We start from the raw sequence: 72,089 nt of genomic DNA, 5'->3' as shown, positions 1-72,089 counted from the left end.
ACTCAGTAATTTTATGTTTTATGAATTATAAGGAAAATACGTAAGGTTGCATGTACATACATATAATCATATAACATTGCATAAAATTCATTCGTATACTTTATCCAACATATCAACAGACCTTTGCAGATGTTTTTGTATCATGTTTTAGCGTAGCATTATTTCACACAGAAACGCGCAACTTTTACATAATGTTAACCCTTTGAGTACTAGTATTTCACAAAAATCCAAGAATCGCTTTTTCTCATCTTGAATAACTTCTCGGGTATATAAAAGTATAGATCATGTAAAATAAATAACAACGACTTTTTATCAATGAAATATACATGTTAAAACCAAATTTAATCTATAGATTGATTTTCTTTCTTTTAATTATAAGTGGCAGATATCAATTTATTTCTAAAAGCTTTACACTTACTCTTCTTTCGCTTAGTTCCCTTTTGAGTACATGTAGTATTTTAGAATCGAAAATAAAACTCGGATTTCGGGATAATTTCGCATTCAAACCAGAGAATGAATTAAGAATACTTTATATATATACATTCATGTGTAAAATCATAACTGCCATTACAGCTTTACACTACGCTGGCAACTTTAAACTATACATATACTGAATGCGGTAACTAACGTAATCTTACATGTAATTTGAACAGATTTTATTGTAATATAATAACAATGGGATTGAGCACAAGTTCTGAAAACTTATAACGCCCTCTCCCTATACATGTAAATTACACATCTCATTCTTTGCAGTATTCAGTGAATCAACCCCCCACAATAAGACATGTGTATTTAGTATATGGATTTTGTCAAATTGTAAATATTTATGTAAAAATTCATTTCTGGCGTTCAAATACTTGGGACGTACGAAAAAAATAATGATATGTGTCCTAAACTTTACCGCACGTGCACAAGGGACTGATGCCGTAATCAAAGTAAGAAGGTGGATCAGATCTAGATTTTTTAATCTTACATGTAGAAGTGGATATGGAAACTCAAAGTCTAAATATTTTTTTATGTGGAATGTGTAGGTCTAGACGTCTGCAACGTCATGAATACTACCTCCGCCTTTTTCTCGAAAGTTCTTTTCCCACTAACATGTCAGAGTTATCTATCTTTACTTATTGTCACCACGTAAATAGAGAAAATCAATTTATTGACGGTACCTTAAATCTCCAAAATGAAGAATCCGATTGAATGAATAATATATTTAGTATTTTTGTAGAATAATTTGTATATACATCGCTGTATTGTATACTGCGAACAATATTATTTTCTTCAAAGTGCTTAGCTGACACAGAACGGATATTTTTTTTTAAACATATAAATTTGTAAATAAATAACTTTCAATATACAGACTAACACTACACAGTCAAATTTAAACTTTACATATACCGAATAAAGTAGCATGCAAAAGATGAAATATTGAATGTGTAAATATGTTGATCTGGAGAGTGTATATGTCTCTGAAGTCATCAATACTATTTCCGCCTTTATCTCGAAAGTTCTATTCTCATTCACAAGTCAGAGTTATCTTTCTTTTCCCACCTCATACAGACTTCGTAAATAGAGAAAATTAATGTACCGAAAATATACAAAATGCGGAATCGCATTTAAAAACAAATTATATATTTAGTATTTGTAGAATAATCTCTGTTTTACGTAATAATATCTTTAAAAAATATCTAAAAACAAAAAAATCAAAAATTGACCAAAAACAAATTCACTTCCGGTTCGGACAGGAAGTACTGAAAACACACGAAAACAACTTCAAAACAAATAGAATATCATGATCTAATACTCCTGTAAATTTCACATCTTTACCTCAAACCGTTTCTGAGAAAAATGCCGGACAAAAGTCCATTTTAAAATTCGAAAATCGGCCATAACTTCGGACCGGAAGTGAATTTTTCAAAAAACGGAATTTTATATAAACTTCATATATCAACCTACTAACATGAGAAAAATTGTGAAAATCTATCCAGCCATCTCTGAGTAATCGCGCTCACAAAATTTGGGAGGAATAATAATAATAATAATAATAATAATAAAAAGAAACAATACAATCACTATAAGTCTTCCGTTGTGAACGGAAGACTTAACTAGTGCTAATTGTAACGGGAACCGTTACAGATGTTCCCCAAACGCTCCCCAACTCCCTTCTCGTGCCATATTCCCTGTAAGTTTCATTAAAGAAGGCAAAATCTATGCATTTAAGACGGCAACAACGTTTTCCCAAAAGTATACCAAGTATTTCAAATTTAAGCAATGCAGGCGTGCGCATGTGATTGCATGAGCGTAATGTCGATATCATCTTGTATACACTATTTTACTCATATGCACGTGCATGATGACCATACCTTCTTGTAGGAGTCCATTATGTCTGTCTATGTTCTTAATCCCATCCTGTTTGGTTGAAAAACAAGGGAGTTATAGCCATTTAAAGTTTAAGCCAATCAGATTGCAGCGCACGTGCATGCACATGTTTCCATGACAATTATTTTATCATATTGTAGGACATCTTAAAGTATGCCTATGTTTTAAATTTCAAAGCATTTTGTAAAAAAACAGAAAAGATATTGAGATTTTTGTTTCAGCCAATCAGAGCAAAGCGCACGTGCACGCACGTGCATGCATGTGAATGGTGACCATACCATCTTGTAGGAGTCCTTTATGTATATCTATGTTCCAAATCCCATGCTGTTTGGTTGAAAACCAAGGGAGTTATAGTCATTTAAAGTTTCAACCAATCAGATTGCAGCGCACGTGCATGCGCGTGATTTCATGAAAAATTTTATATATCATATTGTAGTACATCCTAATACATGTCTATGATATAAGTTTCAAAGCATTTCATCATAAAACAAAAAAGATATTAAGATTTCTGTTTCAGCCAATGAGAGCAAAGCGCACGTGCATGCGCGTGAGTTGATGCAAATTTGACCATGTCATCTTATGTACACAACTTATATATCTTTATATAATGACTTTCAAAACATTTTATCAAAAAATATAAAAGTTACAACCATATTAAATATATCAGTCAGTTTACTCATTGCACGCGCCCGCACGTGCATGCGAATGCGCGCAAAATGACCTTCGTTCGGCACATCTACACAACATGCCTACTAACCCTAAAAAGGTTTTAACTTAGTTTGGTGAACAGTTTCTGAGAACACTTCCGGACAAAAAAGTACCGGAGAAGAAATAAGAAGAAAAAAGAATAATAATAATAATAACTAGGGCTAATTGTAACGGGAACCGTTACAGATGTTCCCCAAACGCTCCCCAACTCCCTTTTGGTGCCATACTCCCTTTTAAGCTTCATTAAAAAAGACAAAATCTATGCATTTTACACTTTAACAACATTTCCCTGAAGTATACCGAGTGTATTCAAAATTTAGCATTTGCACGCGTGCACATGTAAATGCATGTGCGTAATGACCATATTATCTTGTCTACACTATCTGTATACATTAATATAATAAAATAATAAAGCATTTAATCCAAAAGATTTCAAAAATACTCTTCATCAAGTGTATTTTTAATTTTATCAATCTTACGTGCATGCACGTGCATGCATGTGCATGATGACCTTACCTTTTTGTAGGAGTCTACTATGTCTATCTATGTTCTAAATCCCATCCTGTTTGGTTGAAAATCAAAGGAGTTATACCCATTTAAAGTTTAAGCCAATCAGATTGCAGCGCACGTGCATGCGCATGTTTTCATGATACCTGCTATATATTATATTGTAGTATATCCTAATGCATGACTATGTTTAAAATTTCAAAGCATTTTGTCAAAAAACAAAAGAGATATTGAGATATTTGTTTCAGCCAATCAGAGCGAAGCGCACGTGCATGCACGTGAGTTCTTGCTAATTTAACCATGTCATATTATCTAGACTATTAATATATCCTTATAGAATGAGTTTCAATGCATTTCAATAAAAAATGTAAAAGTTATGGCTTTAATAAGTATATCAGTCATTTCACTCATTTCACGCGCACGCACGTGCATGCGTATGCACGCAAAATGACCTTCGTTGTGCACACCTACACTTGACACCTATTAACCCTAAAATGGTTTTAACTTAGTTGGATGAACAGTTTCTGAGAACACTCGCGGACAAAAAAAGTACCGGAGAACAAAGAAGAAAAAAAAAGAATAATAATAATAATAATAATAAGAAACCGAGTAAAAACAATATGTTCCCAAACTCCGTTTGGGGAACATAATAAAAATCACTCATTCAAGAGAATTTTTAAATATACTCGTTTCAAATGCACGCACGTGCATGATGATCATACCTTCTTGTAGGAGTCCCTTACATCTATCTATGTTCTAAATCCCATCCTGTTTGGTTGAAAAACAAGGGAGTTATAGCCATTTAAAGTTTCAGCTAATCAGATTGCAGCACACGTGTATGCACGTAATTTAATGATTTTTTTATATCATTTTGTAGGATATCCTAATGCATGACTATATTTTAAATTTCAAAAAAATTCGTCAAAAAACAAAGGAGAAATAGCAATTTAAAGTTTCAGCCAATCAGATTGCAGCACACGTGCATGCACGTGATTTCATGATTTTTTTTCTATATCATTTCGTAGGATATCCTAATGCATGACTATATTTAAAATTTCAAAGAATTTCGTCAAAAAACAAAGGAGAAATAGCCATTTAAAGTTTCAGCCAATCAGATTGCAGCACACGTGCATGCGCATGATTTCATGATTTTTTGTTCTATATCATTTTGTAGGATATCCTAATGCATGACTATATTTAAAATTTCAAAGAATTTCGTCAAAAAACAAAGGAGAAATAGCCATTTAAAGTTTCAGCCAATCAGATTGCAGCACACGTGCATGCGCATGATTTCATGATTTTTTTGTTCTATATCATTTTGTAGGATATCCTAATGCATGACTATATTTTAAATTTCAAAGAATTTCGTCAAAAAACAAAGGAGATATTGCCATTTAAAGTTTCAGCCAATCAGCTTGCAGCACGAGCACATGCGCATGCTTTCATGAAAATTCTTATATATCATGTGGTAGATCTTCATAATGTAGGACTATGTTAAAAATTTCAAAGGATTATGACAAGAAACAAGAAAGTTATTGAGACTTTAGTTTCAGCCAATCAGAGCGAAGCGCACGTGCATGCGCGTGAGATCTTGCTATTTTGACCATGCTATCTTGTTTATACTACTAATGTATCCTTACATTATGAGTTTCAAAAAATTTCATCAAAAAATAGAAAAGTTACGGCAATATCCATTATATTGGTAATTTCATCTATTGCACGTGCGCGCTCTTGCAAGCACGAGCGCGCAAAATGACCTTTGTTTGGCAACTCTACATAACATGCCTACTAACCCTAAAAAGGTTTCACCTAAGTCGGATGTGTAGTTTACAAGATCACTCGTGGACAAAATTTTCCCAGGAAGAAGAAAAATAATAATAATAATAATAATAATAATAAGAAACAGAGTAAAAACAATATCTTCCCCAACTTTGTTTGGGGAACATAATAATAATAATAACTAGAGCAAAGCTCGTTGCAAAGCAACGAGTGGGTCTTCCTTCCTAGCGATAAGCAAAAGATTAAATGTTTCTGTCTAGATTGTCAACTTTGCTAACATTCTCTTTTTCGATTTGTCTCTGAAACCCTTACTTGAATTCTTTAATTTGGTGTGAGCATGAGGTCTAAAGGGTACTCTCTCTAACAGCATTCTTGAAATCGTATCCACAACAGTTTAACTTCCAATATTATGACTTTTGATATCGGATACATGTACAAGTACAAAGCTAAAAGTCTTGTACATAAACATAAATAAGAATATCTACGCTAACTTATTCAAAAGTCAATTTCCACCAAATATTGTACAAGCTAAATATAATACATTTACAGCATTAAAGAAACAAATCTCTTTGAAGGTATTGCCCTGCATAAGAACAATTTGAATCCCCTACACTAAGGATGCTCTGTGCCAAGTTTCACTTTGGTTCTGGAAAATGATATTGTGAAATTTTAGACAAAGATGATAATGGATAAAATTATGTTTTTTAAAAAATTTACTGGTTCCTTTAGCTCAGATGGGCTAATAAGTATGCAACAGGCACAGTTTTGCAGTTGACATTGAAATGCGACTGGACATCTCTTCAATCTTGTTTTAGAAAACTACATGTACATGCCCTATGTACTGACATGCCCTATGTACTGAATTCCTTGGAATCATACACATGTTTATGCCTTTAATTAGTTGTATGTGCCAAAATAACAATTTTTTTTACATTATACTGTAAAAAATACACATACATGTATTACAAGATCTTCTATTCCTGCTGAAGACAGAGGATCTATCTTAATCATTAGAATAAGTAAGTCTAAACTTTGAAAGGGAAGACCTTAATAAAGAGGTCAACATGCTACACAAACAAAATATTATTATATTTAAAAATAACATTTATTCGAATGTAAATACTGGTACATGTATTTCTGTTACAAAAACTATTTCACTTGAAAAACTGAGAGCAATTGATATGTTCATATTTGTGGATTTATGTTGTCAAATCAAAATTTAAAAATGATACACCGTGTGTTTAAAAATTGTCTTCACAAACCAAAACTTGACTTATTTTCACTATGCTGTTTATTCCATGTCACATCCAAACAGATGATCTTCTGGCAAATCATGGTCATGCTTGGTATCAAAATTCAGTCTTCAGATGAGTCACACCTATCCAAAAGAAATTGAAATTTTTTAATCTATAATTCTTTTACTAATAAAAAGTGCAATTCATGAGATTATAAATTAGATTATCAAATTGAGAGATAAGATATTGTCACATTTTCTGTTTATAATTTGTAAATCTTAATGTACTCTTTCATCAATTAAAAGAAGTTTACACCAATTAAGGCAGTCATTTATGCTATTCCCTAATAAGACAACATACAAGTGCAAAGTAATCATGCACTAGTGGGTTTAGGATAATGTGCTAGAGTATTTATGACAACATACTAGCACGAGGTGACAATGTGCTAGCATGTACGTCAGTGATAATATGCCAGCACACTGAATCCAACATGCAGTGAAGCTAACACTCAACAGATTGTTTAAAGTTGTGTTTGCATGATATTTTGTTTTGTTTTAACACAGCAGCGTGTTGTTAAAAGCTGCATTGGAGTGGCAGTCTGTTGAAATTAACATGCTAACACACTGCAACTTCACATCATTGGAACACCATAATTTTAAAACTGACAAACCAATATCTTATGATTACTAACTAGGTAATTGCAACTGTAAATGCTGATTTCATGGTGACAAAAATACCGGTAATTCACTGTATATATGAGAACTGATCAATTATAATAAGGCGTGTCCAGATAGGGCCACTTGCTAAAGCTCAATAGCACTTTCATAAAAGCGTTCCATCTTACCAACACAAAAGACGCCATTAGGCTATCACACAGCTCGCCATCACAACACTGAAAAACACTTTCGCACTAACACAAATTCGCACCACACGCTGTCACACTAACACACAACAAACTGTCACGCTAATACAATTTCACACAACAAAATATCAGGCTAACACGAGTTCACACAACACACTATCATGCTAACACGAATTCACAAACACGCTGTCTCGCTAACACAAGTTCACACAACACGCTGTCTCGCTAACACAAGTTTTACACAACACACAGTCTTGCTAATACGAGTTCATACAACATACTGTCTAGCTAACACAAGTACACGCAACACACTGTCACGCTTAGATGAATTCACACAACACATTGTCACGCTAACACGAGTTTACACAACACGCAGTTTCACTAACACGCGTTTACACAATACACTGTCAGGCTAACACGAGTTTACACAATACACTGTCACACTAACACAAAGTCACAAAACAGGCTGTCTCACTATTCACTAACACAAGTTCGCACCAAATGTTGTTGCGATAACACTGTCATCCTAATACCATTTCACACAACACACTGTCAGGCTAACACGAGTTCACACAACACACTGTCACGCTAACACAAATTCAAAAAACATGCAATATCGCTAACACGAGTTCACATAACACGCAGTCTGGCTAACACGAGTTCACACAATATGCAATCTTGCTAACATGAGTTCCCACAACACACTATCTCTCTAACACCAGTTCACACGACAAATTTTCAGGATAACAAGTTCACACAACACACTGTCACACTAACACGAATTCACACAACATGCTGTCTCGTTAATAAGAATACGCACAACACGCTGTCTCGCTAACATGAGTTTACACAACACGCAGTCTCGCTAACACAAGTTTACACAACACGACGTCTCGCTAATACGAGTTCAATCAACACTCTGTCTAGCTAACACGAGTTTACACAACACACTGTCACACTCACACTTTATACACGATTTTACACAACACGCTGTCCCGCTAACACGAGTTTACGCAATACATTGTCAAGCTAACAAGAATTCACACAACCCACTGTCAAGCTAACACAATTAAGTTCACAAAACACACTGCCTTGCTAACACAAATTCATACAACACACTGTCTCGCTAACACAAGTTCACACAACACACTCACATTGCTGAGTTTAAAGTAAAGGTCTACCCTAATTTGAAGAGGTTTAAAACTAACATATCTCTATATTAGTAAAAAGCTTCAAATTTAAGACAAAAACATTTATGCAGTAATGTTCCTTAACATGCATCTGGCATATAAAATGAATGAGACCTTACAAACTTCACAGTACATGTTTACTTAGCTAATTAAAGGTCTAAATTGATGCTATTCAACAATATATATCAACATCTCTAAGTATGTGAATGAGTGAAATTCTCAAATAAATATTATAAATCAAAGTATCAATAAGAAGCTGAACCTTACGTTGCAGGTTCCAATTCCATTGCTAAATGCTTTAGACAGGTTACTCCTATGAGACTGCATAAATCAAGATTCTGTGTCACGGTAGGTGTTAGCACAAAATGGATCTCATACTTCTTAAAGGCAATAAGTACAAGTCTATATTTGCAGCTAATACCATCCCAATTCCATTGCTAAATGCTAACATGAGTTTACACAACACGCAGTCTCACTAACACGCGTTTACACAATACACTGTCATGCTAACACGAGTTTACACAACACACTGTCACGCTAACACGAATTCTCAAAACAGGCTGTCTCACTATTCACTAACACAAGTTCGCACCAAATGTTGTTGCGATAACACACTGTCATCCTAATACCATTTCACACAACACACTGTCATTCTAATACCATTTCACACAACACACTGTCATTCTAATACCATTTCACACAACACACTGTCAGGCTAACACGAGTTCACTCAACACACTGTAACGCTAACACGAATTCACAAAACAGGCTGTCTCACTATTCACTAACACAAGTTCGCACCAAATGTTGTTGCGATAACACACTGTCATTCTAATACCATTTCACACAACACACTGTCAGGCTAACACGAGTTCACTCAACACACTGTAACGCTAACACGAATTCACAAAACAGGCTGTCTCACTATTCACTAACACAAGTTCGCACCAAATGTTGTTGCGATAACACACTGTCATTCTAATACCATTTCACACAACACACTGTCAGGCTAACACGAGTTCACTCAACACACTGTAACGCTAACACGAATTCACAAAACAGGCTGTCTCACTATTCACTAACACAAGTTCGCACCAAATGTTGTTGCGATAACACACTGTCATTCTAATACCATTTCACACAACACACTGTCAGGATTACACGAGTTCACACAACACACTGTCACGCTAACACAAATTCAAAAAACATGCAATATCGCTAACACGAGTTCACATAACACGCAGTCTGGCTTACACGAGTTCACACAATATGCAATCTTGCTAACACGAGTTCACACAACACACTATCTCTCTAACACCAGTTCACACGACAAATTTTCAGGATAACAAGTTCACACAACACACTGTCACACTAACACGAATTCACACAACATGCTGTCTCGTTAATAAGAATACGCACAACACGCTGTCTCGCTAACATGAGTTTACACAACACGCAGTCTCGCTAACACAAGTTTACACAACACGCAGTCTCACTAACACCAGTTTACACAACACGACGTCTCGCTAATACGAGTTCAATCAACACTCTGTCTAGCTAACACGAGTTTACACAACACACTGTCACACTCACACTTTATACACGATTTTACACAACACGCTGTCCCGCTAACACGAGTTTACGCAATACATTGTCAAGCTAACAAGAATTCACACAACCCACTGTCAAGCTAACACAATTAAGTTCACAAAACACACTGCCTTGCTAACACAAATTCATACAACACACTGTCTCGCTAACACAAGTTCACACAACACACTCACATTGCTGAGTTTAAAGTAAAGGTCTACCCTAATTTGAAGAGGTTTAAAACTAACATATCTCTATATTAGTAAAAAGCTTCAAATTTAAGACAAAAACATTTATGCAGTAATGTTCCTTAACATGCATCTGGCATATAAAATGAATGAAACCTTAAAAACTTCACAGTACATGTTTACTTAGCTAATTAAAGGTCTAAATTGATGCTATTCAACAATATATATCAACATCTCTAAGTATGTGAATGAGTGAAATTCTCAAATAAATATTATAAATCAAAGTATCAATAAGAAGCTGAACCTTACGTCGCAGGTTCCAATTCCATTGCTAAATGCTTTAGACAGGTTACTCCTATGAGACTGCATAAATCAAGATTCTGTGTCACGGTAGGTGTTAGCACAAAATGGATCTCATACTTCTTAAAGGCAATAAGTACAAGTCTATATTTGCAGCTAATACCATCCAAAGTGGTGGCACCATGACTGAAAAGTGTATGATTAAGGCAAATAAACAAACATAAACCATTACAGCAGTCTTATAAAACAAAAAAAAGCAAACTTTCTATTATCACAATTTTTTAAAACAAATTTGTTTTGCAATTTAACTGAGCAATATTTGTCCTTTTTTGTCAGTAAAGTATGATATTAAATAATTAATACTTTTTGAGAACATCTATTTATAGCGAGTCCTGACAGCAGCACAAATCCCTGCCCATAATGCGAGCTCTTATGATAATTCCTTGGCAAAAGAAGATTGTGACTTGCAAATTGCTCCACACAATTTTTCCGCAGTATACTTTGGACACACAGTGCTTAGCTTCTTTAACATGTGTAAGCTACATTCAAAATTCATTTCTATTTAATTTGAATTAGCTATCCTTACTCATGTTCACATGGAGCTAATGGGAAGTAATTTAACGAGCAGGGAATTCATTCGAATTAAACATTTGAATAAACTCTCAGTGTGAACATTGAGCATGGATGCACTAAATGTCAAATGCGGCTTGACAAGCACAATATAAACTAGAACTGTCCAATAGGGACAAATACCCCCCGCTGGGTTTTTCAGAGAAGGTGCCAATTCAAAAATACTTTATGGATCTAGAGATGTTCACAATTTACTTAAAAAAATTTGCAGTGAAATAAAATTGCTCATCATGTTTCTTTATGAATGAAACGGAGGTGCAACCAAATGAAACATCAATACTAATACATTGTAATTCCATTGTAACATTTTTTTTTTATTTTTATCATTTAATTTTTCTTCATTACTGCATTAAAAAAATATATTGCAATTATGTGTTATGTCATTCTGCAAACTGATTGTTGAAAAAAGAAACCATTATACAAAATCAAATTAATCTTGATATATCAATTTGAAATGCATTTTGAAAATAAAGAACTGGTCATCCAGTAATGAAGTGTTTTGACAGACAATAAATTACAATTAAGAGAATAAGAGAAGAGAGATCTTTAATTCTTGTGCCTTATTCCCTGAAGATTGATAACACACACACTTGATAAGAGATATGCCTAAACAACTTCCAACACCAAACTCTTCTGTGCAATGTAAAAACTGTTTTTTAACACTTGATGTTTCTTTTTTTAAAGTTTTTATGAGTAGTTTTAAGCTGCAGTTCATGTTTTTGTACAGATATTCTAGATTCTATGTCTCAAACCTTATACATGAGCCCAAAATGAACAAGTCAATTAAAATTTTAAAAAACCTGTAAAATGCAGAAAAATGAACAAAAAGAGTTGAAAATTCCAGGTGCACAACTTCATATGGTGAATAATAATTGTACAAATTTTCAGATTGATCCTTGCAATAGTTTCTGAGAAACAGTCCAAACAAAACACCAAAATAAAAATGAAAAAACACTTGTAAAATTCAAAATAATAATCCAATCAAGATGAAAAATATCAGGTGCACAACTTCATATGGTGAATAATATGTGTACAAATTTTCAGACAAATCCTTCCAATAGTTTCTGAGTAATGGTCCGGACAAAGTCTCGTCTACAGACAGACGGACAGACGGACAGACAGACAGACGGACAGACGGACATGGTGATTCCAATATACCCCCCTAAACTTCGTTTGCGGGGGGTATAATTAAAACTAAATAAGTATCTGCCCTCACCCTTACAGTCACACTGTCAATATATAATTAAATGGAACACTTCTAGTATACCGGTCCCCATAAATATGGCGCTAAAATAGGTGCCGCCGAAGGCGGTATACAATATATAGACGATCGCGTGAGCGATCGACAAAATCGAAAAAGAAGCCACAAATTGCAAATTTGACCCAAAATTCGTGTTCCTTGTGAAAAATTGGGTTTAAAAAACTGGTTTTTAAACACAGTTTTTAAAATGAGAATTAAAAGATTTTGTAAAATAACGTACATGTTTAGGAAGTAAATCTCCATCTTGCGTTGTTTAGGAATGTAGTCACATTATCAATTTTTGACGTAATCTCATAAATATTCATGAGATGCGTCACTTGTGTTTTGACGTAATGAAGAAATGCCTGATAGGACTCAAAGTGCAATGCTATTAAAATTGCGTGATTTTTGTGAGAAATACAGGGATTTAACAAATGTTAGCTAATTACTAGTCATCGATGGATTGAATTGTGCATCATTATCGATTTGAAAAGATAAAATTTATGAATAAGAGGCCTATTTGGACATGATTAGGAGGTCAGGATACCGAGCTGCAGTTAACGGTAAGTCGCTTTTACAATAACTTGCCTAAACTCAGCGCTACAAATCGTCATGTTTCAAAAATTGAGTTGATTTACCCGAACTTTCATTTCTTACTCTTTCCTTTGTAAAGCAAAAATTTCATGAACTAAGCCAAAGTGTAAGATATCGGCACAATTTGACAGGCTGATACATGCAAGTTTTTTTATCACAAAAGGCACATGCGCACACATAGTGGCTTTTGTAAGCAAAAATTACATAAATAAGCCCTAAGTCAGAATTAAAGAATACAGAGTGGATTTATTAAAAAAGACAATTTTAAAAAATAATAAACCTAACCCTAATCACTCGATCGGATGCGTTTTGTTGAAGCGAGTGGGAAATTGCGGTTTGTTTACATTCTGCATAGCAACAGCAAGGGAAATAACTGCTCATGCGCAATCGCGTGATTCTGGGGACCGGCATACTAGAAACTTCCCAATTAGTTGAATATATTCTGTAACATTAAGTGCAGTTTGAAATATAGAGTATGATCACTATCATAGATAGTAGGACTGTTGAAATTACATCCTCAAATTTAAAAAAAAATAAAATATAAAGCTGTGGGGATTTACAAGGCAAACAGAGCGCGTCTGAACTGTAAAACAGATAATATATCGGTGTGTCTGTGTATTTCTAATAACATCAATGTACGTCACTGTCATGTAATCAGTAGTGTAAATTTTAAGTAATAGCGAGTGCAGCGAGGCGGCGCGAAGCGCCGCTCGCGTAGCGAGCTCAATAGACTAACGTTTACGAACGGAGGAAATTCGGGTTGAAATCTGCACATTGTTCCAAGAAATTTTTATGAGTCCACGTGAAAACATTCTTAATTCCCAATAATCCTTTGCGGTGCTTAGCAACATGGTGGCTAAAACATAGCAACAACTTACTTGAAAAAAATTTCAAACAACGATTTAATGTAATCTCCATGCCACAAAACTATCGTTTGCGTTCTAAGTCAACAGGACTTTTTATTCGTCAATTAAACGGTTCGGCTATTTCCGATTTTGTTGGAAACTTCCGAAAAGTTCGGAATCTCGGAATCTCGATCCCGATGCCTGGGAAAAAAATAATTAAGATAATTTTATTATGTTTGACAAAATAAATATATTATTTCATTTATATGCTAAGATAATGTACACAAATATCATGCCAAATGATTTTATTTTTAAATAAAACAACATCTTTATGCCTATTCGAAAATTATGTCACATTTTCTGCAATTGAAATCCCCTAAATGCAATACAACAATGATCAATATTTTTTTATTCCTCAACTCATATCCATAAAACTATTTATACTATATCCTTACACAAGTATCAAATCATATCAATATCAATCTATCTGCTTACACTTTATTTATTGGAAAATAAAGGAAAAAAGAAATACATTTTAAAAATTCACCAGTATTGAAGAATGAGTTATATACTGGATACATTTTTAGGACGATCATGATTTTTAAAAAATCTTTTTTTGTGTTTTTATGGAGAAATAACTTTATTTGATTCATAAGCTGAAATTCTTAGGTTTGACTTTCAAGTCTATAATGAATATTTTTACGTAAAATTTGGCATAAAAAATGCATCTACTTTTTAATCAACAATTTGAATATATCTGTAGAAAGGAAAACAAATACTTTATAAATTTTATCAAGAGGAATATTCTTAAATTGAAAGATCAAATTAAATAAATAAGCATTTACCTCTACTAAGTAAATGTACGTTCATTACTTCTTGAACATTGTTGAAAATAAATTTGAAGAAATTAATTATCATAATTATTCAATTGCTGTTCATTTCCTTGAATTTATAGTTTAAAGGATTCAGTAATGGAAGAATCTGCAATGTTTAATTCAAAATTTTACTGAAAGATTCATTGTGTAAATGACAGATTTACTGTCAATAAAAGGTCAGTTGTCGTCGTCTCCAAGTAATAACAGCAACAGATAAACTTATCTTTTCACGTTTTACCGCGTACATTCTTAAGCGGCTCGTTGGTCTAGGGGTATGATTCTCGCTTTGGGTGCGAGAGGTCCCGGGTTCAAATCCCGGACGAGCCCTCTTATTTTTAACCATATTTCTCACAATAAATTGCTTTGTCAAACTTGAAATAAAAAAAAAACAAAAAAAAAAAAAAAAAAAAACAAAAAAAACAAAAAAAACAAAAAAAACATTTTCGACAATATATTTTTTTCAGTTTTGGAAATTGTATCCAATGAAATTATACAGTGACCTAACAACGACCAAATGCTAAAAATGTTAAAAACGGAGTTTAAATATATCTGTAGAAAAGAAAACAAATACTTTATAAATTTTATCAAGAGGAATATTCTTAAATTGAAAGATCAAATTAAATAAATAAGCATTTACCTCTACTAAGTAAATGTACGTTCATTACTTCTTGAACATTGTTGAAAATAAATTTGAAGAAATTAATTATCATAATTATTCAATTGCTGTTCATTTCCTTGAATTTATAGTTTAAAGGATTCAGTAATGGAAGAATCTGCAATGTTTAATTCAAAATTTTACTGAAAGATTCATTGTGTAAATGACAGATTTACTGTCAATAAAAGGTCAGTTGTCGTCGTCTCCAAGTAATAACAGCGACAGATAAACTTATCTTTTCACGTTTTACCGCGTACATTCTTAAGCGGCTCGTTGGTCTAGGGGTATGATTCTCGCTTTGGGTGCGAGAGGTCCCGGGTTCAAATCCCGGACGAGCCCTCTTATTTTTAACCATATTTCTCACAATAAATTGCTTTGTCAAACTTGAAATAAAAAAAAACGCAAAAACATTTTCGACAATATATTTTTTTCAGTTTTGGAAATTGTATCCAATGAAATTATACAGTGACCTAACAACGACTAAATGTTAAAAATGTTAAAAACGAAGTACATGTATTAGATAACTAAAATCACAGATGTTTACTTGTATTAGGAAAATACATCCAACAAAAATGGCTTTTTTCATTAGTGTGTAACATTTATATAAGAATTAGAAACAATAGATATATGATTGTCTGACACTCAATTAATTTTTCGGAATTTCCGTGTATACTATATTACTACACAGGACAGTTCACCCTATCTACATAAAAACTACGATTGAAACAGAACTATTTAGTGAGCAATATTTAAAACTTCCGTAACGGCATACTTAAAATATTATCAAGGAAACAGAATTCATGCGAGGGCTCAGAATCCCTAACTATACTGTTCGGAAATTATTGAGACATTTACTTTAACTCCATCAAGGGCAGAGATAAATTCATGAAAAATTGTCAACATTTTATAAAGATTGATTGATTGATTGATTGTATGTTGTTTAAGGTCCCTCTCGAGAATTTTTCACTCATATGGAAACGTTATCGTATGCCGGTGTAGGGCTTCAAATTTAGACCTATACTCGGCACTCAGGGTCATTGAGCAGTGAGGGTTCTTTAACGTGCCAACGCCTACCGCGACACGGGACCTACGTTTTTAAGGTCATATCCAAAAGACCTGTGACTTCACTTCTAGTGCCGAGCGTTTAGCGAAGGAACAATGACTACCTATGTTAACGTCTTAGGTTTGACGCGGCGCCGCGAACGAGAATCGAACCCGGGCCTCCCGATCATAAAGCGAACGCTCCACCACTAGGCTACCGTGACAAAAAAAGAATAAAAGAAGTAGATGTATGCAAAATTTTTTAAGACACATGATAATTAGATACCGTAAGTTCCGGTGAAATTATAAACATGTACCGGTATATGTCTATCGACCTGGAGCATTATCGCTACGTCATTTTAACGTCACGTCAGCCAGAGATGTTGTCGCAAATGAAATGCAGAAAATCGTTTGGCTAGGTTAAAAAAAAGTTGGATTTGAACCCTGGACCTCTCGCACCCTAAACGAGAATCATACATGTACCCCTAAGAGATTAGCATGATATGAAATTACGCGTAGAAGTGAAGTGATTTGTGAAGTCTTCAAATGATAATGCAAGCTTTTTACACTATATTATATATTTATTGACTAAGTTCGAGGGCAACATGCGTTCAGTTTGGTTCGAGGGTCGACAAAACGCATTTTGCCCGAGAACATAGTCAATGAAAGTTTTGTTATACTGTTCATTTTAATTTTTTTTTGACACACATGTATTTTGTACTGTCTTCCGTGCTGTTACCTCATGTCCGTCACTTTTGAACACCAACGAATGAAAATGAGATTAAGCTCCGCCCATTCTGTGACGTAAGCCGTCCAATATCTCATCGACCGATCCAACATCTCACTCAGCGGTTCAACATCGATTTTTTATGCCCGCTCAGGAAAACATTAGAAATGTTAGACTTTTTTCGTATAAATTTGCATAGGAACAAATTTTAAAAGGTATAACAAAAGAAGTTATTATTGAAAAATACAAATATATCTCCAAATACCTGCACACGTCTATAATTTTATTCTAAAATATATTTTTGATTAATTTACAATTAGAAAAATCATATCTGGTGCTTCAATTTGTATTTCCTGGAAATATATTTGAGATTTGAGATTTTTCACAATATGATATCATTAACTATAATAAAGAATTATTTTTACAAGACATGCCATGATGAAATGATTTTTTTTATTAATTCAGAAGTATTTTGAGAGCATTTCTAATAACTTAAAGCAATATGAACTGCATGTTTGACATGGGAAAATTTTGTTGCAAATTTGGTAAAAACTATTTCAATTAGAGAAAAAGATAACATTTCTAAATTTCTGTTGTTGATATTTGCAATGGAAGAACTTTTTATAAGCTTTGATTGAAGCTAAATTACATAATTATCGTCCTGTACAATATTGCTTCCTTGTATAATACTATAGATTTGTTTGTACAAAATTACTTCTTCTGAAACATTTTTAAACTTTATTTTGGTCATATTGATTATAAGGGTCTAAATCACATACAAATTAATCATAATAACATATTTTGCCATCAAAATAAGTTTCTCAAAAATACAGTTCATATTTCTTTAACTGCTAATTTTCAGAATCTGAGGATCAAACTGTCTTTGTGAAAATTGTATTATTGCAAAAATGAGACAATCAGACTTATAATGACACATTTAGAGGAAAAGTTTATTTTGATATATACCATTTACTATAGCTACTTACTACACTGGATAATGTACAAGCTAGTAAATCAAAAATGTTAATTTTTTTAAAAGTGAAACCTCTTGATTTTATGTGAACAAAAAGTAATTTAAAAAAATGGAAATGTATGCTACCATACTCAAAGTATAAATGATTACTAACATCGCGCAAGTATAGTAAAACAAGAGATTTTACTAAAAACAACTAACACCTTAATATTCTCAGAATAATAAAAAAATTGTCTGAAGGCTTGACAGATGAACCGAGAAGCATAAAAGCTCCTCCTTCATTCTACATCTTGTGTTTTCATGAATCTGTCTTTTTGCTCTTTTCATGATTATTATTTTTTAATATCGTTTATAGGGATAAACTTTGTTCGTAAATGTTAATTCATCATACGAGATATAAAATAACCCTCATAAATCTACACACCGATATATCATATTTTGAAGCAAGTTTCAGAAGGCAAAATCTGTTTGGAGATACAGAGAATCGTTAAGCAAGGGAAAAAAATATTGGGCTCGTCCGGGATTTGAACCCGGGACCTCTCGCACCCTAAGCGAGAATCATACCCCTAGACCAACGAGCCGTATGCATTTCTTTGAATTGATATACATGTACTGGTATTTTTTATGGAGAAGGTCATTATTAAAATTCTTTGTTGCGATTTTTATATATAATTATAAACCACTTAGAATCATACAATTTAGATAAAAGACTCGACGTTCAAATACATAATGAATTTATGCATAAATTTTGGCATAAAAATACATGATTAATATTTCAAAAATATATATTTAAAAAGAGAAAAGAATATGCATGAATTTAGAAATTGTATTTAGGAATATCATTAAAAGGAAGAATCAAATACTAATAAATAAACATGTGACATGAGTAAGTATTATCTACGTTCCTATACTTGTTGGTCATTGTTGAAAATTCACTAAAAGATTAAAAACCTTAATCAAATAATGGGTTGTCCGTCTGTTTGTTTGTTTGCTTGGAAACATATTGAACAGACTTTATTAATCGGGGGTGGTAGCAGTGTTAGTTTCATACATGTATGGGAGAATTTCTACTGTGTACGTGTATAGGTAAAATGTCGATCTATTAAAAGGCCAGCTGTCATCGTCTCCCAAACAAACGCGTTGACAGATAAACTTACCTTTCATTATCATTCTTCTTAATATATTATTTTATTAAGCGGCTCGTTGGTCTAGGGGTATGATTCTCGCTTTGGGTGCGAGAGGTCCCGGGTTCAAATCCCGGACGAGCCCTCATTTTTTTTTTTAAAATCATATTTCTCAAAAGTGACGTACTTTGTCTAATTCTATAAATATATAATAAACCGCATTTACACCAATATGTAAATGAAAAATGTTGGAAATAAAGTTTACATATTGAGTTAAAACGAATATTTTCAATACTTGTACAGTATATAGTAGCTTCAGACCCCTGGGTCTTTTCGACTCCTTTTTTGTCATAGATTATACACGTACGTAACATATTGTAAATGTAGGAAATAATAATTTACAAAATCAATAAAGGTTCACATATGAACATTTTAAGAATTAACGTATAAATTTTTGTTACTAAAAAGATATTAATAAATTTGTCAAAAATAAGATGATTTCTTGATTAATGTCAAAAGTACTTTCAAAGAATCAGAGAGTCACTATCGGTATTATCGATGCGGAGGGGAAAACATAGAGAAAACTTAAAGCAACAGCTAAATGTAAAGTATAAAAATTAAAATTAAGAGAAAGTGTAGAAATGTTTTTAAAAAAAGATGTTTAAGAAGCAAATCAGATACTTTGGAAGTTGAAATTTGCTTATGATTAATGCAATAATAAAAATACAAATATAAGACATGTACAAAAGGAGTCAGAAAAATACTTATTTTAAAAAAATAAATATGTACGAAAATAGACAGTGTATGTTTTATCAATACTTTTTCAATACAGAGAGCTTAAGAAGGCTTGACAAATTGACAGAAGTTTACAGTTCCTACCTCGTCCTACCTCTGGTGTTCTCATAAATCCGTCTTTTTTTGCTACTTTCCTTTTTTGAAATGATTTGTGGAATTGAATAGTTTTCATTATATTTTATATATCATATCAATGGCAGAACTAAAACGGGAGAAAAAGAAACTTATGTTCACATTTTTTGTTACATTTCAGAGTATATATTGCAATGCAGAGAATCGTTCAGCAAGATTAAAAAAAGATTGGATTTGAACCCTGGACCTCTGGCACCCTAAGCGAGAATCATACCCCTAGACCAATGAGCCATAAAAATCCTACTGGAAATATTTTTAGAACGATCGTGATAATTATCCTTTTTTTCATTTAAATCAAGATTTTCTTTTTTGAAATTTTTGCTGTACTGAAATTGGTATACTAGTATATCAAAATAAAGTCTTCATCGAAATGTGTTAATATGAATCTGCATTTTTTTTTTTTGCAACTGTATAAATTTTTGGTGTTTTTATGAAGAAATAACTTTGATTCACGAGATTTGAACAGTAGGTTTGACGTTCAAATTTACAATGAATATTTTTACGTAAATTTTGGCTCGAAATATATGTACTTTTCAATTTACAGTTTAAAATATATCTTGAGAAAGGAAAACAAATATGAATATACCTGGCTATAGACATTTTATCGAGAGGAAAACTTAATAAATTGAAGGATCAAATACTAGTAAATATACTAATGATAAGCATAATTATGACGTCAAAGTAAGTTCATTTACGTTCATTTTCTTCTCGAACATTGTTGAAAATAAATTTGAAGGAGACGAAGTCTAAAACTTTTAATTAATAATTTGACTGTATGTTTGTTTATTTGCTTGTATTTATAGTTAAAAGTATTTATCAATGGAGGTATCTGTAATGTTTAAATCACATGGGAAAGATAGATTAAACGACATTATTTTTGAGAAAACACATATTAGCTATGTTTTCTAGAGATTTTTTTTACAGCGGCAAAATGATAGGGGACGAACATGCCCTCCCTCCCCCGGTTCCTACGGCCATGTAGATAGCCTGATTAATCAGATAACTGAAAGACTTTTTATCCTTAGGAAATTCGGCATTATTAGAAATTATTGTAATGTGTATCATCATTAATTCGTTAAATTGATTTATATTTGGTATATTAGAAATTTTCTTTAAAATTCCCGTTAATGTACATTTATGTATCTTAAAAGTACCTTCAAAAACTTTATATTACAGCTACATCAGTGTTAAAACGGCACATTGAACAGCTGTTAAAGAGTTGTGCAAAAAGAAAAATCCCCATGCAATATGGTCATAAAGATTTTCTTGTAGAATAGCTCTTTTAATACTGCAAAATCTATCAATGCAATCATCATTACCATAAAACATTTCTGCAACATCGAAATATTTCAAATGTCGAGATATTCTACCCAAAAATCCAAGGAAATGTTATAAAGCCGGGTTTAAACCACCCCTACACCAGGTTCAGAATTTACCGTAATTCTGAGCCGTGCTCAGTCAATCCTTACATGCGTGCAACGCGAAAACTTGGATTTAAACCCGGAATCATTGATCGTAGGTTTAAATCTGAGGTACGCAACCGGCCATAAGAGTGACAGTCTGACAGATAATCTTACCTTTCCATGTTTTACCTCGTACGGTATTCAGCGGCTCGTTGGTCTAGGGGTATGATTCTCGCTTAGGGTGCGAGAGGTCCCGGGTTCAAATCCCGAACGAGCCCTATTATTTTTTGAAAATTATTTTTCTTACAACAAAGTGCTTTGTCGAACTCGAAAAAAACTTTCTACAATATTTCTATTCTATTTTGGAAATTGTATCCAATGAAGTTGTACACTGACTTTTTCCATTTCCTAGTTTCAAAGTTTCAATATATTGCATCTCCGATATATTTCTTCGGGGAAAATGCTAAAAACGAAGTGTTATATTAGATATCTAAAATCACAGTTGTAAAAATTAGTACAGTGTATTAACAGTCTTTGCATAGAGAAAATGAAAAAAAATTAAGAGGCAATTCAGAAACTTTGGAGCTTAAAATTTACTATTTATTGGTGCATAATTACAATGTCTACTTATACAAGACAAACAGAGTAAGATAAATATTAATTATTTAAGAATAAAAATATGTATAAAAATAGAAAGTGTATGCTTTGTCAATATTTTTCAATACAGAAATCTTACAGAGTACTTGACAGATAGATAAGGAAAGTTTATTAGCTCATCCTTCGTTCTACATCTTTCTGATGTTTTCAAGAATCCATTTTTTTTTGCTCTTTTCATGAATCGTAATTTTATACGAGGTACAATTGTATATAGAGATAACAAACAGTATTCAAACTCAAAAGCTCTTTAAACATTACAAAATAGTAGCAGAGCAAACATGAACCTCCAAAACATCAGAGGTGGGATCAGGTGCCATGGAGGGTTAGCATCCCCTGCCGACTGGTCAAACCTTCATATGCTCCTTGTCATGATCGTGAAATAACGGCAAAATCCGCCGACAATTTTAAAAATGTGTAAATAATGGCCTAAAAATTATTATGAAAAGCGCCAGTCAGCATTTGACTTATAAATTATATTTGCTGACAAGGTCATTATATGGACCATGGAACTTACGAAATGTTGACTGTTGATATTCTTGTTTCATCAACTTGGCTGTCAGTAATTTGTGTTTTATAAATTGCTGATACAGATGTACATAGAGCATGCTCTTACGTATCGAATCAACTGAGAGAAATAAACCTCGTATACAGTTGATGAAGGTATATTGCTGTATAAGTAAGGGACGTTGACGATTGATAACTTAAAGTCATCAGGTTATCCTGAAGCTTAACTATTTATATTTTTTTTCCTCAATAAAATATCCAGAAACATATGTGCCAGACTCTGTGTTATCTTTTATTTCAAGCTCACTGGAATCATATGATATCGACATAAGAATGTTTATAATCATTGTTATTTGACAACACGTCGTTTATATATCTATATGTTGAGTTTAAGGCCGCAGAAAGTGTTTATATAAGATTTGAAATAGGAAAGGGAATGAACATTTATTTTGTTATCATAAATTTATCATATGAAAAAAAATTAACGAGGCTGGGGGGTGGCAGCCATTTTCAGACTATTTCTATCTCCTTTAAAAGGAGAGCTCCATATAAAGATATAGAAAATGATCAAAATTTAAAACTAAAATTTATGATTTTTTTCTTTGTCAAATGAATGTTGACAGCTAAAGATACCATATCTAAAAAAATAAGTTAAATCTGGTGGTTACTTTGTGGTTAAATTGTTGACCCCCCAGCCTCCTTAACACACTGATTTGTAACATTTTGAAGCATGTTATAAATCAAAAAAAAAAAAAAAAAAAAAAATGTGTTGCAATAAAGAGAATTGTTCAGTAAAGTTAAAAAATTTGGGCTCGTCCGGGATTTGAACTCGGGACCTCTCGCACCCTAAGCGAGAATCATACCCCTAGACCAACGAGCCAATTATACTTAATATCTGTATGGAACATAATTACCGTCTTCCTTGGAATACGGTATTGTATAGTTGAAGTTTTTTTTACAGTCTTCGGACTATGCACTTCCTCTCTTTTTGTGATTGGTAGAAATTGCATTATGAGAAAATTTTCAATTATTTCATTGGTTGAAATGTTGTTCAAGGCAAGGGTGATAACTTTCTGATGATCTAATGTTCGTAAGACTTAACAATTTTGCAAGATTTTTAATCTTTAAAAAAATGACAAAACGAACAACAAAATCAGCAGTAATTAATTCTTAATAACATGGTATTTTTTAAAGCAATAAATAAAAAGGGCTCTTTAATTTCATAAATAAAATTTGATTTTTATTGCTTGCAGGCTTTACAATTTGTTATTATTCTTTTCCCCTTTCTGGAATTGGAATTGGAATTGAAAGTTGGCCTTGAAAAAGTTTGCCACTACCCCTCCCCCCCCCCAACACACACACACACGAAATAGGATTTTTGGGTTTAGGGAATTTCCTTTTTTTGGCTTGTCAACTTTTACAGGCAAGTAAAAAATATTTTCTGTGGCTCCCCCCCCCCCCACTTTCAAAAACGATGCTATGTGCCTGTTAGAAACATACATGCATGAAATATATAGAGATATAAACGAACATTTAAGCTCAGGAGTCCATTCATGAATACAAATCAGGGGCAGAGCAAATACGAACCTCTAAAACATCAGAGATGGGATCAGGCGCCATGGAGGAGTGGGCAACACCTGCCGACCGGTCACACCCAATGTGTGCTCCTTGTCATGATCGGAAACCAACAGAAAATAGTGGAAAATTCAGCGTGTAAATAATGGCCTAAAAATTAGTATGAAAAGAGTCAGTCAGTATTTGACCCGTACTGTCGCATTTAATCATCGACGACATTTTTCCATTACAGTAACTTCCATTAATAAAAAATATCCTGTCCTGGACTGTTAAAAAAAAGTTTTTGAGTGGGATTATTTTTAGTCAGTCAGTCGGATGAAGGCAACCATATAATTTTTAAAAATGGTCTGACATCCTTTGAGCTTAAATTTTGTGACAAAAGAAAAGATTACTGCCACCAAAGTATCATGATTCGATATGCAGGATCATCAACAGACAATTTTATGAGTAAGTGGAATTTACAAGATCGGTAAACAGGGAATGCTATCTCGTCCAATGTACCTGATCCTTCCACTGGAATTTTTACGTTTGACGTGTTTTCTGTCCTCCTCACATATTTGCATTGTATCTATTATATATTTTTTTGAAGATATTTTTTACTTCATACTCCGAGTCTTATGATATTAGACCAATTTTACAATGTTTAATTGACCTCTCCCGACTCAAGGAGAAAAATGTAGGTCGGTTGGTAGCTGGAATTTTTTTTCACAGCAAGATTTCTAATCAACGCTGAATTTTCAGAGAACATAAAAATAAATGTTTACTGGAGGTTTAAAAAGTTTTGAATCGGGCCACATTGAGCCAGTCGGTCGGCAGAGCGCAACCAAATGATTTTTTAAAGAATTATAATTATCTTGTATACAAAACTATTTTCCCCAGTAGCCCCCCTTTTAAATTGGGATACGTAATTATAGTTGACCACCAGTTGATTCGGTATGAATTCTGAGTCCTATGAAATATGTTTTCAAATACATATAAACAAGGGAAGTTTACTAGCTCTTATACTAGTATCTGATAATTTACTTAGAGGTAAACGGTAGGACAAACTTATCGTTCGCAGAGCTTCTGCGTGGCCATGCATGGTTCAAAAAGGTTAAAAAAAATTTGGGCTCGTCCGGGATTTGAACCCGGGACCTCTCGCACCCTAAGCGAGAATCATACCCCTAGACCAACGAGCCATATTTTAAAAGTACAAAGATAAGACTTAATCTAAAGGACTACTGATAGTGTACAACAACTTCATGTGGCTATGCACAGTGAGTGTTTTAGATTATACTTTAATTAAATAATCACCATAAAAAGATTTCTTTTATTCAAAAGTAGCCTTAATTGAGTGTTTAAGATAATGCAAATATATTTTATGTACATTTCAGCAATATAGATACATGTGTAGATATACTGATTTAATTTAAAAAAGATTTCTTCAAGTTTCATTACACACAATGTTTTACACTGTAGTTTTTTTTTTAAATTACATGTAGGTATAGATCCATTAACAAATGATCACGAGGAGTTGGACTGTACATTTCCTTTCAGACATTTTTGATTTTTGAAAAAAATATTCGAGATAGGCATAATCTGATTTATGTGTCCGGCTTAATTTCATTTTTGTCAGTTTCTCTTGATGGACTTATTATAGAAAGTTGTGTACTAGCATGTCTGCAAAAACGTACATTTGTATATTACAATTTCTATCGAAAGAAACACCGCCAATCAATTACAATTAATATAAAAGAAAATGCCCGAATAAAGCTACCTGAGTACGAGTTATTGCCCTTGTCAACATTTTTAAAGACTGAATAATTGATGAAATAAAGGAAATTATGCATTTTTTTTTTAAATTCTTTTACGTAACAATATTTATCATTACACCTATGGAAAATCATTCTTCCAAAATATATTGTTCTATTGGGTATTGTAATTAATTTCTTTTACATTAGTGATCTTGTACAGTAACAAGTTTGGGAACACTTACAAAAATGACTTTTATTTAGGTCAGGTACGATACAATGCGTACATTAATTTTACAATGTAACTTTCTCACTGATAATTTTCCGAAATATTCTTTATTTGATATCATGACACCAAACAAAAAAAAATCAGCAAATAATACCAGAAGTTTTGGAAATTAAGATAACAAATGATAAAAATACGTGAATTTTAAAGAAAAATTAGCTAAATAAATAAATCTAGATAGTTATATAAAATTACAACTGGCATCGAAAATAATCATGTCAGTAAGTAAGTAAATATTTTATTATTAATAGTGACTTGTGTTTACAGCGATTTTGTTTTACATTCATTATGCAATCATACACATATACATGTATGTATAACGCCGCCCATTGGACCTACATACATGTATGAGTCGCTTTTAGCAATTGAAATAATATACATGTACATTACATGCGTGTGAATTTTATTATGCGCTCGGATCGATAGATCCGGGGCGTATATTGTTTTTGTCCTGTCTGTCTGTTTGTCTGTTAATCTCTGTTTGTTTGTCCGTTTGTCTGTCAACTTTAACCTTCGCCAGTACTGAAGCGTGAGAGATAGAGACTTCATATTTGGTATGAATACACCACTACATGTAATTAAACTCTTTCAAATGACATCAAGATTAATGGCCTTGTGACCTTGACTGTGGCCTATATGCCAAAGATAGCTTTTTCGAACTTTCGCCATAACTTTTGAACCGTGGGAGAAAGAGACTTCATATTTGATATGTATACTGATACTTCACTAATTAAGATCTTTCAAATGACACCAAGGTCAATGATCTTGTGACCTTGAGTATGACCTGTATGCTAAAAAAAACTTTTTCGAACTTTGTTACCGCCGGGCGCATAGTGTTTCATAATCACATCTTGCTCTTTTCGAAGCATTGTCCAAAAAAAATATTGACAGCTTTTCAAATTAAAATTAGTGTAAAAAAAATATAACAGAAACATATAATAGAAAATCTTTAGATTTAAAACGTGCATGGATGAAATTTCGATAAGTCATTTTCCATATGATAGACTTAGCACATTTTTGGTGCATAAAAGTAACATCCTATGTTGAATTACACAAATATATGCTTGATCTATTATATCATTGTTGGGTCTAACTTCTTTATTCTTTAAATACATGTAAACCGAATAAATATGCAAAAGAATTTCTCGAGATATATTTGGATCACAAGAATGTAGAATAAAGGCAAAATAAAAGACCTTCTGTTAATGTTCCCATATTGAAAGATTCATATCTTATAAATATATAACCTACTGATTGAAATCGATATTTTATAATGATTTGCGTAAGCGGCTCGTAGGTCTAAGGGGTATGATTCTCGCTTTGGGACAGTTTGGGTGCGAGAGGTCCCGGGTTCAAATCCCGGACAAGCCCGGTATTTTCATATTTTTTTCCCTTCAGTTCACAATGGATTCACTAAATAGTAAATGATTGTGTTGATCATAACTATGTAAGGAAAAAGTGTTATAAACACATCTGAAATATATTTCCTGTATTTCATTTCAGGGAGAGGGTATGATTTTCTCAATATAATTTATTTATAGTTATAGTAATAATTAATACAAAATATAAGGCAATAATCTTTTTTTTTTAAAAAATTTCAATTTTATAAACGCACTTCATCTAATATATAAAAATTCTAAAACTAGCGGATCTAGAAATCGCTTAAAAGAGGGGCGATAAGGTATGAAATTTGTTATAACGTGCGTTTACATAATTATACATGTAGTTATACGACAACTTAATGCAAATACTATATGAATGAGTATTGTTTTTGAAAGGGAGAAAAGTCACGGGATAAAACTTAAATTGCTTTAAAATCTTTTGTAATAAAAAGGAAAGTAATTTCCAATACGATATATCAAAAACTCAAAAGTTTAAAATACAAGAATCGTTTTTGGCATTTTGAATATTGAACAATACGTTAAGGGTAAAAATCTAAAAATTGATCATTAAAAACGTTTTTAGAAATTTGAAAATAAAGATTTTTAAAAAAAATATTAAATTTCAATATACGCACTTTGAGTTTGTCAAATTTAGAATTTTGATCTAATGTATAAAAATTCTAAAACTGATATCTAGATCACTTTAGAAACTTTTAAAAATTGTTAAAGTCATATACACTGTATGGCGTAACTAAAATTAAGAAGATCTTTCTATTTGCTTTGTTACTTAATATAAAAATTGGACTTTAAATTACACAATTTGAAACAATCGCGTTTCAAAGATATCCGAGATTTAAAACAATAACCGATTTATTGCCGACTCGGATAAAAATATCCGACACAGTTTAAAGTCAATTTAACCTATAGAAACGTGGGAATATTTAAGTTCAAAAACGGTGAAAAATTGAATTCGAACGTAAATTGCAAATATCATCCTAATCAACAATTAATCTCGTATTTTTATTTTTTTAAGCTCAGATACGCCATATATACATGTACCTGTAAGTGTTACACGGAACGTATGTCCACGTCTTACAGTCCATTTTAAATGACAGCGATTTCAAAGGAAATTAGTCAAATTACACAAAATAAAAGATATATACGAATATCCAGCAAAAAAAAAAATTACATGAAAATAAAAAAAAACATAGGTGTGAAGTCGGAAAAATGATACATTTTGTATAAAAGGCATAATCTATAGTCAATATTCACACTAAACTCGATCAGGACGAGAGACCTAGTGCGTTGTTATCACAGTTAACAGCTAAAACGTAAATTATGGAAAAGAACTCATCATTCGCATCTTTTACCAATGTGACTTTTTTCACTCCACTTGGAGAGAGTGTGCGTATAGTTTCCGTCATCGCGGGGATCATATTTGGCATTTCGGCTGTACTTAATGTCGCAGCTTGTTGCATTTTGGCGAAAGACAAAACCCTTCGGAAACGAAGTCAGTATTTGGTTTTTCTTATCATTTCAGTCGGTGAGATTTGTTTTGATATTCTTTCTTTGTTTTCCTTGTTTTACGCAAATTGCGGTAAATATACATGCAGAGCGGTAACATATTTTTTTACCATCTGTAGACATAACGTATATATCCACCTTCTGTACGTTTGTGTTGAGCGCTATTGTGCTTTAAAAATGTCATTACGTCGTGTGTTTTTGATAATGACTAAAGAAAAAACAAGACTGGTTTTTCTTGGATGTTCGCTGTTTCTATCCACTTCAATATTTCTTCCCGTGATTCTTCTTCACGCAAGAACAGATTCTAAGATTTGTCTACCTAGACAACTATTTAGGGATCAAGTTTATTTGCTCTTTAGTGTCACGAGAACAACTTTTTCAATTGAAATTATACTAATGTCAATCCTCTATTTTTCTATTGCTAAGAAAATAAATTCACTAATAGCCCCTGAATTAACAAATACTGACCCCAATGCAGTGTCTGGAAAAGTTAATGGAAGAAAAAGACAGGGAAGTAAAAGTAAGGCACCAAAAAGCGGAAATCCAGGTCAATCAAGCGCTTGCACACATCAGTTAACAGGATCTTCAAACCAGAAAACTACTCGGACAAGTGTTGTTTTTATTGAAGTAAAACCGTTACATTCAACATCCGAGGAACAAATTACTAACCCTCCACGTCAAAAAGAGGAACAAATTCATAAGAGCCAATCAGTTAAGGATCAAAGTACGCCATATCCAAACCAGACAGTCTCAAGAAATCTACTGGATTCAAATCTCGCCGTTCCATTTAACCGACAAGACGGTATCGTTCAATCGGGAAGTACAGACGACACGTCAAAAGGGGCTGAATTGGTTCATTCTAAGAACGCCAAAGCTAAGGAGACGAAACCAGCAATTTCCATGGCCGGAAGGGCATGGAAGCTCAAGGCGTTCAACATTCTGCGGTCTTTCCTCATGGCTACAGTAATTCCTGCAATACCGATGTTAGTGGCGCAGGTCTTCTCGTTTTTCAAGCCCTGGATATATACTGATTTTAATATAAATATTGGATTGGCATTATGTAATGTTGTACATGCCTTTGTTCAGCCCTTTTTAATTATTCTTAATGCAAAGTCATCTTAAGCAAGTTAAGATTCAAAAGATTAATGTTGTGAACGTAGATTTGTCTGAATTTTCTATTTTGTTGAGGGGTTTTTTGTGTCTCAAAGATTTTATCAATAAGGTCAAAAATATTTTTAAATGTTAGTCATCTGTGAATATTTTTAGTATACATGTATGATTGTCTAACACCTTTAGTTAAAAAATATTCACAGATTATGTTTTATTTCCATGCATATTATTTGGAAAAAAGTAACAAGAAGCCCGGGAGCCACATCGCTCACCTGAGCACTTGACTGGGGTCTGTATTGTAAAGTTTTTTAAGCGCCCGAATCGATAGTATGTCTTTTGTCCTGTCTGTCTGTTGTCAACTTTAACCTTCGCCATAAATTTTGAACCGTGAGATATAGAGACTTCGTATTTAGTATATATACATCACTAATAATTAAGTTCTTTCAAATGACACCAAGGTCAATGACCTTGTTACCTTGACCTCTATGCTAAACATAACCTTTCGAACTTTCGCCATAACCTTTGAACCATAGGAGATAGAGACTTCATATTTGATATGCATACTCCATTAATTAAGTTCTTTTGAATGACACCAAGGTCAATGACCTTGTGACCTTTACTGTGACCTACATTGTATATGCTAAAAATAGCTTTTCGAACTTTGTTGCCGCCGGGCACATAGTGTTTCACAAACATATTTTGTTTTATATTAAAGTCCTTTTGGGGGGGGGGGGGGGGTAGGCTCTGAACAAACTTCGATCTGCACTAACTGAGGATGCTTTTAATATGACACATAATGCCTTTGCTGTTCTTTAAAAAAATATTAATAGATCTTTATTCCTTTGCATGCTTGCATACATTTTCTTCTAATGGGGATCGAAGTTGAATGTTCGCAGCATACCCTCGTTATAGCGGTTGATAGATAAATAACCAGAATTTTTCATTCAACCTTTGTCGTGAAGGCCATTAATGCTGAGACGTTTTCTCACCTGTACCAGCTATATTTCACACAGAATGGATTTTAGACCCAAAAAAGGGAAGAAAACTGAGAGAGTGTACATGTATCTGATCTAAAAATAAATTAACACATGATAATTATGCCCACCATAAACCCAAAAGGTTTTGTTCACTTTCAGGTTAATGAACGTTATCTTAACAAAAAGTTAAAATACATGTAATGTGCCAGATAGCTGGATTACTTAATAATTAATCCACGTCATAAACAATATTATAGGGTCCAAAAAAATCCTAGCTAGGTGAGGGAAAAAAATCGAAAAATGAAAGGGCAACCATAAGCATATATACAGCGTTTCATGTTGAATGAAATCATATATGGCGTATTTTTTATAAGTTCAGACTAAACAAAAAATCAAAAGATCTTTTTATTTGTTTTGTTACTTTATATAAAGATAGGACTTTCCTACGGAAGCCCAGTAGTGCAAACCAAAAATAAATAAAGAAAAACGAAATTATTAAATCAAGAAAAACGAAATTATTAAGTCAAGAAAAACGAAATTAATATTTAAAGAAAAACGAAACTATTAAATAAAGAAAAACGAAATTATTAAATAAATCATTTCGTTTTTCTTTATTTAACAATTTCGTATTTCTTTATTTAATAATCTCGTATTTCTTTATTTAATAATCTCGTTTTTCTTTATTTAATAATTTCGTTTTTCTTTACCTATTTTTGGTTTGCACTATTGGGCTTCCGTACTATACAGTATTACACAATTTAAATCAATCGCGTTTCATAGATATCCGAGATTTTAAACAATGACTGATTTATTCTCGACTCTAATAAAAATATCAGACACAGTTTAAAGTATAATTCAACTACAGAAACGTAAGGATATTTAAGTTCAAAATCAGTGAAAAATTGAATTCGAACGTAAATAGCAAATATCATGTAATTGTACACTTAATCTGGTATTTTTATTTTTTAGCTCAGATACGCCAATAGCTTTATCATGTCTATCACAGCTGTGTTTATTTTGACTTTCATAAAAATTATGTTAAGACTCTGAGGTCATACTCCACGTCAACACTCGTCAATTATCTCGACCTTTTAAAACGTTCAAATCCTGAAGAAAATTCAGGGTTTATTTCCAACATTTTTAAAATTCATTCCCGACATTATTTTTATGCGCCCGGATCGAAAGATCGGGCGTATATTGTTTTGTCCTGTCTGTGTCTTCTGTTTGTCTCTCTGTCTGTCTGTTGTCAACTTTAACCTTCGCCATAACTTTTGAATCGTGAGAGATAGAGACTTCATATTTGGTTTACATGCTTCACTAATTAAGCTCTTTCAAATGACACCAAGGTCAATGACCTTGTTACCTTGACTGTGTCCTCTATGCTAAAAATAGCTTTTTCGAACTTTCGCCATAACTTTTGAACCAAAGGAGAAAGAGACTTCATATTTGGTATGCATACTCCTCTAATTAAGTTCTCTTGAATGACACTAAAGTCAATGATCTTTTGACCTTGACTGTGACCTATATGCTATGTGACAACGCACATTGAAAAAAATTACGCACTTTGAAAATTTTTTTCAAAGTGCGTTAAAATTGGGACAAAATCAACGCACTTTGAAAAAAAAATTTCAAAATGCGTTAAATTTGGGACACACTCAACGCACTGAAAATTTTTTTCAAAGTGCGTTAAGAGTGTACATTAACATTTTTTTACCACGGGGACATTTAACGCACCTTGAAAAAAGAATCTGTATAAAACAAAAACCTTAGATTCTAATAATTGAGAGAATCATTTTGTGATAATTATATATTTCAAACAAGATGTGTTTGTGAAACACTATGTACCCGGCGGTAACAAAGTTAAAAAATCTATTTTTTGCAGATAAGTCACAGTCAAGGTCACAAGGTCATCGACCTTGGTGTCATTTGAAAGAACTTTATTAGTGAAATATGCATACCAAATATGAAGTATCTATCTCTCATGGTTCAAAAGTTATGGCGAACGTCTAAAAAGTTATTATAGCATATAGGTCACAGTCAAGGTCATAAGGTCATGACCTTAATGTCATTTGAAAGAGCTTTATTAGTGGAGTATGCATATCAATTACGAAGTCTCTACCTCTCATGGTTCAAAAGTTACGGCGAAAGTTCGAAAAAGTTATTTTTAGCCTATAGGTCACAGTCAAGGTCACAAGGTTATTGACCTTGGTGCCATTTAAAAGAGTTTTATTGGTCGAGAATGCATATCAAATATGAAGTCTCTATCTCTCATGGTTCAAAAGTTATGGCGAAGGTTAAAGTTGACAACAGACAGACAGACAAACATATAAACAAACAGATAAACAGACAAACAGACAGGACAAAAACAATATACGCCTCGGATCTATCGATTCGGGCGCATAAAAACTTTTTTAATTTACATGCACTCATTTAACGTCATTGAGAACAAGGAGAAGACGAGTAGAAGGTCTCTCAGCTTAACTTTTTTCATCATTCGTTGTGCATAGCCGTCGGTAGCAAATTGAAAGCGAACCCCCCAAAGTAAGCCCCAATTTCAATGCTTATATTATGTATATCTTTGCCTAAGCCCCCCCCCCCTCCCCCGGTACCGATGCCTATTCTACAACTAGTCTATGTATTTGCATAACGTATGACGTTGAAAACTTTCAATAAATTTTAGTTTACATAAAATGCATACAAACTGGGGAAAAAAATAAGTAAAACATTTTTAAAAAAGAGAAATAATTCTCAAAGCATGGAAAAATCAAAATAGCTCACTTTCACATCCTGAAGTGACCTCATAACCGAAGAGTTATCAAACAGGTTCAATTATTTATCATACTTAATAAGATTTGCAAGAATATCGACCAAGCCATACACATTTTTTCAAAGTGCGTTAATATGGTCGATAGTAACGCACTTTGAAAAGAAATCTTATTTATTCAAAGTGCGTTGATTTGGTCCCAAATTTGACGCACTTTGAAAAAAATTTTCAAAGTGCGTAAACTTTCAAAGTGCCTTTAACAATGCTAAAAATTAGCTTTTTCGAACTTTGTTGCCGCTGGGCGCAAAGTGTTTCAAAAACACATCTTGTTTAAAATAAAAAAAATATTGTTTCTCATTCAAACATCGATGGAATGCCAAGAACATTTTTAGTGAGGTACAATTTAAAAAAATTTATTTTTCATGAGATCAAAATGTTACGTTTGTAATATTAACAGATGTATGCATGTACGTTGTATTTCTGTTTATTTCTGAATAATGAATATTTTCGAGATATTAATACGTTTTTTTTTATTTAAACACATTTTATTGAAACATTATCAATGAGATTGAGCACAAGTTATGCCAACTTAGAATGTCCTCTCCAACAAAAACAAAATGACAAAAATATGTGCAAAATATATACAAAAATAATATGATGTACAAAAAAAAAATCTTCAATGCAAAAAAAGAAAAAAAGAAGTTGCAGCGAAATAAGAAAGAAAGGGACTAGGAGTGCAAGGAGAGAAGAAAGAAAGAGGGGTTGTAAAAGATACAGAATGGTTACGCTGGCTATTTATAAAAATCTATTCGATTTTTTTTTTATATACTCATGTACGGCTTTAACAATGTTGATATTATTTTGTTGACACAAGTTTGGACCCCCTAATAGGATTTTATCACGGTCTATTTCTGTGTAATTCTCCTTTGTTATTTTTTACAGTGTGAAATAATTCTGCTCTTATTCCAGTATAATGTTTACAATACAGGAAAAAATATATCCACAAGAACATTGGGTATTATCTGAAAGTCTAATCTTAAACAGATCTGAATTTAAAAGGGCTTTACATTGTATTTCACTCTGGTTAAAATTGAGTTCGTTTTTTTTCATCACCATAAGAATAATAAATTGGTGGGGGGGGGGGATTCACCTTTAAAAAGTCATTTTTTGAAAGAATTAACAATATCAGGGTTTCTAATCTCAGTAGGAATGGCAATTCCATGCTGATTTTGTAGATGGAAAAAATGATTTTCTAAATAAATTTGTTCTACATTGGGGAATAGCAATATCATTAATATGCTATTAAAAATTATTATGACAATATAAATTCTCATCTTAAGGATGCTAGTCTGAACAATCAAAAACTATACTGGAAGTTACTGGAAGATACTTTTCACATTAAACCAACAAATTAAATTCCACCTATTCAGTTTACAGCCAACAATGGCACTGAAAGTTTTGCATTTTCAGACAGATGAAATAGAGCTATTGAACAAATATTTCACATCAATCACAGAGTTAGATGACAGTAATCAGGAGCTCCCAAATATAGTGTTAAGATGTACGGATAATTTTCCACACATTGAAATACAAGAGCAAGAAATCATAAGACAGACACTGAATTAGTACAGCAGTGATGTAGAGCCAAGTGGTTCCAGGCTGGGACTTGATCACCCCAGTCGGCACACCTCTGGAGGCTGTAGTGGACAGCGCCGAAACAGCTGATGAAGGAGGATCCACCTGAGGATGGAACCACGCATCTTTCCATCAAGATGTATACAAGTAATATTATCTGGGAAACCAGTGACAGCCAGGAAAGTCTGGATGACAACTGAGAAAAGTTCAGTGACAACCTGGAGAGACAGGAGACAACCAGGAGAGACTGGGATCAGGGGTGTGGAGGCTTGGCAGGCCAAAGCACAACTTCCGTGAGGAAGGACCCCTTTCATCACGCTATGGACAGATACATACTTAGATACCCCCGAGGTCGCGCGAGAGCGGGGGAGGATGAGCGACCTGTTGGGACGGAAAATCAGGATACAACCAGGCAACGAAAAACGACGACGAATACGAACAGTGGAAATGTATGCAGCTGTGGGAAAGTATGCAAGAATGAAAAGGGGCTTAAAATCCACATGGGGAGGATGGGATGTAAGCCAGATCAGCAGCTAACACAACGCACAGGGCAACCTGGTGAGACGGAGGAGGAAGTGGTTCAGGATGAAAACCACAGCTACCGCAGCCTCCATGTGTTAGGTAATGACGAGGCTTCATACAGCGAAAGCCATGACAGTGAGGACAATAACCAATCACAGAGCATCAATCAACAGCAAGAGATGGGAGACAACAGGGGTGCTGACAGTAATATAAGAAAGAGGAAAGTGAAATGGTCAAACAGTAACAACAAAAGAGACTAGGAACGGTTTGACCAAGAAGTGGATGCAATTCTGAACATAACTCTTGCTGGAAGTATTGACAGGAAAATAGAAGCTATAACATCAATTATATACCAGCGTGGGTCTAGACAGGTTTGGTGCAGAACAAAGGAAAAAGTCACAAAAAGAAGGAAGGAAGAACAGGAGAGAGAGAGAAATAGCTAAGATGAGACAAGACCTGCGGCAGCTTCGTAAGCAGTATAGGAAGGCTACCGATGAGGAGAAACCGGCCCTATCACAGTTACGAGATAACATCAGGGAACATCTCAAGATAGCAAGAAGAGCAGAGAAGTAGGCGTAGAAGGAAAACAACCAAGACAGAGCAAGAGCAAGATTCACAGCAGACCCATTTCAGTTTACATCAAGATTACTGGGAAATAAAGGGTCCGGATTCATCGAAATCTTCAAAGGAAGACGTTGAGGAATATTTGGAGATGCACAGTGATCCACATAGGGAGGAAGAGTTAGGGGAATGGGAGAAGTTGATACAACCGGAAGAACCAAATCAACCCTTTGATGAATCACCACCAAAACTAAAAGAAGTAGCAGATGTTATCAAGAAAGCCAGAGGAGCATCAGCGCCAGGACCAAATGGTGTTCCTTATAAAGTTTATAAGAATTGTCAACGGTTGACAAAGCGCCTCTGGAAACTGATGAGAGTGATTTGGAGGAGGGACAGACTGGCAGATAGCTGGTACAGAGCAAAAGGCTGTTTTATTCCCAAAGAAGAGAAATCAGAGGCATTGAAACAATTTAGGACTATATCGCTCCTGAATGTAGAAGGGAAGATATATCTCGCAATTTTAGCGAGGAGAATGTCTAGTTACATGCTTGAGAATCAGTATATTGATATCACTGTGCAGAAGGGAGGAGTACCCGGAGTATCAGGATGTATTGAGCATACAAGTGTACTGACACAGATTATCCGGGAAACAAAGGAGTCTAAAGGGGAGTTGGCAGTCATCTGGCTAGATCTTGCCAATGCATATGGGACAGTTCCCCATAAACTAGTCGAGCTGACACTTGAAAGATACCATGGACCAGAGAAGACGAGGGTAGTTTTAAAAGACTATTTTGACCATCTTCAACTAAGATTCACAGTACAGGATTACACAACAGCATGGCAACGCTTAGAAGTTGGAATAGTCACAGGATGCACCATATCCGTAATCCTATTTTCAGCAGCAATGAACATGATAGTCAAGTCAGTGGAGAAGAAGAGCAGAGGGCCATGGATGAAGTCAGGAGTACGCCAACCACCTGGAGAGCATTCATGGATGATATGACAATAACAACCAAAACAGTTATTGAAGCCAAGTGGACAATACATGAACTAGAATCAGCTATCACTTGGGCAAGAATGAAAGTAAAACCAAGCTAGTCACGTAGCTTAGTGATAAAGAATGAAAAAGTAAAAGAAGAAAGATTCAAGATTGAAGTAGAGGCAATATCAAAAAGTCTCGGTTAAGCCAGTAAAGTGTTTAGGGAAATTCTTCAATGACATATTAACAGACTGGCAAAACGTGAAAGAAATCTGCAGACAGCTGGACAAATGGATGAAAACTGTGGATAAAAGTGGACTGCACGGTAAATATAAAGCCTGGATATACCAACATGGGATACTACCTCGCTTGCTGTGGCCGCTATTGGTGTATGAGGTACCAATGCACAGTAGAAGGGATGGAAACAACAGCGAGCAGATACCTGAGGAGATGGCTGGGGGTACCACGAAGTTTCAGCAGCATTGGATTATACAGCTCTGGGACTAAGCTACAGTTACCTATAAAGTCAATAACTGAGGAATTCAAGGTGACAAAGGTGCGTCAGCACCTAATGTTACAGAATAGCAAAGACGAGAAGGTTAGGACAGCAAAAGTAGATATCAGGACGGGGAGAAAATGGTCAGTAAAAGAAACTGTACAAGAAGCAGAATCCCGCTTGAGACACAGTGACATTGTTGGAAGACTGGCAATAGGAAGGCAGGGACTTGATGTCACACCAACAGCAAGATGGGGTACAGCTTCGGTAGAGGAGAAGCGTAGTTTGGTGCAGAGAGAGGTGCGTGCAATGGAGGAAGATTCGAGAATGGTCAAAGCAGTGGGAATGAAGAAACAAGGCAGCTGGGTGAACTGGGATAATGCACGTCAAGTGAAGTTGGGATGGAATGATATTTGGAAGATGGAACCATTCAGACTTCAGTTTAAGCTGAAATCAGTTTATGATGTTCTTCCCAGCCCAACTAACCTGGCAACATGGGGAATGACAGAAGATCCAAATTGTGTCCTCTGTGGTAGACCAGCAAACTTGGAGCACATATTATCAGCATGCTCAGAGGCTTTGAAAGATGGGAGATACACTTGGAGACATGATAGAGTCCTAGCCAGTATAGCTGACACCTTGGAGAAAGGTATTAAAAGGCCAAAGAAGAACGCAGAGAGCCTGAGATTCGTCAACTTTGTGAAAGAAGGTGAAAAGGGACATAAAGCTAGAGTTGAAGGAAGTGGTCTCTTGGGGACAGCAACAGATTGGCAGATGCGGGTAGACCTTAAGGAAAGATTAGTATTTCCGCCGGAAATAATAGCCACAAACAAGAGGCCGGATGTAGTCCTTTGGTCAATGGCTACAAGACAGACAATTATTTTGGAGTTAACAGTGCCATGGGAAGAAAGGATGGAGGATGCATATGAAAGGAAAAATCTTAAGTACCAAGACCTACTGAAAGATTGTCAGCAGAATGGATGGAAGGTCTGGTTTTTCCCAGTGGAAGTGGGTTGTAGAGGATTCGTGGGACAGTCTACGTGGAGGGCACTGAGAGCCATTGGCATAACGGGAGCAGAGAGACAGAGATTGGTAGGAAGTCTGTGCAGGGAGGCAGAATCAGCGTCTATGTGGTTGTGGAGAAGAAGAGCAGATAAGTGGAAAGACAATAAACATTAGTGAGATAGACAGTAAAGGTAGAACAGCAGTGATGTGAAAAACAACAGTAAGACAGACACTGAATTAGTACAGCAGTGATGTAGAGCCAAGTGGTTCCAGGCTGGGACTTGATCACCCCAGTCGGCACACCTCTGGAGGCTGTAGTGGACAGCGCCGAAACAGCTGATGAAGGAGGATCCACCTGAGGATGGAACCACGCATCTTTCCATCAAGATGTATACAAGTAAAAAAGTAATTGATATAATTTCTATTATTCCTGTCAATAAAGCCGTTGGTCCTGATCGCATCAGCCATAAAATGTTAAAATCTTGCAAAGAAACTATCTCAAAACCTTTGTGTATACTTTTCAACAAATCCCTATCACTAAAAACATTTCCAGACTGCTGGAAACTAGCACATGTTCTTCCACTTTTTAAGAAAGATGACCCTTCCATCACTTCAAACTATAGACCAGTTTCTTTGCTAAGTTGTATAAGCAAAATCTTTGAAAGAATAATTTTTAAACATGTTTACAATTTCTTGTATTCACATAATATACATGTATTTTATAAATACCAGGCAGGTTTTATACCATGTCATTCCACAGTATTTCAACTCTTTATAGAAACATGCCATTCTAGAGTAAAAAGTGTTGATGAAGGTAAATCCTGTTGTATGGTGTTTTGTGATTTATCAAAGGCATTTGACAGGGTCTGGCATAAAGGCTTAATTTACAAATTAAAAATGTATGGAATTAATGGTGATATGCTAGATTGGTTTGATAGTTATTTAAGCAAAAGAACCCAACAAGTCATGTATAGAAATCATTTTTCCTCTGTAGGACAAGTAAAAGCTGGAGTTCCTCAGGGCTCAGTACTTGGTCCCCTATTATTTTTATTGTATGTAAATGATGTGGCTGAAAATATGATATCTGTTTGTAGACTATTTGCTGATGATAATTCTTTACAACAATGTTCAGATAATATTAATTATATTGAACAAATTCTTAACCACGATCTTAGAATACTAGATGAATGGTCAAAGAAATGGTTATTAAAATTCAATCCACAGAAAACCAAAGCAGTATTTTTTAGTTTGAAAAATGTACAGCATTTTCCTAAATTATTTTTTGACAATTGCCAATTGGAATATGTTACGGAACACAAACATCTTGGTATACTTCTGTCGTCTAACTTAGGATGGTCGGATCATATTGATACCATTATAAAGAAAGCATACAAAAAATTGGGGCTTCTTAAAAAATTAAAATTCACTGTGTCAAGAGATATTCTGTCCCAGATGTATATATCTTTTGTTAGACCACAACTTGAATATGCTGTTGAAGTTTGGTCTGGATGCACAAAAACAGACATTGAGAATCTTGAAAAAGTACAATTATATGCTGCAAGAATAGTTACTGGGCTTACAATTATTGCTTCAAGAAATTCATTATATTTGGAAACAGGCTGGGAACCACTGGAATATAGAAGAAATAGGGCAAAACTAATAACAATGTATAAAATGCACAATAATTTAGTCCCTATTTACTTGCAAAACTTAGTACCTGATACAAGAGGCAATATTTCAGGATACACTACCCGGAATTTTTTGAATTATTCTTTGCCAAAATACAGATTAGAACTCTACAATAAATCATTTATTCCCGATACTGTTAGAAAGTGGAATTCCCTTAGTCTAAAAACAAGGGAGGCAACTTCTATTAAAATTTTCAAAAACTATCTTCAAAATAATAATGTAAAACCTCAGAAATATTTGTCTTATGGAAAAAGGTTTTTGAACATAATTCATACAAGATTAAGACACAATTGTATTTTAAAGTCTGATTTATATCGCTGTAACCTAATAACCAGTCCTAATTGTTCTTGTGGACTACTAGAAGATACATATCATCTGTTTTTTGTTTGTAAACATTATGTAAAAGCAAGAAATTCCTTAATGAATAAGCTATTGTCATTTAATTATTTACATATTATAGATGTACATTTAATACTATGGGGCGATGTTTCTTTAACTTTTGAACAAAATGCTGAACTCTTTAAGACTATTCAAACTTTCTTAAATGAATGTGGTCGTTTTTCCAAATAAGTCTTTTCTCACCATCTCAAATTATTTTTGTATACTTAAAGAATTTATTCCTTTCTATTGCTACAATGTATACAATGTATGTAGTAGACCATATGTATATATGTTTGTTTTACTTTGGCAATTTCACATAATGTTATATTAGGAGAGGACTATCTAAGTTACAGAACTTGTGTCCGATCCTTTTGACTTTGTCAATAAAAATATGTTCAATTCATCGGTATTACGTAGATCATATATACGCAATTTTAGTGCAGACTTTTAATAGTTAATTAAAAAAATGACTGTGTAAACGTGTACCAACATTGGTATGAAGAGGTTCGCTCCTGAGCTTTTCAGCAGATACATGTACATTTCTTGATCTCTATTTGAAAAGAATTGCATTATGGTTTAGTTCTTACAATAAATTTGGATTCTACAATGCCAATTAAAGTATTTTCAGTTAAAACTCCATGATTAAATTACATACCAAAAATATTTAGCGAGGAACTATATTTTATGGCGGAAGGTTTTTCAAGAAGAAAATTATTTTTTTCCTCTTTTGAATTAATTTTAAGTCTTGGTAATCAAGCTACGGTTCGTAGTGAACATATTGCTCTCTACAGAATGGAAGAGAATCCTGCATTTTGGCTGTGATTTGTGACGAAATTTCAAGGTTGGCTTCTTAATTTTCAATGCAGCCTGCACACAGAGTTATTTTGTGCCGTAAATTATTTTATGCTGGTCCTAAATTATTTATATGTTATAAACTCTTAAAATTTATATTTTACAAATGTAGGAAATCTGTTGTGAAAATCCAGGGAAAATACATACCCAATTATATGGCAAGCCCTTTTAAATTCATTCGTGAAATAAAAATTTTCTTTCAGTAATTAATAGCACAGAGAGATATCACTTAAGCTTATAGAGATATCTCTTTGACTAATAGAGATATCTTTATACCTTAGAGAGATATCTCTTTAGCTTAGAGAGATATCTCTTTTGTAAGAAGAGATATCTCTTTTACTTAGAGAGATATCTTTATTCTAAGGATCACTAAAAAGAGATATCTCTTTAAACGACAGAGATATCTTTTAAAGTTATAGAGATATCTCTTCAAGGTTCAAAGAAATACTGTTAGAGAGATATCTCTTGATTTTCAAAAAGAGATATCTTTTTAAGCTAAAGAGATCTCTTTCAATGAGAGAGATATCTTTTTTATAGTGATCCTTAAAATAAAATAATCAATTCTCCACTTGAAAGCGAAAGCGAAACAAGATAGATCCGAGGAATAGTTTCGCTGTTATAAGAAAAAAGACTGAGCATGCAATACCCAGAATAATATATGTACTATTTAGACAAAAATGCTACAAATCCCTTGTTTGAAACAACAAATAATAATGGCAACTTCGTTGATCAAATGCTAAAAGTTTAATATTCATGTTCAAACCAATGAAGCATATTTTTATAATCTCAAATGCAATGGACCAATTTTTCTCAGCTTATGAAATAATCAACTATTACAAATATGAAATCTAGACAACACTTAATTACTTGTCATGTTAACTATAATGTAGAATATCAGGAATATGTCGAAATTCAAAAATACTTTAATGTACTTCCGTGAATAAAAAGCTTTCTTCAAGGTAACGGGAGAAGTCGTTTTAAATGGAATTTAAATTAAAATAATGAAGAGAGATATCTCTTTGCAATAGTTCTCTTTTTGCTTGAGATGCTCTCTTCATAATTTTGAAAGATATTCTTTCACTTTAAGAGATATCTCTTAGGATAAACTAAGAGAGATATCTCTTTTACTTTGAGAAATATCTCTTAACTTGGAAAGATATCTCCACAAGTAAAAGAGATATCTTTCAGGTGAAAGAGATATCTCTTCATAAAGTAAGATATCTCTTTTCACGAAAAATGTGTATTTGGGGAGAAAAAGATATCTGTTCAAGTCGAAGAGATATCTCTCTAAGTATAAGGGATATCTCTCTCAGTTTAAGAGATATCTATTTCTATAGAGATATCTAAAATGATATCTCTTTAAGTTGGGAGTCCATGTTTTCAGAGATATCTCTCTAAATTGAGAGATATCTCTGTAATCTTAAGATGAATTTTATTTTCTTTATAAATATAAAAATAGCACTTTTAGTGCAGAAGTCAAATAATTGAGTATGATAAGTAATTTGAAACTATTTTTATTGTCAGAATTCTGAATGGGGCTATTCAAGATGAAAAAGGCTGCTTATAATAATTCCATTTGGATAAAAATATTAAAGGGAAAACTTTGAAAATTTATTTATGTGTTAGCGTAATTACGGTGTAAAAAGGTCATATTAATTGCTCCGTAGTGATAAAATAAGCGCACTGAACCCCCCCCCCCCCCCCCTTTTTTTGTTTTGATTTTTTAATAAGCCATGTATGTACATGTGTACATTTAACAAATATACCTAACAAAAAATTCTCAATAATTTTGATGACAGGAGCCAACCTCCTGAAGGTAATGTCAAACCGCAAGACGATACTTTTGAAATGTCTGGACTGTGATGAATTGTTGAAACGAATCTATGACCGCGTAGTTTTGGTCCATAATCATGATCATATAATATATTATAACGATGAACAGGTGAGAGGGGATGTTGTCGGGGAAACGAATTATGCCAGGGTAGTCAAGCAATATATTCCAAAGACACTTCCACTTGACAAAGGAAAGATGTAAGATTTATTTTTTGTGACATCTCAAAGGCATTTGATAGAGTATGGCATAAAGGCCTTTTAACAAAACTAGCAAATTATGGTATAAATAGCAATGTTCTAGGTTGGATTGAGAATTATTTGTCTGGATAGACAACAAAAAGTTGTAATAGATGGTTTTACATCAAATTCTGAAACAGTAAATGCTGGAGTTCCTCGGGGTTCTGTCCTAGGACCATTCCTATTTCTTTTATATATTAATGATATTTGTGATGATCTAGTTAACAATATAAGACTTTTTGCTGATGACACTTCTTTATATGCTATCGTAGACAAAGAAAATATTACACAATCTCTTACTGATGATCTAGAGCATATTGATAAATGGTGAAAGTAGATTTTAATCCGCAAAACTGTAAATTTAAATTTTAGTAGAAAAAATATTGTATATTCTCCTGTTAAATTTGGTGAATATGGCCCATTATTATTCAAAATGATTCCTATACCCATTTAGGTTTACATTTCCAAAGAGATGCTATGTGGATATCACACAAACAGATAATACACAAAAAGCTTCAAAAAGATTAAACATTTTTGAATGCTCAAATACCAGGTTTCACGTAAAACACTCATTAAAATAGATTTTGCTTTTGTTCGACCTGTGTTGGAGTAATGTAGTTTGGGACAATTTTGTGAAAAAGATTCTAAACTCTTAGAAGATATACAAGTTGAAGCAGGCAGAATGTGTTGGATTAAGGTAAAGAAAAATTGTACATGAACTTGGATGGGATCTCCTAAAGACAAGGAGAAAAATGCATAAGTTAATATTGTTTTATAAAATTATTAATGGTTATTGTCCTCAGTATCTGTATGATCTGATTGAACCTTATCGCCCATCAAGTCATTCGTATAATCTCAGAACTAATGATGTTCAATTTAAAATTCCTAATATTAGAACAACATCTTATATGGAAAGTTTTCTTCACTCTAAAGTCAAACAATGGAATCTATTTGCAGATTATAAATTTAAAAATGCCCCAGGAATATGTTCATTCAAAAGTCTTTTAAAATCTTATTTCTGTAGCAAAACTATTGAACTTTTTAATTTTGGCATAAGAAAATATAACATAATACATTGCCAGATAAGGAATAATTCTCGTAATCTGAAAGCAGATTTATATAATCAACATTTAGCTGAAACTCCAATGTGTGAACATTGTATTTATATTGAAGATGCATGTCATTACTTTATTGTCTGTCCAAAATATACAATTCCAAGAGATGTACTTTTTCAATTAACGCATGATATTATAAACTGTGCAATATTCCTGAATGTGATTTATTTTCAAATTGTTTTGGACTTGACATTAATATACAAATATTTGAAGCTGTACATACATTTATAGCAGCAACAAAACGTTTTATATAAAACATTGTCATATACATATATATAGATGAAAATTTTAATTATTAGAAATACTCCTCAAAACCGGTACTACTTTGTATTTTGTTTCTCTCCTCTGTAATTTGCCCTTTTTGTTATGTTGTTCATTCTATTTTTCTCTTATGTACAATTTTTCTTTTTATGACTTTTTCTGTATTTTTTTCTTTATATTACTTTGTTCATTTTTGTTTGTGTTTTTTCTCTTATTTTGTACATTCCTTTATTATTACTATTTGTTTTGTACCCTGACCTAAACGTAGGGAGAGGGCTTAAATAGGCTGTGCCTGCTGCCCAACCCTATTCACGATGACATCGGTGAATGAAATATATGTCTAAAAAAAAAGACATTTCACGATTGTATAAAAAGTCCGAAGGAATGTGAGATAGGTTTCCTTTATTAAAAGGTTTCAACAATAAAATTTGGAAAACCGGTACAAAAATATTACAATAAAAAAAATGATTGGAAAATGACAATTGCCTCCAAATTATTCAGTAAAACTAGAAACATGTCCATAGGACATGAATGCCCCGACGAGGACATATAAGTAATGCAACACGAAAATTTGTATTAGTGTTTTAGAAATAATTTATAAATTTATTCAGAATATCTTGAATAGTCCATGATGCTACTATATTGCTTACTTCAGTATGTATCAGCGTATGAAGTTTGACACTAATTTAAGAAAAGTGCGGTTAAGGTCAAAGGAAATGTAAAAAAATGTTGATGCAGTTGAAAAACTCTCATCAGTGTGTATCAGCATATGAAGTTGAAAAAGTATTATGAATGGTTTCTTTAAAACTGACTTAAACAGAATTTGTTAAAAGTTAGGTCAATGTCAATTTAAAGGTCAGGTTAAAAAATATTGCTGCACTTGAATAGCTCTCATCAGTATGTATCAACATACATGTATGAAGTTTGATAAAAATATCTTGGATTGTTTCTTTAAAATTGAGCGCTAAACACTAATTTAAGTAAAATGATGTCAAGGTCAAAGGAAACGTCCAGGTCAAAAAATGTTGATGTATTTGCATAGCTCTCAGCCATATCTATCAGCATATGTAGTCTAATGAAAATATTTTGGATAGTTTCTTTGAAACTGAGGTTTTAATTGAGCTAAACGCAAAGTGTGACGGAAGGACAGACGAAAGAACAGGAGGACAGAAGAGGGACATGTCAAACACTATATGCCCCGGCCATATTCATGGCGGAGCATAAATAGCTCAAACGTGATCGAAAAGGAACGAGTCGGACATATAATCTGAATTGAATTGAACATATTTTATTGACAAAGTCAAAAGGATTGGACACAAGTTCTGTAACTTAGATAGTCCTCTCCTAAGTAATAGTAAGATCATATGAAGAGAAATCTTCGTCATGAAGAATGGGCGGACTTAGAACAGAACCTCAGCCAATCAAATGAATGGATTAAAAATAAACTCCTCCCACGGCGATGTCATATATAAGGCTCAACTTGACCGCTCGTTGTACATATCGAGCACGCAATCAATATCGAACACACGCGGTTTCAGAATGGATTCCCAACCCAGTCAGGTTAGCACGAGATTATATGAAATAGCTTGATTTACTGGGGAAATGGTATGGTGAAGATATTAAAGTTACTGGAACTAAATGAATACCCATGTAACAAGAATTGTAATATCTATATTTTTGAAAAATGATTGTGTTAAGAATCAGTCCGCGAGAAAACCATGCAGAACTGTCCAAATCGAAGGTTGTCATATCTTAATGAAATTTGGTGGGTAGTTAGACTTTATAATATGTTATTTAAAAATGACCAAAAAAATTCCCATCATTCAACATGGCAGCCGTAGGCAGCGCCACCTCCTTTTCGCACATTTAAGTGCAAATGCACTTAAAAAATTCAAGAAAATTGGTAAAATTCTCATTTGATTTATTTTACTCAAAATTAAATTTGCATTTCCATTAAGGTATTTAAGTAACATAAGACTATGTTCTTTCAAAATTGACATTTATCATAATCAAATATGCAATATATCAAAGGGCAGACAACTCTTGAAAATTGGCATGATGCCAATTTTCAAGAATTGCCAAAAGTATTACAAATTTAATGCCCCAAATCTTCCAAGACCAATCTTTGAAATTAATTTTTTTTATTTTATTGTACAAATATAACTCTTAACATTATCTTTGCAAAATATTGAGCTTGGGAAATAATAAATAATTGAGATATGGGGATTTACAAATTGCCAATTTTCGAAAAAATTGCTCAAATTCAAATGGGTTACAAAGTCAAATATAGTACTTTAAATTATAAGCAATTGTTGTTAGATATTGAAACATGTAACAATTTTCTTTGAAATAATAATTAAGATTGAAAAATATTAAAATTAAAAATTAGATAAAACTAAATTGTCAGAAATTACCCCTTATATGAGGATTAGTATTTTGCCAATTGTTTAGAAATGAAAAAAGGCAAAGCATAATAAATTGCATTGGGTAACTTGCAATTTTTTTTTCAACAATCATATGAATATATATGTTCCTAACGTTTTGTAAGTTACTTTCTTTTTAATCAATTAAAGTGAAATTACAAGTATTTAAATTCAAACGGACTCTATTTCAGTATCATTCATATAAATTTTGAGACTTGAACATATAAAATATGAGCCTTCCTTAAGTTGTTTGCTTTCTGTCAAATTATAAAAATACTGACAGGAGATGTTATACAAAAAACTCCATAAAGGAGTTTAAGAAAATGAAAGATGCTGGAGTTTACTTTTATCCCACCTCCCGAATCAAACAATTATCTTTTTTTTCACTTGGTAAATTCTTTTCAGGTAAGTTTAATTTTACCCCCCCCCCCAACCCTTTAAAAATCGTTTCTCCGTCACTGCTATGACTGCGATTTTCGTGCATACATGTAAGAGATTTTATGATTATGTATTAATCAACTTGAATTAAATAATGGGGGATTGAATTTATAAAATATATATTGTTTATAAATTTGTGTATTTAAGATGATTTAATCTATAAAAAAATGTTTTTCTTTCCGTTTTCCGATCTTCGTTTTAGCAACACCCCTCCAGAACCCTTATCATTTTTCATTATTTTATCCATTTCAATATTAGTATGTAAATTGTGGGGATGTGGATGGGGTTAAAGAAAAGGTACTAGATACACTCAACAGAAGTTGATACCCCCAAATTTGAATGAACAATCATTTAGGGTATTCTGAATCACCTTTTACATTTTGACTGCAGATGATTTTATTAAAAACTTTTCACATGGTTGTTTGGTATAAAAAAAAAACAATTTAGTGAAAAATCAGATCTACTTTATAGAACGAGTCTATCTTCGATACAGCGACCTTGACGGTGGTTATATTTGGATCACCTTTTTAGAGTATTGCGAATCACTTCCGGGTATTTCGAATCACCAGGTAAATGGGTGATGAAAACGGTCAGAAAACATCATCATAATTGATGAACTAGTTAGTATTGTTTATAAAATGCTCCAAGAATAAAAAGAATTAAAATTTTCTTCATTGTTCTTGTTTATTTAAAAGTTATCAATACCCCCCTCTTTATTCGCACTATAAAACATCTTTTCAGAAGCGGATCATGCAGAAAAGCAATTATTACCAAGAAAATAGGGGTTTAAGAAATTACATGACTGTAAATTGTTATCCTGTAAATATAATTATGTCACTTTTTTGCCCCTGTGATTTTTTTTCGCTGCAAAACAATTAACATTGAAAATATCATAATTCTACGAATCGGCTACCAAAAAAAAAAGATCATATACATGTAATAATGATGATAATAAAAGAAATGTGTGAAAAGGAATAATAACTAGCTCCTGTTTAGATATATGTATCACAATTATTAAATATGATATAAATCACTGCATGCGTGCACAGTGTACATATATGTGTACATGTATATGCGTGCAAGTCCATATTTACACATGTATGATAAAAGGATCAACACTGGTCAAGCTACTCATTAACTCTTCACAGCTTTTCCATTTCATAATTTTCATAGGTCACTTGCATGTAAAGAAAACCGATTTTATAAAAAAAAATATCGGGCATATAACAAGTATGCAGGTGTGCAATTTCTTCAGTTGCGGTCATGCACATGATACATGTACGTGATTCGAAATACCCTAAACTGTAGGGGGCTACAAATGCGGTTGTAACATGTACATCTTTGAGATGTAATAAAGAATTATTAATGCTCATGAAAGCTCATAAAATCGCCGTTCTATCAATCCCTATTATGCTATATTTCATCCACCAACAACGCCACAACATCGATGAGAAATATTCTGCAACGTTTAAACACGGAAATTTTTCACGAGAAGGATAGCAAATTAACGAATTAATTAAGGTAAATTACCGAGTGTCGCAAAATGCGGGGTGATTCGAAATACCCTAAATGACTGAATATGAATTCAGTCTTTTATCATGTTTGTACTGCAAACTAGCAAAGTTTTGGCTGCAGTAACGACTCATGTTTTCTTGGGGGGTGGGGGGGGGGGGGGGGGGGGGGGATAGTAACCTCCCCCGAATAATTTTGCCAATATTTATTGTGGAGGGTCCTATATATATCGATGAGGTACCTAAATCGGTGGCATCTCCTTTTGAGCTGATGATTTTTAATGGGAGATCTGACTTTATCAATACTATTGTTTGCAGTCGACTGTAAAGTTTTACATTAAGTCACGATCTAGTTGACAGCTGCTCTCAAGGTAAATTGTACACGCCTCCTACCCGCAAGCTTTACGACTGGAACTCTCTTCCTATCCCTGATTGGTTGCTCGTGCAACAGACTACTGTAGTTTATCCTTGTCAATGTTGATAATCTGAGTCGACCAATCACGTGAATTGTTTACGCTGGATGCATCTGACGGAAAAGATCATGAAGTAATGTGAAACTTTACAGTTAGCTGCAAACAATAGTACATGTATACGAATGTTACGTAACACATGTAATGTAAAATTAAAAATATGCCGAGGAATGACGGTGTTTGGTTAAAGCCATATATGGCGTAACTGATCAAAAAAAATATATTTTTGAAAAATACAAAATTAAGTAAAGAAATATAGTCGATAAATTTAAATTAAAGCTTTTCATACAATTCTGAACGCGGAGAACACCTCGTTTTATCTGATAATACGATTTTATCTTCTATGTAATGTGTTATTTAAATCTTTTGTATTTTGTATTTTCTTCCGAGTCGTAGAAAATTCCGAGAATCCAAATTAAATTGTGATATCTTTATAACGCAATTGACTTAGATTTTGTAATTTACGGAAAAGTTCTATCTTTATATCAAGTAATGATACAAATAATAAGTTCTCATAATTTTAGTCTAATAATTTTCATTGTACATACGCCATATATGGCTTTAATTCAAAAACACACTAAATTTATGAAACGTAAACAATTTACATGTAGATTGAAATTACCAATTATTTTTGAATTTGTTGAGAGTATGCAATCAAATACTGGTACCTGTTTGTATTCTTATATTTTCTCAATTGATGACAAAACAAGTTGTTAAGACACTAAGAAAAATATGTATGTTTATATTGAAAATATATGATTTTAGTTAGTGAGTCCTCTATGATTTTCCCCTCACTTATTTCATTATTACATGTTTCATATGTGTTTTTCTTTTCCTTTTCATATTTTGATTATGTATATCATATACTTGTACCTCTGACCTGAATTTATATGTTGTAAGTATATTCTTCATTGTCCTCAATGACCTGAAATGGTTTGAGTTAATAAAATGATCTCAAACTTGAACGGCTCCAGGTGCCTTAAACAAAATATCAAATGTATATTTTGATTAAAAATATGTTACTGTTTGATTTAATTTCCTATAATTACCATGAAATACATGTAGATTCCCCGAGGACAGAACCCTATAGAAAACATAGCTACTACATGTATAATGCCCAAAATAAAAAAAAACATATGATGAACTTTTATTTTTTTTTTACTTTCTATGGAATTCTTGGTAGTTGATAATGTAGGTTGTCCCCCCTCCCCCACACTGAAATTGCTTCCTCTGGGCCTGTTATTTGTTTATTCAAGCTAAGTTGTTGTTTCTTTCTTACATTCAAATATTTTAAAATAATTTTTTCCTCTTTCATAGTGCAATAATGCTCCACAACAACTCCCTAGGTGAAGAAAAAATGCTCCATATTGACATACCTGTCACTTTTTACCCAATAATACAAAAGAGTTCCAACGAGGGGAGATAACAATTTAACTCCAGCAAATTGGTAACAAGGGGCTAAAATAAGCAAAAGAAAGTTATATGAAGTATTCAAATCAGTTATTCCTCTTCTAAAAAATATATTAGATTAAGAATCTTCTTTTTTTCATTTAAATATCATAGAAATAATCCAAAAATATAGTAAAAGTCTGTTATTTAAAATATGTGAAATTGTAGCAAAATATGGTATTTCAAAGTTAATTTACATCATGTAGATATTATTTCCCAAGCTCAATATTTTAATACAGAGTAGACCTTAGATCATTCTTAAAGTAACAATTAATTTAATTTATTTTCTGCCTTGGTCTTGAGAGAAATGAGCATCTAAAAATGGCTAAAAAATCATACTCATTTATTTAGGATCTATAAATAGATGTGCCAAAAATAAAATATTTATTTGAATTAAGTTTTTCCTCATTATTTGTGTTAATTAGACCATGACTTTGAAAATAAAACAAAATTTGAAAGTAAACTGATGACAAATGGTAACTTTTTTGACTTGATCAATTTGTATACATTTTCCATTAAATTTTGTGCGATGTTCGACAAATATGCAAATGAGCTGTTACTAAAAATAGATGCAGGGTTCGACATTTTTTTGTAGATATTCTGACTTCTACCTTTATGTAGAAAATTTTAAGCCACTTAAAATTCCCAAGTTGCAACCTTCCATTTGGACGATTTTTTAAATTTTGCATGGTTTTCTCGCGGACTGGCTCTTAAGATGACAAGGCCCTAGTCAGCAGGAGTGGGTATCGCTGTCTAGTATCATATAAAAATTTGTTGAAAATTGTGATTAAAATCTGTCTTCAAAGACAATGTTCGTCTCTAATATGCATGACGATGGTTGTATTTTCTGTATGTACCGAAATGTGAAAAAAATAATATTCAGAAAGGCGACAAAAGATTACAGTGGGGGAAAAGTGTAGCAAGGCTTAGAAAGTTTAAATATCATTGTAAACAGCACGTGGGTTTTGAATAGTTTATTTTTGTGTGTTGAACAAAGACCAATGAAGACACACCCATCTAGCTGTCAAGTGAACCAATCAGACACCGTTGAATTTTTCAGAAATAGAAGAATTCTTCACCATGAAGAATCAATTCTTCGCGAGGAATGGAAGCATTTGATTGGCTGAATAAGTAGGTTATGTTCTAAATTTATATACTGCCTGTGACCTGTAGTACAATCGGCCTCGCAACTGAACAATGGATTAAAAGTGACAGGTATTGTCTTGATTTTGTGGAAATATGACACGTGTTCAAATTCTGAAATGCTTTGATAGCATGGACATTAAGAACATCAATAATTAAATAATTACGATAAGTATGGATAATTGATTAATTAAAAGGTCCTTGGACATTGACACTTTGAAGTTTCTGTCTTTTAATTGCACGACATGACTGTGTCACTGACTTAACAGAGGAATATTAATAAAACTGAGAAAAATGTGTAGATCGTCAAAGGATATCAAAATATTATTTAATTCAGGACAGATGATACAAACTAACTTTTGTCAAAAAATTTGAAAATAGCAACTTGAGTCATGTATTTTTAAAATGAGTAAAATGAATAAGTTTAACCGCATTGTTTTTGAATTTCTCTTCAAATTCTCACAAAAATGGGATTTGAAGTGAAAAATATTTGTATAGATTAATAAGGATGGTTTCAGAGAGGTAGAATTTTGAACATCATAGAAAGTTTACAATTTCTTTATATTCTAGAAATGTATTATTTGTAGTATTTTCGATGAAATTAAGCCAAAAAATATATACCAATCCAGGCATCCATTTTTGTTTGTATCAATTGTCTTTAAGTTTAAAATGAGGAGTAAAAAGGCCAATCATGCATGGTGATAAATCCCTATGAATACATCTTTAAATGGATTATAATTAAATATTTTCCCTATTTCAGCTTTTTTTCTTTGGGCATCTAAAGTAAGACTACTAAAATATAGCGTGGATTTTTTTTTCCTATTCGTGCATGTTAACACTTCCTCTTAGTAACCTTTTGACTACCTTTTCCCCTTTTCTTTATAATTTTTTTCTTCTATTAGCCGACGTCAGATGTCAATTAAAATAACTAAGAATATTGCAAGTTTTTTTTTTTAGTAATTATAGATAAGATAAATTTTATACATGTAATACTCCGGTAATAAATAAAACATTTGTAGAACTCTCCCTATATAAAATTTTCTCCGGGTCGTTTAAAGATAAAATGATAAGAAAACAATATACAAGATAGTAATTAATTAAAGCATCAAAAAAAAAAGAAGAAGAAGCAAGAAAAGATGCAGATGTGTAGTCTGTATCGAACACAAATGACATGGCTTTGGAAAAATGGGCAAGTGGGCACGTCTATAGGGTCTATGACAGATGACCGAAAGACAACTCATCGAACGACAACTCGCCGACACTTTTTTCACCGACACTATAAAACTCGCCGATACGACAAGTCACCGAAAGAAGGGTCACCGACAGACACATCATCCACCGAATATATAGAACATCGAAATTTAACAAATATTTAGAGAAAATCATGTATGTGAATAAATGTTCTTATTCATATCAAATCTTTCTTTCATTTAATCAAAATTTCACTCAATATTGCCGACCTATGACCCTGCTCGGATTCACGAGAAGCAATCTGTATGCGCTAGACCAACAATGATGGATATACAAAAAAGACAAAGGAAAACATGTTTTTTAATACATTTTTGATTATGTTTATTATATCTGAATACTTAACACGAATCTATTCTCTAACAATTATTATATGAATTTCTACTCACCGACACTTTTGTCGGTGAATTGTCCATTCGGCGAATAGACTGCGAGGAAGTTTGTGAGTACAATATTCTCCAACTGATATTTTACGACCAAAATGAAAATATAAAGAAAGGGGTACTAATATTTCAAATTATATACATGTACGTTTGGGATTAAGACATAAAAAAAGAAAGAAAAAATCTTAGGACGCTAAGCCCCTCCCCCCGGTTCCGACGCCTATGTTAGATAAGTATTCAATTAATACTCAGCAAAGAAATCTATGTTTTTATCAAAAATGGAAAGGTTAGATAAATGTTCCGATCAAAAAGGCAATCATTTCACAGATCAATATCCAATATACTTGTAGTATTATGTTTTATTGTAGTTATAATCAGTTTAATTTTTTTAAAATTCTATTCACACATGCAGATAATCCCTTTTAATCAATTTTATTGTTTTTCTTTCTAAAGAATACCGTGGCCCATTTCTGTGACCTCTGTAACATTTATTATTTAACACAATTATTTAAAACATATTACTTACGTTTTACCTATATACGGTACACTACTTGCGGAAAATTAAATCGAAAATTGATGTACTTTTGTTATACCCAGCACCCACTCTGACGTTATAGTTAATGAGCTTGCAATATTGCACCCAACTGAATTGCGTTTTGAATGTTTCTTATTAATAAACAGAGAAAGTGGAACAAAATTCAATAAAAATTGGCCGAACCTGATAAAAAAATGAGTCCCAGGAAATTAGTTTTCTGGAAAAATTGACACAAGGAAGAATCCCTTCAAATACTCCAGCATACAGATTGACAGTTAATTTTTTTTTCAGCACAAATCACGTAATAGTAAGTAAGTAAGTAAGTAATTTATTTATTTATAGTGACATGTGTACAATTAAATTCTTTTGTTTACAGACTGTATAAAATAACAATCAACACCCGGCCCATCGGGCCTATATGCCACTTTAAACACAAAATTGAAATACAATATATAATAAGGAGCACAACGTTAAGAGAATAACAAAAAAGTGCATGAAAAATAAACAATTTCATAATTGTGAAAAATATATATCTATACATTTTGTATGGTAAGATTGGTAGTATTTTATAAGTATTATTGGTAGATGAAATTGAAATACACTATTATTTTCTGAACATGAAGGACTGTCTTTGCATAAATGAAAAATACAAGTACTTTGCAACCTGTCTAGGATAATTTGAAATAAGTACACATAGTAAATCCATATCTGCCCACCCCATTTGATTAATGCCAGTGTTTTCAAAAAGTTTTGATCGATATTCAGAGTATAAAGGACAATGCAGTAAAAAATGAATTTCGTCTTCTACATTATTTCTAGAGCAAAGTGTGCAAATTCGATCCTCAACAGATTCACCATGATATCTACCGGTTTCTATTCGTAAAGGTAAAATGCCACATCTAAATTGTGCTAAAATTGAACGTAAATATTTAGGCATATCAAGTGCAACATAATATTCCCTACCAAACATTGTTTTAAAATTAACATACATGTAAGTCCGCAGTTTGGGAATGCTTAAAATCTCATTGTTCCATAGGTTTGAGTAATAATTGTGTATTTTTGATTGTACCAAATTTATATCTACCATAAGCTTTGACTCGAAACAGTAATCAAGCTCTAGTTGGTGTAATATATCTTTCAAATCACTGCACCAGTTATTGTTATTTAAAAGGAAAGAAATTAATACTTAATAAAAGATAAATAAGTAAATTTTGTTTCTTTGTAATACTAGACTAATTATCGATGCAAATATTTCTTGATATAATCAGAAAAAAGATTTCAATTTCCCAATCACACTAAAACAATTATCTGAATTAAAAAGAAAACATATTATAAATAATTATATTTAATTGTACATGTACGTCTTGTGTTGTTACAACAATTATAGAGGGTCACGGGTGGCTTGGAACATCAAACGAAATCCTCTTTTGATGTCACTGTTAGAGCTATTACAATAAAATCAGTAAATAATTAATAAGTAATTATATATATCAAACAATATAATCGGCTTCTTTGCATGGCACGATTGAATTCAGAATGTCACTCAACATGTCCATCTTTGTCACAAATCTCAATCTAGGATATTTACTCACTAAAAATTAGATAAGTATAAATTCGGGTGTAAACTCCTCAATGTCAGTATAACGCTCAAATTCGATTAGGATTCATCTACTATCTGTTCGTTTACATGATGTGCCGTTTGACAAGGTGCATACTTCTGGGGTATATTCTTACTTTAAAATTAGTGCATCCATTACCGATACAGCCTGCCAAACAGAACGAAACAGTGACAGAAAAGGTAGATGTCATAAATGTTTCATCACAGACTCTTAATGAGAAATTAAGGCGATTTTCCCAATGTACTTTAACACCAACATCCCCGAAGTTAAGTGCGGATATTAAGGAAAAACTGGATTCGGGAGCAAGATTGATACACCTGTATCTGACGGTGATCGGCCATACGGGTGTCTTCCCTGGTGAACTGCAGTCTGTCATCTATAAACCCCTCCGCTGGACCCGTAGCACTGGAAAAGTAGGACGCGGACTAATGATGCTGAACAATGCTTACAATGTTTTGTCCATGAACACCCTGAACTATGAAGTGGAAAATATGTATAATATCACCTTGACCCAGAATCCAACGAAATGCTTGTCGTCGATGGATATCCATGATGCTGAGGAATATTTGCGCCGTTTTCTGCTCAATGACGCTAGAGGTATAATCTTCAATGAAACCGAAAAATTCGTTGGGAATACCAATCAAGAAATTTGTAATTTCCACATTGACTCTAAAGGCGAATACTACTTTGGCTACTTTCATTACGAGTGTTGTCACGTGAACGAAGAACTGGAATTAGTTTGTGGACATCTTAAACCTAATATATGGATTATTGCCATCATTACTTGTGTGTTTACATTAAACATGGTGATTATTTTCTTCAGTCCATACTTCGTGCCGACATCATTCTACCAATCGCAAAGAGAACCAATGGTTTATGAACACGAACTTAAAACTCCAAAATCTATATTGGTGAAAAAGACAACAAATTCTAAATCTGGATCCGATAATGTGATACATTTTGAAAATATTTCGAACCAATACATGCCAAAATTTAATAAATTACTTGATTCAAAATGCATGGATATGGACACAGTGTATTCTTTAACAGTATCCAAACTGAGATTTTACGTCCCTGCAGATAAACTTTTATCTACATCGAGCGCACCTGTTGGACTGCTTAGAGCATGTTATGACAGACTTTTCCTATGTAACGTAAGCAAAGAAGAACAGATCTATTCCTGCTGCAAATCGAGAATGAAACCTTTCCAGAAATACAGCTGGCAGTCCTGCTTGCGTCGTCTGATGCACACCTTTCTTCTTCTTTTGGCAATCGTTCCTTGGGTCATTCGAATTGTTCTGTACTATACTTACGAGGAAAGAGAATTATCCGACATGAAAGAGGCCGCCAGCATAAGGAGAATAGACGTGTACTACGCCCAAGCCAGCTTTGCTCTTCGATATCTGACACCAGTCCATGTTGTATTCATCGTTTGTTACTTGATAATCGTTCTGGACTCGTTCTTTCTAGGACTTCTTTTCAAGGAATACATTTACAAATTTAAAAGGGTTGTAACTCAAAGTTTGAATGACATGGACGCTTATAAACGATACTCGACTTTTGAATGGATGCTAACAATATTGACTTTTCCCCTCGAGAAGATTGGATTATTTGCGATACCACTCATGCCATTTTATTGGATAATCATGATCGTTAGTTTATTGCCTATGTTATTGTACTATTTTGTGCCGACCATCAACATTTTTATCAGACTAATCCTTTACTGGTCTGCCCATCTTTGTCCATCGTTTCCTTTTATAGAGAAAATTTTCAGAAAGAGCTTGGGAGACTCGGATGAAAATCCCATTGGACTTCCCTGGAGAAAACGTTTATTTGAATTTTTTGTCGTCAGCATGTGCCTGCTTACTCTCTCCTCATTCCTTTTCCTTGCTGCTGAGTGCATTACCTTCGCAGTAGAAGTCATCATTTACACGGCAGTTGGTGTTATATTGAACGCTGAAGTTACCTTAAAGTATGTTTCACTCTTTCTTATGCTTACATTGTATACACGTGACACTTTTGGAGAGGTGACTCGAGTTTACAAGAAATTCAACGAATCACTTATCAACGCAGTGAGAAAAATTGAAGACAAGCAAGTTGAAGACCTAGGAATATGTGACAAGAATGTGGCTCTTACAGCTCAAGATATGGGAGACATAAATGAAACCACCCCTGACATTAACATAAGGGATAACGAACTAAGATGGAAGATCTATAATGTGTTCATATTCATCGACAAGAAAAGAAATGCTTTCCGAATCTCTAAAAATTTCTTTTTCAACGCTATTCACATGGATGTAGACGGATGTCCAGGCTACCTGTTTCCAAACTTCATGAAAGCCATTCGACGACTTCTTTTAATTGTGCTCTTTTTGATGTTTGTTTTCCTAGTCGTCAGTGCGTTTGGAGACCAGTATGAAGTTTCCGGAGTTAGTCAGATGTTGGCTACGCTGGTTGGAGGATTTCTGCCATGGATAATAAGCAATTTCCTCTTCCAAAATAGCACCAATTCGAATTGTATCGACCCAGAATGTGTCACTTTTTTCACATTTAAACGTTTCCTTTACGAAGAAGTGAGTAACTTTGAACAGTCATGGCCAGTAATGGATTTTGATTGTGAACCAGAAAATCTCACTAAATGTGAAAAGAAGACAAGTCGAGATTGTGATATTGTAATTGTGTACAAAACCCCAAAGCATTCCAAAACTGAAGAGCCGTCAGAAACAGATCCCATGAAACCATCTCCAGAAGATAATGCAGTGTAGTAAAGTGTCGCCTATTTACCTTTTGGGGAAAAACATTGTCCATTGTAAACACTTACGTACTATATACTTTATTATGTTGATCATCAATTCAGCACAGTTTCTGCTTTAGTTAAGGTGTTTGACTTTCAAAGTAAAAAAAAACTATGTAAGGAATGTCATTGATCACAATCAAAGTTAAATAAAATAATTCAAATCTCAGAAAGGTATTATCTCTTTTGATCGTTTGATTGAAAGAACATATACATGTTGTCAGTGTTCCAAAAGATGGGGAAGGTTTCTAATCGGGAAAGGGACTGTATAGTCAATAACATTGAAATGACAGCACAGGCACTTGTTTCGGTATTAAATGTTTAACCCATAGTATAATAATATTATTATTATACTATGGGTAAAATAAAAATTTCCGAACCAAGTGCCTGTGAATGACAGGCCAAAATATAATGGTCTCTGGCTTGCTTCTGAAAATCCATTTTGAGGATGTAGTTGTTGATATCCTGATCCATTCACACGTGACGTAATTATGTTTGAAAATTGGTATAATATATCAACTTGACGTCAAATTCCCTAGGTGCTATGGTACAAGCCCCCACCCCCTGGTCCAGTGCTCAAAGTGGTTTCCTACTTTTCTTTGCAAAAAGCTTTTTCTTTTTCTGCGACACATTTTCTCAATTCAATATCAAAGAGTATGAATCTACCCCCCCCCCCCCTCCCACTTCACTCAACCGGAAGTTGATCAAAGTTTTACATTATAAGAATATGAATATAGAAGTATCCTACGGGGGTAGGAAAGGGCCAAAGTAAGCGATCGAATTTTAAGTTTTTTGTGAATAGGAATATATTGAAATTAAGATCTTTAAAATATCTTCTTTTCAGAGCAATCAAACTTTTTAATTAAAATTGATTTTTAATTAAAATAAATAGAAATAAATCTTTCTAAAAATTCATCTCAAGAATGATAAAATCCTTATCAGTCATATTAGTTAATGTACGTAGATGCAAACTGTGATCACTGAGATACTGATAAAAAGCAACGTCAGACAGCGTAGATTCAAATTTGTTCAAATCACGGGAGGGTTGATATTCAAACAGTAGGAAATCAGTTTTATATATAAGAATATGTAGGTATAAATTTTTATCTGTAAAAATCTTCTGAAGAACAGTAAATAAGATCCTGATTACTTATTATATTCATGGCATTTATTAATTTACAATCTGAAATTGAAAATGTTTCCATGATTTGTTAATTATATTATAATTGTTCTTGTAATGATATTCAACTTCAAATTGAGTATCAATAAATCATGACAGTAAAATTGGGCCCGTAAACGTTTAAATGGCTTGCTACATACGATTCCTTTCATTATTTAATGAAATATTAATTACAAAAATTTCCGTTACCATAATTTCTAATTTCAAGGATTGACACACTTCCATCTCCCTTGATTTATCGATAACTGTAAAAGCTGTCCAAACCTTAAGCATATAAATAATGATTCTATTCTGAACCAGTACTAAAAACCTATAAATAACTAATAAGGCTCTTGGAAAACTTCGTGGGCAATTTGCATTTAGTGAGCGCTCTATCCACATGAATACATGTGTCTTTTAATAATTTTCAATCTAAAGTTGGAAACGATTGCATGATGTACAATTTTTAAACTTAAGATTGAAGAAAAATGCAAATGAATGAACTACAAATAGATACAAATAAGGACAAATATTTGATGTCTTAAGAACAATTTTGTGAAATTTAAAATAATTCGCTGTTAAAGCGCAGAAAGAAAAACCCTCCCTCCACCCCTCTAGATCCGCATGCCCTTACAACCATTTTCAATTAAATGTAAATTAGAAAGTTATAAGCAGAATCAAAGCAGTTTTGTAACAGGCCCCTGCTTTTCACGTAACATTAAGTAATTAAAATTCAAGAATTGCTTTGAGAATCCCATGCCCCAAAGTAGTACAATTGTCAGTTAACCTTGGACTTTCAATAAGGCGTGGCATTCTTGGCGCTAAGTAATTATCGCCTGTCAAACGGCGAATAGATTCTCATTGGTTAAGAAATTAATAACATCAGGAACTTTAAACTGTTATTGACAAAGATGAGACGACTTAAGCCCCACCTCTTTGCCGTACGAGATTATTGGATATTTGCTACACTCGTTGACATTTTTTCCAAATTTTTATCCCTTGTATATTTCAACAGTGAATGATAGCTGTGTAAATTTCAAACGCTAATTATGTAACGCCGAGAATGTCATGCCTTACTGAAAGTCCAAGGTTGACTGAGAATTGTACTAAACAGCATTGTTATATTTTCAAAATATTTCATAATTGTCACGATATCGTATTAAGGTCTGCAATGGCCTCGGACAAGAATGACGACAGAATCTAGAACGTAGCCATATTTCCATGTCTTGCTGGAGAAGAGGGCACATTTTGTATTGGACTGGGTGCTTTTAACTGCAAGACAGTTAGAGTTGGCTTTACAGAGGGTGTAGCATTCACCACGGTCAGCTACAGTGTGTGTAGAGATCAGCTTCGTGTCATCTCCTTCTGTGTAAGTATTGATCCCATACCAACAACCTGCAAAAAAGTAAAATGTATAGCTTTATATGTCTATATGTTCATTTATTATACCTCTACTGTAATTACTCTTTATAAAATCAATACCATAAAACCGCCTATTTCCCCGAGAAGAGACTATGTCCCTCATCTGAGGACTACTCCCTGGAAAATCAGAGCTACTCCCTGGGACTACTCCCTCATGAATACTTATAAGGAATTTTGACCAATCAAAGTGTTCAGTGGGCGGAGCGTTCAAGGAATCTGGAGTCTGTAATGTAACTATGACGTCAAAACATTTCGACATGCGATTTCAAAATCATACTTGAATTCTAGCAAAATGAAGACAACGATTTTATAATTTTTCGAAATGTCTGTGAAAATACTTTCTAAAAATAATTTTAATGTTCTCGGACACGATGCATTAGTTATCATACAATCCTTTAAACCGCATGCAATTGTGATTATGCCTCTATAGTGTTTTTTTAATATCGGAATATCTGGTAAAAAGAATAAAGATTTCGCCATGATTGTTTCGGTAAAATAAAACAGCTATGGAATGGGAACTCGGGAAATAGCAAATTTATGGTTCCCCTCGCAGGAAACTAATTCCTACCGAGGGGAATCATAAATTTGCCATTTCCCTCGTATCCATTCCATAACAAATAATATTCGATGAAATAAGGAGATAACGAACCTCAATCGAAAACGGAGCAAACAATGACCTCTAAAAGCATCACAGGTGGGATCAGGTGCTATAGAGGAGTAAGCGTCTCCTGCATTTAATAGTTCATATCCGAGTTTATGACGACAATACCAGACTGAAAAGATTTTTTTCCAGTGATGATTCTTATCACGGACAAGTTAAAATATACGTTTAAAATTTACTTGAATCCCATTCCTCTACCCATAGTATATGTTGTTTTCACAACTGTCAATTTACAGTGCAGGAAAATTCTTTCATGCTGACTTGCCTTTTTGAGATGCATTGCATAACACTGAATTATACGCACTGTTAAAAGAGTTCTGATTCTGTGGTATTTTTATTTTATTTTATCATTTTATATTGATGCAATAAAAGTATTTATCTTCAAATCTAGAGCAAAATAAATTGGAAACTTCAGATATTTCTCGATTTAGAATAAATTCAAGCAATTTTAACATTTTATATGCTATCGATATATTTATTAAACACTATTTGCTTGTACATGCAATGTGTTCTTCATAAGCAACAATCCTAATACTTCATCGTCTTTAAAGATTTTTTCTGGGAGTAAATTGAATGGCTGGACCCTTTGTTGAAAATAATTAAAAAAAAATGTAGAAATTAAAATTAATAATTGCATATTTACAAAATCTTAGTTTTTCACCTCTAGAAAATATATTTCATTAGCGAATTAATTGACGGTCCTTCATAATAACTCAATGTTCTGAATTGAAAAAGACTTATAGATTTAATTTCCTCGTAATTAATTATCATTAGCTCAAGCATATTCTTTAGAAAGTTTAGTTTGAAAAGACTTACAGTTCCGGAGAGAAATACAATATCTTTAATTGACAGTACAAAAAAAAAACAAAACAAAAAAAAAACAATTACAGTAACAGCGGCGGATCCAAGAATTTAATATCAAGGGGGCGCATGCAGTAGAAAGCTGGGGGGTTTGGGGCTGCATTGAAGCACCCAGGGGGTCCCGGGCAGAGCCTTAGAGGGGGTCCGGAGACGCTGGATCCGCCTTTGGGTAACAAAGACTTAACAGTCAAACAAACAGAATCAATTGTCATTTGATCAGAATTTTTCTCTGCTGAACTAAAAATATCTTATTAACCTTGACAAACAGTTCTAGTGATGGTGGACATTTTCCATGTAGGCCCATCATCTCCTTCTGGACAAATGGAACAGTTCTGTTGACCACTGAGAGGTTGGTATTCTCCCTCGGGACAAAGTGGACAGTCGCTGCCGTTAAAGAATGTTCCCATTGGACAGCCTGTCACAAAAATAGACATAGAGAAATCACCGATCAACTGAGACCGTAACGAAAGCGAGTCGCCTTATCAAAACCATGTTTTAAAAATAAATGAATGATAAAACAATGCTGTATGTATTTTACTTTTTTAAACAAACAATTAATTAACAGACTTAGAAAGCTTTATCCATATTAACAATTTTTAGTTGAGCTTACTTGTCGGATCAAATTGGCAGGTTGTTTTCCCAGATGACAGTTCTAAACACGATTTACCAACTGGACAGTTGACTGTTTTACATTTTCCAAGATCCTAGAAATGTGCAAGTATCTTTTAAAAATTCGAACTTCAACAGAAACAAGAATAAAGATATCTGAAAAATGGATTAAAATAACTTATTCATTTGTTGTCGATATTCATTTATGCGATGTATTTAATGTTGATTATCTCCAGACATCGAACTACCTGCATGGGTAGTCTATTTTTCAAAAATGGTTCACATAATCTATGTTTGATCAGAGAGAATATTTGAACTGAAATGATCTAAAGTAATGTTTCAACAAACATGTCCCGACTTTTATCTCTATATTGTTGCACAATATTGTATAATGCATACAAAATGAAAACCGTATTTTAAAGTACAGAATAGAATAGAATAGAATTTATTACCAATCAGGGCCCATTAGGCATAAACATATAACATATATAATTACATATAAACATAATATTAAAGTAATAGACAGAATACAACATGTACATTTCCGGTGTAAAGACGAATACTGACACCCATCGAATAATGACCGGGGGGTCATTTTTCAACGACAAAAAATGACCCCCACCCGTAGTAAAAAATCATTTTTTGTAGAAAAAGAGTCCTAGGGGGTCATTATTTTATATGTTAGTCCTATAAAATAATGACCCCCATTGAAAAATGACCCCCTTTAAAGTGATACAAAATATACACTCTTTGATATCTTTTTTTACAGCGAAACTAATTTTTACATTTTCTGTAACCAGAAAAATACAAAAAGTCGTATGAAATAATAAGAGATTCACGTAGTCTTTCAATGCTTAAATTGTGTTTGAAAAGAGATTCTTTAATTGTCAAGTAAATAAAATTTCTTTTTAATATTCCACCTTATAATGTTTGCTTAAAGAATGATATTCCACTTGTTTTTAGAAATCAAACCATGCAAGAATCAGGTTTAAATACTCTATAATATGAAAAATTAAATTTTTTGTCATTTTAACTTTTAGCTTGTTTAACTTTGGCAAATCCTATTTGACAATGAAAGAGGAGGAAATTTTTACCCCCCCCCCCCCCAAAAAAAAAAGAACATTACGTTAAATCAAAAAATAAAAATAAAAATAAAATAATCAATGAAAAGCAAAAATATAAATAAAACTCTATACCTTTCAATAAATCTGAAAGAGGCTCTAGATAAAATATTGAAATGAAGTTAAGCCTTCACACAAGTACGTCTATCATATCACAATTTACTTCGCCATGATTAAAGCATACTTTAAATGTTGGTGGAGGTATACTTGAAAGTATTGTGGCAAAGTAACAGTTAAAAATTAGTAGAATAGTAGATTATTTAAAGCTTTTTTTTTAATTCCTTCTTATAGAAATATAAAGGTAGGGTGTTTTTTTTTGCCTTTGTTCAATATCGACTTCCTCCTAAATAAGAAAGGGGGTGGGGTAAGTATAAGACCTAAAAATATGCTCTGTAAAGCTATGGGCTAGTGTAAAATACGCAGTCATTCTAATGCAAAAACTATACATGTAGACATAAACTTTTGATTTAGCACACAGTATTCATTACATATCTTTTAATTAACGTAGAACCTACTTCGTATGACATCATAAATGGTAAATTTGTTTAACCTGTGCTAACCCATTAAGACGTCATAATTAATCCAATGCCACTTTTTCCCGTACTTGACAGCTTCAATAGAAATGGTAGAAAAAACTGCATTTTGATATTCACAGAATTCAATCATGCCAACATAATCTTAATTCAATTCATATATTTTTGGTTTAAAATGCTTAATGGCAATATATTTCTGGAATAAGAGAATATATGTAGGCACCTTTTATTTACTAGTTCTAGACCTGAAGTTGACAAACCCAAGACTATCTAGTGTAATGAAATTACAATGTACATATACAACTTTCGTAATAATTTGAATGGTATGTAACCATTTTGAAGGAATGCATAAATCGTAATAAATCTTTAGTTGCCAGCTATATAGTGTAATATTTTGATAAAATGTGTCTAAGTCAAAGATGTACGCGTTGTAGATCGTTTGATCGTGTGTACATTTTTGTGATATCTATAATGAAATGATGTGCATTCCTTTTAACAATTATTTGTTACATATTCATATTCTTGGTGTTTGATTACAATTTTTCTATTAAATATGATCTTTTTAAAGTAAAGGTACAATTTTTGAGAAATATTTAATCTGAAAGTAACCCCAAACAGTCATTTAATTATTAAATCCCATGTAAGTGCAAAAAGGTCAAGAATATGAGTATCGATAAATAGCCTACCTTTCATTAGTTAGAGGGGAAAGGTATATATTTTAATCACTTTTTGTAATCATTTGGCTATGTTATTCATCATATTAAAGATTGAAAACATTGTGACAAAGACAAAATATTTACAAATGTAGGGTGCATAATTGACTAAAAATAATAGAGTTCATTTGACTATTTTTTTTAATGGTGGACTTATCTTTTATGTTCATTGAATAAAAAAGAAATTATTCTTGATAAAATATTGTTTAATATTATTTACTTAATAAAGTTTATAAACGACGATGTTTGAAGAAGTATTTTTGTGATTTTTCATATTCCCTTTATGACAAGTACCCCTAAAAATATTTGAAAATGTGAAGTCGCAGTATGTAAATACCATACCAAGTTTCACAGCCTGTTCTGTTTAACTCAGTTCTGAGTATATTTTTCAGAGAATTTAATATGAAAATCAGAACAAATATTTTTATTGTTGTAACGTCTTCTTTATAATGTATCATAATATGAAAAGTTTATTGAAGACCATTTCTTTTTATGTCCCCGTAATCGAAGATTCGGGGGTATATACATGTAGTTTTATCGTGTTCGTATGTATGTCCGTCTGTCTATCTGGCGGTTTGTTTGTCAGCAAAAACCTTAACCTTGACCATAACATTTCATTTATTGGAGCTATGACTTTCATATTTAATATGTGTTTTCCTTGTGACAAGACCTTACTTTGGATACCACCAAATTTGACCTTTTGACCTTGACCTTGGAGATTTCCGTACTTATGATTTTTTAAAATCTTGGCCATAACTTTTGAACGGTAAGGGCTAGGGTATTCATACTTCACATATGTAATCCTTGTTACATTAAACATTTTCTTAAGAAATCATCAACTTTGACCTTTGAGTTTGACCTACCTTTCAAAAACTTATCCTTAGCCATTACTTTTGAACAAGTGGTGCTAGGGCTTTCCTATTTTGCAGTTGTATTTCTTGTGAGAAGACCCTACTTTGGATAACAATATATTTAAATTGCATTTAAGAAAAGTTTAATCTTCGCTATGGTTGCCATACAGGGACATAGCTGTTTCACAAACACATCTTTTTTTTTATATGAGGATTTGCGGATAAGAGATGAATACCTAAAAGCGTAACAGACGGACGGACATCCCGATTACTATATACCCTCCCGCTTTTCAAGCGGAGGATATGATAATATATAATACTGCTGATTTTTTCTGTCAGTTCGATGATTTCCACAATCAAAAAACAATGTTTACCTAACCCTTAAGGCTTGATAAATCTTTTACTCCTTTAGATTCTGAATCATTGCATTGACCTTAAAATATAGCTATAATTGTATAATGTTATGAGATCAACATATCATCAATTTATTCCCAATTAGTTCAGGTGAGCATTTTGGCCAATATGCTTCTTTATCTAATTTTTTTTTTTGCCCCCCCCCCAAGAATTTTAGCTTTAATCTACAGGGGGTCATTTTTCTACGGGGGTCATTTTTCTTCACGTGGGTTCTGCAAATTTTTAGGGTTGTGACACTTTTTCTACGGGCAAAAGGGTCATTTTTCTACGTCAAATAATGACCGGGGGTCATTTTTCGCTGTCGAAAAATGACCCCCGGTCATTATTCGATGGGGGTCATTATTCGTCTTTACACCGGCAAAATAAATGATACACTGTACACAGGTAAAACAAAATCAAATGAACTTCGTTATTTTTTCATTAAAGTTTTGATTATATCTTCAAAAATCGATATTTTTCTCCAAAAATGGATCTAAGGACAATTTTTACCTGAAGTATGCAAACTGCAGAAAATCCCCAAAATCATTTATAGTAATGTATACGATTAAAAAAAAAGTACTCTATGAAAACCATGCATCTTTCAAGGACACAAACTTTTCAAATGACCTCAGAATTTAAGCCATATGGGAGTTCAGAAACCAAATGAGGTCACTGACTGGGAAATATTGCAACCATTTTGATCATATAAAAATGATCATAATTAAATTGAAAACTGCCTTTGATGTTCAACTTTTATTAAAACTGAGACCTTTACTTGTTTAAAAATCACCCTGTAAAAAACGGGATTTGAAACTAACCCCGTGCTCTTTCATAATCAAAGCTTTCAAATTTAATAAGACAAAATAAATGTGAAGCTTATTATAAAATCATTACCAACAACCACCCATACATGTACCACCATGTATTTTCGCTATTTCCATAAGGCCTTTTATATGAACGTTCATTTTTTTCTTTTATCGTTATAGTACTTACTATAGTATTTTGATAAATTGTACCTTCTATAAAGTGCAAACTTACTTCCGCCCAAGTGTTTATTTCACTGTAAATAAATCCTTCTTTTGCCTTCAATTTGTCCGGAGCTACAGCAGAGGTGGTATCCAAAAGATTACAGAGCAGGTGCTGCTTCTGATAAGTGAATGCAAGACACCGACCACTGCGTTTTGTGCATTGTTTGGCACAACCTTTCAAACCAATAATTTTATAGGTTGCCATAACCGGAACGTCCAAGATTTTATTCTGTACCAAAATTCCAACGGCATTTAGACCCCCAATTAACATGAAGAATGTGAAAATTGCTTCTAGAATTCTTGGCATTTCATGGGTTTTAAAATTTACTTGTTCCTTCAATGGTGAAAATTTAAATGAAGTAATTGCTCAGAGGAAGGAAACATTACGGATTTATTATTCATTAATATAGATGCTGAACATGAATAGATTGAAATCGATTTTTTAAAGTTTTTATTATTTTCGATCTTTTTCTTTCGGCCAATGAAATCTGAAAAAAAAACTTTAAAAGAGCTTCAATTATATTTTTTGTATAATACAAAAAGTATACTAATAAGCGTTATTGAATTTCGTAGTTTTCAGATATTTAAGAAAAACACTCCAATCTACGTGTGAATTTTAAAATAACGAAATGAGAAAAAAATCCCAATAACGAGGAAAGACTGGGTAATAAAGTTAAGGTTGCATGACCCCGAACATGAAAGAAAGATGTCTCTTGCAGTGTTTTTTTAACTGCAGATCTGTAGCTTGCTTGTCTGAAGGTCTGAAGAAAAGGGGATGGTCTTCCATCCACAGGTACTTGTGGACCGGACCCCCCCCCCCCCCCCCCCCCGACATTCAACCCCGAGGCTTAGTGGACATTTTTTCAAAAATTATATTCATTACACTTATTCATCATGTTTACGATAGAAAAAAATCGTAAAAACCCGAAAATAATCGCTCCACAAAATATACCCCACTATACATTATAAGATTCTCTCTCTCGGGGTTGGGCATCGGGGGGAGGGGGGGGGGGGGGTCCTGTCCACAAGTACCAGTGCTTCCGTCATATATACCAGCGAGCCGCGAGTTGACTTACTTGTTTAACAAATCATTTTCTGTGGACAATTATTTTTTCATACTCCACAATACCACCCCCCTTTTTTTATTGTACATCATATATATATATATATATATATATATATATATATATATATATATATATATATATATATATATATATATATATATATATATATATATATATATATATATATATATATATATATATTTGATTGAATTTCATTTTTTAAATCTCTCTTTTGTTCGACAAATAACTGAATTGCTGAAAAATAAATTCATTAACTGATTTATTATCGAGCAGATACATATAGTAGCTCCTCCCTTAACTTGTTTGACTCTGAAGTCCAATGCCTGATGCACCTTTCGAACTCTGAAAAAATCGACTGATAAACTGTATTTTAAACAAACAGGGGACTTGTGTTCTAACAAAGCATTTCTTTTAGTAAAGGAATGTCGTTAATAACGATAATTGTTTGTTGTTATCGACATCGAAATATTAATATTTTATTTTGAATTCTCCGCATCGTGACTTTGCTATTAAATAAGAACATTAAATTTAACAAAAAAAAAAAAAAAAATCAGACATTGTAATTATTGCTGTTTTTGTAATCATTTTCCACGGGTTCATTAAACCTTAAGTTTTATTGGAAAATACATTGTTTTGAAAGCAATGAAATAGACAAAAAGTTCAAAGAAACCCGTAAAATTTATTAACTTGACAATACATGAATAATAAATATTATTATATGATTGAATAATTTCCTTCTCTCTGATTGGCTGAGATCCAACTATATTAGAAAAATACTACGTTGTATTGACCTACACGTGACGTTCCAGGTCAATACAAGGAATTATTGCAGGTCAATATAAGGAATTATTGACTTGTTTCATTTTTTTCTGTTACAATGTGTTCTTGTTGAAATTTCTTGTTAAAACTTCAATTAAAGCAAAGAAACAGTCTTGTAGGAGTTTTCTATCATTTAATCATATAATAAAACAGTTATTGCTGTTTTTTGCGGTCAATACGATAATTTAGCCACCTTCGAAGTACAATAATCACTTCGCCCTTCGGGCTCAGTGAATATTGTACTCCTCAGGTGTCTAAATCATCGTATTGACCTAAAAAACAGCAATAATTGTATAATAATCTTTATTGCCCAGGACATACATCTTATAGCATTAAGTAAATATAACAAACATCAAATAATAGATTATTTGGCATGGTAATATAAACATATGTAGTATATAATGGTAGATAGTAACAAACTTAAACAATATAGAGTTTATACATACACTTTAGACAGAAAATGATTTTGTGACGCTTTCAGGTACTCCGAAAGCATGGTGGAGGTAAATACCTAAATTGCACAGTTCCTTAAAGTTTTTTAGCTAAGCAGCTGTATTAATTTGAAAACTGAAGGTTTTTTCCAGTAATATTTCTTGATGTATCGACATCTAATATCATTAAATTGAGGACATTTTAAAATAAAATGAAATTCATCCTCAATATCTAAATGGCACATTTCACAATATCTATCATTTTCTGGTATATTATTGTGATTACCGCTTTCAATAGCTAGGTTATGGGACGACAATTAATTGCTTCTTATAATTAGTAGGAATAGCTTTTGTTAAGTAATATTGGAGATAAAAATTGTCAATGATGTGCTTATAAATTTTACATCTCGATGAACAATTTATTTGTTCAAAACTTGTTTGGATAAAAATATCTACAATCCTCTGTATAATGATTGGGAAGTGTGTTTTCTTTTGAATACTTTCCTGACTATACCAAACATCTCCTAGCCCAATTTCAAACAA

At 33.0% G+C, this 72,089-nt stretch overlaps 2 protein-coding genes and 7 non-coding genes across 9 annotated transcripts; 5 read left to right on the top strand and 4 right to left on the bottom strand.

The window, feature by feature from the left end:
- The first annotated feature begins 15,174 nt into the window (after positions 1-15,174).
- Positions 15,175-15,246, top strand: Trnap-ugg (transfer RNA proline (anticodon UGG)). The gene has a single exon. It is a non-coding gene; the product is annotated as a tRNA-Pro (tRNA).
- A 595-nt stretch (positions 15,247-15,841) lies between these two features.
- Trnap-ugg (transfer RNA proline (anticodon UGG)) lies at positions 15,842-15,913 on the top strand. The gene has a single exon. It is a non-coding gene; the product is annotated as a tRNA-Pro (tRNA).
- A 2,911-nt stretch (positions 15,914-18,824) lies between these two features.
- Positions 18,825-18,896, bottom strand: Trnap-agg (transfer RNA proline (anticodon AGG)). Its single transcript has one exon. It is a non-coding gene; the product is annotated as a tRNA-Pro (tRNA).
- Positions 18,897-19,512: 616 nt separating this feature from the next.
- Positions 19,513-19,584, top strand: Trnap-ugg (transfer RNA proline (anticodon UGG)). The gene has a single exon. It is a non-coding gene; the product is annotated as a tRNA-Pro (tRNA).
- Positions 19,585-21,975: 2,391 nt separating this feature from the next.
- Positions 21,976-22,047, top strand: Trnap-agg (transfer RNA proline (anticodon AGG)). The gene has a single exon. It is a non-coding gene; the product is annotated as a tRNA-Pro (tRNA).
- Positions 22,048-23,738: 1,691 nt separating this feature from the next.
- Positions 23,739-23,810, bottom strand: Trnap-agg (transfer RNA proline (anticodon AGG)). Its single transcript has one exon. It is a non-coding gene; the product is annotated as a tRNA-Pro (tRNA).
- Positions 23,811-25,611: 1,801 nt separating this feature from the next.
- On the bottom strand, positions 25,612-25,683 carry Trnap-agg (transfer RNA proline (anticodon AGG)). Its single transcript has one exon. It is a non-coding gene; the product is annotated as a tRNA-Pro (tRNA).
- A 12,644-nt stretch (positions 25,684-38,327) lies between these two features.
- On the top strand, positions 38,328-39,650 carry LOC134255158 (uncharacterized). Its single transcript, XM_062737664.1, has one exon. The coding sequence runs from the start codon at positions 38,328-38,330 to the stop codon at positions 39,648-39,650; it is 1,323 nt and encodes a 440-aa protein (XP_062593648.1).
- A 21,978-nt stretch (positions 39,651-61,628) lies between these two features.
- Positions 61,629-69,682, bottom strand: LOC134255159 (uncharacterized). The gene is made up of 4 exons (XM_062737665.1): positions 69,219-69,682; positions 64,571-64,664; positions 64,217-64,375; positions 61,629-62,411 (listed from the first exon to the last, which is right to left on the bottom strand). Exons 1-4 carry the CDS (start codon positions 69,513-69,515, stop codon positions 62,176-62,178), a joined length of 786 nt encoding a protein of 261 aa, XP_062593649.1. The 5' UTR covers positions 69,516-69,682; the 3' UTR covers positions 61,629-62,175.
- Between the last annotated feature and the right edge of the window lie 2,407 nt (positions 69,683-72,089).

This window comes from Saccostrea cucullata, unplaced genomic scaffold, assembly GCF_032062105.1.
Source record: "Saccostrea cucullata isolate Sc308-1 unplaced genomic scaffold, CSIRO_AGI_Scuc_v1 ctg3221, whole genome shotgun sequence".
Lineage (NCBI taxonomy): Eukaryota > Metazoa > Mollusca > Bivalvia > Ostreida > Ostreidae > Saccostrea > Saccostrea cuccullata.
Note: the sequence above shows the minus strand (reverse complement) of the source record. Positions and strands in the feature narration are given on the sequence as shown.

Coding starts and splice junctions, on each gene's coding strand:
- LOC134255158 (XM_062737664.1), top strand. CDS start 38,328: ATGGGATACTACCTCGCTTGCTGTGGCCGCTATTGGTGTATGAGGTAC.
- LOC134255159 (XM_062737665.1), bottom strand. CDS start 69,515: ATGCCAAGAATTCTAGAAGCAATTTTCACATTCTTCATGTTAATTGGG. Junction 64,665..69,218: donor AAATAAACACTTGGGCGGAA/GTAAGTTTGCAC, acceptor GCACATTTCTAG/GATCTTGGAAAATGTAAAAC. Junction 64,376..64,570: donor CTGCCAATTTGATCCGACAA/GTAAGCTCAACT, acceptor TTTTTGTGACAG/GCTGTCCAATGGGAACATTC.